Consider the following 70831-nt stretch of genomic DNA (forward strand, 5'->3'; position numbering starts at 1 on the left):
TAAGAGTAAATTGGATTTAAGAGAGGCAGAGTTTCATAGTCATCAGCCTCCTTCTTTCTTCCAGTCATGGAAGTCCAGTGGCAAAACAAAATAAAGACCAAAGGCTCAGGATGCAGTGGATGACTTCGATGTCTGACCTCCCACCGGAACAAATTGTTCTCATATGCCCATTCCCACAGGAAGAAGTCTTCCTATGCCTGGGGTAGGCAATCCCCCACTTCATTGACAGGTTTGAAGCCTATCAGTTATTCTCAACCTAGTTTAGCCTGTCTGCCAAGATGGTTTTACTGGGGTGTGACTGCTGCTCACACTATAGTTTCTTGGTGCCAGAAGTAAGAGTTGGATGAAAGGAGGACACCAAAACTATCAATCACCAGGACTGCCTGGAGGATAAGGTACATGGAAAGCAGTGATAGGAAATAAGGCTGGAGGGAGACATGGAAGGATAACGAATCGTGAAGATCTTTTAATAGACTTTGGTCTTTACCCAATAGGCAATAGAGAGGCATTAAAGAATTTTGATAATCAGGATTTTATGACTAGACGTATGTATTTAAAAAAGAAACGACTTTGATAGTAACATACACCTCAAAATGGAGAGAGCAGTGGGCCTGCTTAAGTGGCAGTGAGAAGAAAAGAGGAACAGTTAAGAGATGTGTCAGAGAAGGAATAAATAGGTCAAGTCAATAAGCATTTCCTAAGCCCCTACTGTGTGCCCGGCACTATGCTAAGTTCTGGTTTTAGTAATATTGGTTATTAGAGGTAAGAAAGAGAAGAATCAAAGAAATAACATGAAAGTCACTAATGCAAGGGACGAGGTGAATGGAAAAGCCAGTAACAGATAGTGAGGGCAAGAGGAGTAGCAGATTTAGGGAAAGAGAAGGAAAAAGAGAACAATCATTCAGCATTTCTCACTTTGTTTTATGAGATTTAAATACCTACCTTCTGAAGCTCCCTGGCAAAGGGCTGACATACATAGGTCTATTCAAAAAATCCTATGTGCATTCATTTTTTTCAAAATCTCCCAATTATACTGTGAAATAGGGATCAGAAGGTAATTTTCAAGCCCAAATAATTTTTTTTAACCCTTACTTTCTGTTCTATTAAAACTCCATTGGGGGCAGCTGGGTAGCTCAGTGGATTGAGAGCTAGCCCTAGAGACTGGAGGTCCTAGGTTCATATCTGGCCTCAGACACTTCTCAGCTGTGTGGCCCTGAGCAAGTCACTTAACCCCCATTGCCTAACCCTTACTGCTCTTCTGCCTTAGAACCAATACATATTATTGAGTCTAAGATGGAAGATATAAGAGAACCTGAGGGAAACTGCCTAAACTAGGTAGGGGACCCCCATTTCCCTCCTCCTGGGACTTTCTAAAATAGATACCAGCTCCAGTCACTAAAGTCACTTTCATTAACCAAATGCAAAACCCAATGCAAAATGCATTACCCAAGGCAAAATGTTTGGGAAGGGTACTTAGAATTCATCTATGATCTATCATTTTTTTATTTTATAGAAGGGAAAACTGAGGCTGGAGAATATGACTAAGATTGCACAATTAATAGCAAATCAGTAACTCTAAACCAGGTCTTTTCCCTTTATACCCTTTCTACACATGCTTTTTACCATAATTTCTAATTTGAAATTTAGTTTCATTGCCCAAGTAACAATAATTTGAATAACTGATCAAAATCATAATTATCTTGTGCTTAAGGGCTTGAGGCAGTATATCTATGTTGATGGTTCAGTGCAATAAAAAGAGATTTGGCTTAGAGTCAAGGACCCTGGATTCCAATTCTGGCTTTGCCACTTACTTAAACCTTGGTGTTCAAACCCTTACCTTGTCCTAAAATCAGTGCTGGAAAGTCTAGGGAATTAGGGTTAAATGACTTGCCCAGGAAATAAGTGACTGACTGAGACCAGACTTTTTGAACCCAGGGCCTCCTATACCCCAGCTTCCTAATCTTATAAATTGAAAGACTAGATCACCTCTACTGGCTCTTCCATCTCCAGATCTTAGGATCTCCTATTTGCACTCCTTCCAAGATCAATCACAGTCCCCTAGGAGGTGGGATTGAGGGGAGCAATCCATAGTGAGTAGGAGGAGGAGAAAGAGGGAGATAGTCTTCGAGCCCTTTTACTACCCCACCCCCAATATATCCAGTGTTCTGGAAGGCCCAGGAGCCACCTGGAGGTTTCCACAGACTAGAAGAGAGGCATGGGGAAATCCAGGACTTGAAGGTGCATCTTTGAGCCCAGGTTGGGCAAGGGCTGAGCTGGGACAAGAACCCAACTGAGCATGTCCAGGAGGGGGACCCCAGAGTCCAACGCCTGGTAAGGATAGGATAAGATACCCTATCTGAGAGGAAAACCAGTCGCAGGCCTGGGTTGGCCCTCTGGAGAGTCGCAGGGACTCATTAGCCCCAGTTTCTAACTAGATTAGGCAAGGGCGGGGGTGGCAGAGAGCTCAGCCAGGAGCCAGAATAGCCAGATAAGGAAGACTGGAAAGGAGGGTGGGGAGGGGATTCCCACTTTTGAAGGAGCTAGAGGGACCCGCTTAGAGGGAGGAGCAGGAGGCTGGGAACAAGGGTTCCCTCAGGCTATTCTGCCCTGGTCCATCGAGCCTTGCCTCCTTCACCTACCTTCCGCCTTCCCGCCCCCACTGCATTCCCCTTGAGGGCACTCAGGTTCCTAAAGAGAAAGGCTGGGGCGGCCAGGGAATGGCAGTCCAGGTGTGAAGTGACTAGCAAAAAAACCTCAGATCCTCTCAGGAACACCTGCATTTGGGTGCGGGGGGTGGGGGGGGGGGGTCCGGCCCACAACTGTCCCATCTCAGAGCCGCTCTCTGGGCTCGGGACCAGTGCGATCCAGAGGGACTAACCCGCCGTGTAGTCTCCCTCCAGCACAAATAATCTGCGTGCTGCCCCATTCTGGGATGTGTTAAGGGTGGTGATGACATGGGAGGTGAGGGGGCGTCGTCTGGCTGCTGGTGGGACCCCCAGGGTCGTAAAGAGCTTCCTCCTCCCCCACCAGAGACATCGTGTAGCTTCCGTTGGTTGGAAGATGCGGGAAGGTGCGGGAGGGCGGGGGTGAGAACCGAAGATTGGGGGAGGAGAGGTGGTCACGGTCACGCGGGGACGGATCCTACCAACTGCCAGTGGCATTGGCCAATGAGTACCCATCCTGGTGATGTCATGGACCAGTCGATTTCTGATTGGTGTCCAGGGTCCGAGAACATTCCCTCCCCTCCCCCCAATACACACGTTCTTGGGGAACCCAAGCCAGCAGCCTCAGGAGCCTCCTAAGGCTTCCAATATTGGGTGGGGTTGAGACACCTTCCCCAACACACACACACACCATACCCTCCTAAGCAGTCTTCGTACCTCTTTTTCTTTTCCTTCCCCCACGTCCTCCTCCACGGGTTTCCTCAGCCCAGCCTTTCAAGTCTTCTTTGCCCTCAAGGTGTCCTAGGCCAAAGTCCCTTTCCTCCACACACCCCTCTAGGACAGGCTCCCGTCTGCCCCTGAGGAGGTGGAATAGAAACGCCTGGCCTCCTGCAGATCCAGCTAGGAGAATATGGAAAGACCTCCCAGGTCTGAGCTCTCCCACTATCTAGATTGGACTCGAGTTTCTTTATATCCAGGGCCTGTGTACAGTGCGTTGGAGGGAGGTGGGGGCGGAACTGTCTAACACCTTAGGTAGCGGCGTGTCTATCATTGAGTCTGCGGCTCTGCCATACTGTGGGTCAGTATGTGCGTGAGTTTTTCACCGTGTCACTCTGCATGCCGATGTTTCTCTCACTGGATATCATCTCTATAGTTGTGTTTTGTCGTTTGTGTCGGTGTTACGTCTATCTCTATAACTGGGTCTACCCCTCCCTGCGTGTCAGTGTCTCTGTCACTGTAAGTGTGACTAAGGATGTCTCTCGGTGTCTCGCAGAGGGGAGGGGGGGGGAGATGGGCGGGGGAGTCGGAGCCCTAGCGGCCCCGGAGGGGGTGTGTGTGTGTGTGCCAGAGGCTGGGGGCGGGGAGGAGGCGGCGGCGGCTGTCAGAGCCGGCTTAGCCAGCGTTGGGAAAGCTCCTCCGCCTCCTGCTCCCGGCCTGCCCGGCCCAGGTAAGACCCCCGCCCCCCCAGTCAGGTCTCCCCACATCTCCCATCCAGCGACTCTGAAACATCTGAGAAGGCGAAATCCGGGTGTCTGCGAGCATCGTTAGGCCCCCGTGGACCCCTCACATAACCCCCACCAGCCCTTTACCTCAACACACATAGTACTCCCTGGCCAATACAAATAGGCATAGCCCCCTGCAGCCCCCCACCCCCAATACACACTCCTTCCAACTCACACAAACCATCCGCCCCACCCTCGCCCCCACCCCTTACTTCCCTCAGGCCTAAAGCCCATTTTCCACCCATCAGAGAATCCCAAACACACCGGCCCTCACCTTGGGCAGAGGAGGAGTAAATTCAGCGCCCCTCCCTGCCTCCCAAAAGACCTGCACACATACACACACGCTTCACCTTAGCTCCCCCGCCGACGCTCTAGTCTTTTCATTGCCCCTGCAATCCTTGAGAGGCCGCCACCTCCCAGGGCCAGGGCATTTTATCTCCAGTCTAGTAAATCCCTGGGGTGGGGCCAGGACTGCAATGAGGGTTCCCAGGACCCCTATTCCCAATATTCCCAGCTTCCTTTCCCCCAGTCTCCTGATACCTCCAGGGTTCTCTGCATCCCCGCCCCTAGGGGAAATCCATCTCTATTTTACTGCTGGGGGGCTGAGATGGGGGGGAGTGTGTCAGCGGAAGCCCCGGGTTATAATTAGCCCCTTTCCTCGGGTTTCCTGGTTAATCCTCCTCTCCTGCTACCCCAGCCCCACCTCCGCGGCTCAGAACCTCATCAGAGATCCTGCAGGCTTCAGCGAGAGGGGCGGGGGAGGGGGGGGATTTCCGTCCTGATCTGGGGAATTTTGATCCTTGGATGGAAATACCGGAACAGCAGCAGCTGCTGTCCCCAAAATAGAGGCCGGCTGGCCGTCAGTTCCCCTCTCCCCAACGCCTACTCCACCCCCTCTCCCAGCCCGGGGGACCACTGGACTCGTTAGTAACCCGGGCGTCCGGTGTCCTCCTCAGACTCCTAACCCTTGTGCCCTTGCTGGAAGCCGAGAGTCCCCTACCCCGATCCTCAGCTCCTGGCTTCGAGATGGGGGGGTGGGGGGGTTAGGGTGAGGAGATGGGGGATAGGGGGAAGTAGGAAGATGCACTTTTGTCAGTGGATGCTGACCCTCGCCGGCTAGGTACTGGAACTGCAGTCCCCAGTAGGGAAAGTGGGGCGGGCGGGGAAGCGGGGAGCAGGTCACCGAGGGCAGCTGGTTCTGGGGAAGAGCACAGCAACTGACAGGAACCAGCACTGTTAGGCTTCTATGCCAGGGGAAGGGACCAGAACAGGTCAGGGCAAGGCTAGGGAGTGGGCAGGAATTTGAAGCAGCCCTAAGTCTCTGGCTCTTGGCCCCACCTCAGGACTCCTGTCCTCAGGGCAATTATATGGGAGTCTTTTCTCTCTCCTCCTGGCCTCCAACTTCTCCAAACTCTCTCTGGCCCCACCCTCCCAGGACTGTGGCTTTGGGTAGCACATCACCCCTCCACAGCTTCATCTGGGGCTACACAATCCAAAGAGGAAGGTAACTAGACCTTCAGAGTCTGAGGCTTGCCCCTCCTCTTCTGTCTCTTCGTGATAACTGCTACAACAAAATCCTAACCACTATCTTGCTTTCTGACTTTCTCCTCCCCCTCCTCCCTCCTTGGCCATCTCACCTCCTGTCCTTCTTTACCCTTGCAGGCACCAGGATGGCCATTGGACTCTCTCTACTGCATCTCCACAGTCCTTCCCCACCCCTTCTCCTCCTCCTCTTTCTCCTGGGTAGGGGGCTAGAGGCTGAAACCATTAAGGATTCTGACCTGCTGGTGACAGTAAAGGGGGGAAAGCTTCGTGGGATCCACCTCAATGCCCCAGGGGGTCCTGTTTCTGCCTTTCTGGGTATCCCTTTTGCTGAACCCCCAGTGGGACCTAGGCGCTTTTTGCCTCCAGAACCCAAACGGCCATGGAATGGGGTCTTAGATGCTATATCCTTCCCTCATGTCTGCTACCAATATGTGGACAACCTGTATCCAGGTTTCCAGGGGTCTGAAATGTGGAACCCTAATCGAGAGCTAAGTGAAGACTGCCTATATCTCAATGTGTGGACACCCTCCCCCCGACCAGTGGTTCCTGCACCAGTCCTGGTCTGGATCTATGGGGGTGGCTTCTATAGTGGGGCCACCTCCCTTGATGTTTATGATGGACGATTCCTGGCTAGAGTTGAAGGCACTGTGCTCGTTTCCATGAATTATCGAGTTGGTGCCTTTGGCTTCCTGGCACTGCCAGGGAGCCGGGAAGCACCAGGCAATGTGGGGCTGCTGGACCAGCGCCTAGCAATGCAATGGGTGAAGGACAACGTGGCAGCCTTCGGAGGAGACCCAAGGTCAGTGACACTCTTTGGGGAGAGTGCTGGAGCTGCCTCTATAGGCATGCACCTGCTTTCACCTCCAAGCCGTGGGCTCTTCCATAGGGCAGTGTTGCAGAGTGGGACTCCTAATGGACCCTGGGCCACTGTGGGGGCAGGTGAGGCTCGTCGTCGAGCCACCCTGCTGGCCCGGCTGGTGGGGTGTCCCACTGGCAGCAATGACACAGAGTTGGTGGTCTGCCTGAGGACCCGTCCAGCCCAGGACCTTGTGGACCAGGAATGGCAGGTGCTGCCCCAAGAGAGTGTCTTCCGATTCTCCTTTGTTCCTGTTGTGGATGGAGACTTCCTCAGTGACACGCCTGAGGCCCTCATCAATGCTGGGGACTTTCATGGCCTCCAGGTAATTGTGATTTCTGAGTCCTCATTCATTAATCCCCCAAATCCCCAAATCCTTTTTCACCTCCCATTTCACTTGGCCTACCTTTAAGCAAACATAGATCTAAGAGTAGCATGGAGGGAAATCATAACTGTAAATGTGAATGGGATGAACTCACCCATAAAACAGAAGCAGATAGCAAAGTAGGTTAAAAACCAGATCCCACAATATTGTCTAGAAGAAACCCATTTAAAGCAAGAAGACAAACACAGGTAAAGATAGGGGACTGAAGCAGAATCTATTATGCTTTGGCTGAAGTAAAAAGCAAAATCTTTAAAAAGTTCTCTTTAAACTTGGTCTCTTCTCTTTTCATTTCTCCCCCCTCTCTTGGTTCCGGTTTTTCTATGTTTATCTCTTTATCTGACTTTTTTTCCTCCTCTTTACTTTGTCTTGTTTTCCGCAGGTGTTGGTAGGTGTAGTACAGGATGAGGGCTCCTATTTCCTGGTCTATGGGGCCCCTGGCTTCAGCAAGGATAATGAATCTCTGATCAACCGAGCCCAGTTCCTGGCCGGTGTGCAGGTTGGGGTACCTCAAGCAAGCGAGCTGGCAGCAGAGGCTGTGGTTCTACACTACACAGACTGGCTACATCCTGACGACCCTGCACGGCTTCGTGAAGCCTTGGGTGATGTTGTGGGTGACCACAACGTAGTATGTCCTGTGGCCCAGCTAGCCGGAGGACTTGCTGCACAGGGTGCCCGTGTTTATGTCTATGTCTTTGACCATCGAGCTTCAACAATGTCCTGGCCCCTCTGGATGGGTGTTCCCCATGGCTATGAGATTGAATTTATCTTTGGCCTTCCCCTTGAACCAACTCTCAACTACACTGGTCCTGAGCGAGTTCTCGCCCGACGCCTGATGAGATACTGGGCCAACTTTGCCCGTACAGGGTCAGTTGAGTTGGGAGAGTGATGATTCAGATGAGGTACAGGCAAGGAGAGAGAGAAAGAGGAGGCAACTTAAAGAAGAGAATTACAAATAATAAAGGGGAAATTGAAGGTGGAGGAGAATAGATGAGACAGGAAGATGAGAGGAGTAAAAGTGATAGGAGGGAAGGATGACTTGAAACTGTGGGAAAGAAGCAGAGATGAAACGGAAACAATGGGAGAAAGAACAGGGGCAAAGGATAGATGGGGGGACCAAAGGATCTAGAAACAAAGGTTCAACCACCTCATCTTACAGATGAAGGAACTGAAGTCCACAGAAGGAACTGCTTGTGCCCACATGGTTAATAAAGTGGTAGAGCTGGGATTTAAACCTAGATTCTAACTGCAGATCCAAAGCTCTCCAATGCATCTCTTTAAAGGAGGGGAGGAGAGAATGAGGAGGAGAAAAGGCCGGCAGTCAGTCAATAAAGCAATTGATGCCTGCTATTGGCGGACTACTGCATAGAGGGAATGGGACACCAAAAGAAGAAGTAGGGTCAAGTACAGAGAGGGAGGGAGGAGGCGCAGCTGCCGGAGGAATCTGGCTCTAACTCTGCCTTTCCTCTTCCCCAGCGATCCCAACGAGCCTCGGGAGCGTGAATCCCCGCGCTGGCCTCCCTACACCGCCGGGGCTCAGCAATACGTAAGCCTCAACCTGCGGCCACTAGAAGTGCGGCGAGGGCTGCGCGCGCAGGCCTGCGCCTTCTGGAACCGATTTTTGCCGAAGTTGCTCAGCGCCACCGGTAAGCGCAGGGAGAAGAAGGGGCGGGGAGGAGGGAAGGGGAGAAAGTGCATGGGGCGGAGCCTCAAACGAAGGGGCGGGTCCTGGGGCGGGAGGCCGGTGTTAGGTCCTCTAGAGATAGTGGGTGCTGGGAAGGGTGCAGAGCCTCACTAAGGCAATCTCGTAGCCCCAGATCTTAGCCCATCAGGGTATATAACCCGTTCTCTTCTTCCCCCTCCCTTCCCCAGTTTGGGATGCCCAGTGCGCCCGCTCCAGCCCGGCCGGAGGTGGGGCTGCCCCAGGGTGCAGGCTTGGCCGATATCTCTTCCTCCCGCTCCTCCTCCTCTTGTTGCTCAGATAACCCTCCCGACACCCCCTCCCCAAGATCGGGTAACTGCGACTCTCCGGAGCGGCCGCTGGGAGGGGCCCCAGTGTCAGGGAGCTACAGATTCAGCGCCTCTCTCACCCCGCCCCGCCCCGCGGGAGCTCTGGTGGAGGGAGAGCCTCAGATTGGACGTTTCGGGGGTCTCCCTCTCAGGGACACGGGGCCTTTGTTGTTTACATGGAAAAGGCAAATATTTTTCTATAGAATGATCCATCGCCTCATGAGCATGAATTTACAGAAGTGGGGGATCCTGGGCGTTTCAACACTACTACACCCCGACCCTTAACGGGACAGCTTTCTCAACTGTTCTCTTTTCTCCTCCCTCCTTTTCTGCCGCCCCTTACCCCCTTCATCCTGGCCATTCATTACTTCTGTTGCATTTTCCCCGCTTTCATCCACACTCCCGTTTCTTCTCCCTCCCTCCTCCCCGCTCCCCTCCAATGTCTTCTCCTACTCCCGGGAACCCTTTGCCTGTGCCACCCACCGCCCGGGCGGCCCCTACAGATAGTCTGGATGAGGCAGAACGCCAGTGGAAGGCGGAGTTCCACCGCTGGAGCTCCTATATGGTGCACTGGAAGAACCAGTTCGACCATTACAGCAAACAGGAGCGCTGCTCTGACCTGTGAAAGGGGATCGGGACCCTTGGATCCTCCCTCGCCACTCCAGGAAGCCGGCCTGCCCCTTCTCTCCCCAGCCCCGCCCCAGTCCTACAGCTGTACATAATATTTATTTCTGGGCTGGGCTATAACACGGATAAAGCCGCGGGGCTGGCCCCACCCTCTAGGGCTCTCTCCGCCCCCTGCATGTCCGGGGCCGAGTCCCCTACCCCTGCGGTGCCTTCGCCCCTCCGGGCCGCCAATAAACTTAGTCACAGAGTACGTGTGAGACTGGTGGGGGGCGGGGCAGGGCGGAGCGGGGCAGGCAAAACCTTCGGGCTCGGGAGATAGGTAAGCACAGCTTCGGCACCCACGTTATTGTGGGTGGGTCCCGGGCAGCACCCTAAAGGCTAAATATGAGGCGGCCCAGTGCACTATGGGAAAGCTTAAGTAAGAGGGCCGCCATCAGCCAGCTCCATTGCTGAACAGCAGCATATGGAGCGTCTCTAGAGGACGTCCTCCCCAGAACCAGCTTCTTAGGAGCAGAGTGGAGCAAGGAGTCTAGTTTGGCCTCAGGGAAACCAAGGCAATTTGGCCCTAGTTCGAGCTGTAGCCAAGGAAGGAAAAGGGAGCCCTCCCTGCAGGCCATTAAGTGTACCAAGTTCAGCATCTTGATCTGTGCTTCTCATGTGCTTCCCCTGTGCCAAGCTCCAAGCCCTCAAGTGCCCCCAAGTCAAATTTCTTGCTTCACGCAAGACTAGGATATGCTTTTGGATGTTTGCCTGGGCCCAACCTGCCTCATCTTAGCCTCTAAGCCCTCTTGAAGACCGGTGTGATGGGCTGGATTAACGAGGGTTGGGCTCATGGCTGTGGTACAGGTCACTGTAACTGTTCCTGGCCTGATAAAGAGGCTCAGTGCCAGACCAGAAGGCCCTGTAGATTGTGATAAAAGATGTGAAAGAGGGCCTACAGACAGCTTTTAAAGATCAGAGACCTTTCCACTTCATAGGAAGTGTGTCTAGTAGGGAGAGGACAAAAAAGCTCCGAGAACTGTGGATGCAGGGGTCAGGGCAGTGATCGGGGGAAGACCAAAATCTCTGGAACCATGAATGGTCACAGGTAGTTGTAAGTAGGCATTGCTTTTGACTCCAATTCCTTCTACAGCCTGGGTCTGAGAATTTAGGACTCCAACAACAGGGAAAAAGCCTGACCCAAAAGAGTGAGATAAAATGACTGGGACTCCATCTCTACTTAGCCATCATGATGAGTACTTGGTACCCATGAAAACTAACAGCAAAGATACATTAAGGAAATCTTACTGCTAGATGTGATTCTTCTTCCCAACTTCAGAAGGATGAGGTCAATAAATACAAAAGGTTCTGAGCACCTTTGAGTCTTCTATAAATAGCTCATACCTGTCACAGGCAGACATGCTACTTACTTTGGGATTCTGCACAGTTATCCCAGTCATGTGGAAAGTTCTTTATTGGCAGTAGGGCTGAACATACAAAAAAATTATGGATTTAAAATGGGGTGGGAAATATGGATACAGAAGTTGGGGAAGGGACATTGTGTTCAGAAGAAATCAACATCTTCAGGGGCATCCAGGTCACGATATTCCACAATTGCCCTTGGGTCGCCACGAACCATCCTGTGAAAGACAATCAGAAACAAGATAAGATTTATTAAAGCTGGAATGGAAAGGCAAAGAGGAATATCTGAAGTCCAGAAATCCCAGATCTTACCGGTTTCGGGGTTTCCCAGGATAACCACCCTGGCCTCGGAATGAGTCATAGTTGCCACGGCCAGCACCATATGGAGCATGGGGGCCACCATATGGGGGTCCTCCCGTAGGGACTGTGGGACGGACTGCAGCAGCTGTGTAAAATATTTAAGTAAGGATATCTTCTGTTTCTCTAATTTCCTCCCAGCTCCCTCAAAAGATCCCACTCATCCTTGCTTTACACTCACCTCCGTAGCCAAGGATAGGTGGCCTGGGCTGACCATAAGGCATCAGGCCCTGGGGCGTCTGGTGTGGGTAGGGGAGTCCTGTCAGGCCTGGGGGGAGTACAGCACGGACCGGAACATGAATTACTGCGTGAGGGGGGAGGGGATAAGGGGAGGATGGATTTATGGGAATAAGTGCCCTAGAAACAGGATACCTGGATCTTAAGATTCTTGGAAGAATTTATACAGGGCCCACAGTGAATACATTCTAAGATCCTAACAGGTTAGGGAGAACCAAGAGTCTTAGAATGCTCACAGTAGGATAAGTCAGAATCTCCATGAAGCACTTCTTACTTTGAGCAGGACCAGGTGGTTGAGCTGGCTTGACCTCAGGTAATGCAGGGCGCTTGGCATCAGTGAGGAAGTTGTTAAAGAAAGCTACCTCCTTCTTTACCTCCTCAATTTTTTCAGCATGCTTATTGAAGATGTGCTTACGTACAAACTCTGGGCCCTAGAACAGAAAAGGAGGTTAAAGCATGGCTTTATCATGGCTCCCTATTTGCCTCAAAACATTGGGAAAAACAAATACATCTATCTGTATTTCCCTCTACTTCTTTGTTCCAGGCTTGTGATGCCACAATCCTGTTCCCCTTTCAAAAACCTACATTTGCAGTTCTTCACCTTAAGACTCCATCATTGGGGGCAGCTGAGTGGCTCAGTGGATTGAGAGCCAGGCCTAGAGCCAGAAGGTCCTAGTTTCAAATCTGACATCAGATATTTCCTAGCTGTGTGAACCTGGGCAAGTCACTTAACCCCCATTGCCTAGTACTGATTCTAAGATGGTAAGGGTTTAAAAAAAGACCCATAATTCCTAACCTTGAATTTCTTGCCACTGAGGGGGCATAGCCACTTGTCTTTGCCCAACTCCTGGGTGTTGGAAGTGACAAATTTTTCCACCTCCTGCTCAGGGTCTTTCCGCCCCATCTTCTGGGCTTCATCCTCTGACAAAGACTCCCGAACACTCAACAAAGGCGTCAGTTTCTCCTCGAAAGTCTTCTGCCATTCTACCACTGTGGTGAAGAGAATAGGGTGAAAACATAAAACTAGAGGAAAAGAAAATAAAACCATAAGTAAGAGTAGTGAGAGATAAAATACTACTGAAGATGAAATGGGGAAGTAGAGAAAGGAGGAAAATAGGATCCCCTTTATAGCTGATAGAAGATAGGAGATGTCTTGCCTTCTCCATGGCTGATGCGATTTGGGGGTACAGGCCCTCGAACATGAATGATGCCACATCTGTTAGGCATTTCATCCTCGTTGGGATATTCACAGGTGTTGTAATAATCCAAAGAATGCACAATTCTTAAGTACAGGAGGAGTTTATCAAGAACCTACAGACATGGAATCAAGCAGTTCTTTTACTCATGCTATCTTGCCCTTTAACCTTTCTACAATCCAATTAACACCCATTTCACTAATACACACACAGGCAACTCTCACCTTAAGCAGTTTCTCATCTCGTTCCACATTAATCTCAGCTGGATTCCCCTCTTTGGGAGGCTCCTCAGGGGGTCCCCCCCCTCCACTGTTCCCTAGAAGCTCTTCCTCTTCAGCACTCACTTCCTCAATCAGATAATCAGTGATATTCTTCAGGATTGGATTCTGAGAGGGTAGGCTCTAAATTGGGGGACAAGGAGGAAATTATGAGAAAGAATAAGGGCACCATCCCAGGTTAGCTGAATTTGGCTGCTTACCACATCTGGGTGTACAGCTCAGAACCTCCCTATTCAGGAAATCAGGATTTGTAAGGTGAGGTAAGATTCTTACTATTAAGTTGTGTGTGGGTCTCACTGAGTGGTACACTTAAGATTGGTAATGTCTCGGGGGCAGCTGGGTGGCTCAGTGGATAGTCAGGCCCAGAGACAGGAGGTACTGAGTTCAAATCTGCCCTCAGACACTTCCTAGCTGTGTGACCCTGAGAAAGTCACTTGACTCCCATTGCCTAGTTCTTACCACTCTTCTGTCTTAGAACCAATGGAAGGTAAAGGCTTAAAAAAAAAATAAAAAAGATTGGTAATGTCTCAACTTTTGTCCAGTCTACAACAGGCACCAGCTCCAAAGTGGAAAGGGAGATGAGGAGGGAAGGAAGGCAATGATCACCAAAGAGTTTCATAATATCAGAAAGGAAAAGTAGTTTGACCCAGTTGTAATCACTGACCGTGGGCAAGGGAGGGGTCCCAGACTCAGCTCCCCAGAGTTGGGTTCTATCATCCAGTGTGTGAATCAGCTTGGCAGCCAGCTTGATGTCATTTCGCACAATCTGTTTGTGTTGAGTGATGCCATTGACATTTCGGACCCGTCGAGTTAGATCTCGATTCACACCAGGGCTCAGCTCACACTCCCGAAGCTACAGGAGAACAAGTAATTAGAAAACTACTACAGCAATTTTCCCCCAAAAGAACAGAGAAGGATCCAATATATCCTGAATATGGCCCATGGATTTATACTTCTAGGGACTAGGAAGTCCTTCAAAGAAGTAAGTGGTGAAGCTTACTGAATACAGACAGACATGAAGACACCTCTTAATATATCTTGCCCAATCCTTTGTATATAACCCTGATATCGATTCTCTCTATGGCACTCACCCTGATATTCTGCAGGTTCCAACAGATCTCCTTGATGTTAACACTTCGATCAAATGTCACCCAACCCCGACGGAAAAACCTAGGCAAAGGTGGTGGTAAAATATGTAAAACACCAGAATAATGGGAATCAATCAAACCCTTCTCAGTCCATTTCCCTCATGGTACTCAAAGATCCTATTCTTCACAGCTTACCTCCTCTCAGGCTGGGGTTCTGACAAAGCCACACGCATGAAGCCTGGGTATTTCTTACATAGCTGGAAGGAGAAAAAGCAACAGGTACATTTAGAATTCACATTTCTCTTCTCTCCAAATACCTAACAACTCAAGGTCACTGAGATAAGCTCCTTTCCCCTCTGTCCAGTTGGGGGAAACCAAAGGGAGGCAGTGGAAATTGGTACTCCACAATGCAGACATGATCCACTTATAAATAAGTTAAAGGATAATCTAGAGAGATCTGTGTATCATCACAAAGTACACTTCCTTCACAAACTCTGTCTCATGTCTCACTCACAGAAATAATCTCAGCCCGAGGGATATTGGGCGCAATGTTTCGCATGAAGAGAGAGCAAGTCTTGTGCAGGGGTCGGGGTTTGAATTCCAGTCCTAATGTTTCCTTGGGCTTCTCTTTAGGTTTTTCTCGCTCTTCTTCCTTGGGCTTTTCCTTCTCCTTGGCAGCTTCTTCTGTGTGAGTTGGGGATGGTGGGGGAGAGGAGTGAACAACTGATCTCATACCTCTTCTTCCCTCCCAATTCTATCCATCTATACTCCACCCCCCACAATGGGTCATCAATAGGAAGCTGCACCCACCAGCTTCGTCCTTCTCCTCCTCAGCCCGGACACTCTCTGGCTCAGATTCAGACTCAGACACGCTACCTTCATCGAAGCTGTCATCCCCACTGTGCTTCCGGTTCCGCTTCTTACTGCTCTGTAAGGAATGGGCAGGTTTGGAAAAGTCAGTGGGTAATCAGAAAATCAAGCCTGACACCCTAGCCCTATGATTTGATCTCTACACTTGAGACCCTTACCTTCTTAGCCTCTTTCTCAGGCTCTTCTTTCTTCTCATCTTTCTCTCCATCACCATCAGGTTTTTTGGCTTTATCATCAGATGTACCGTCATTCTCAGTCTAAGCAAAGAAAAAATATGGAGGTGTTATATCTCCCAACTAACTCACATTGGAGGTCCTTTTCTCCCTAAAGGTAGGTTCAGAATTTCTATCATCTGCCCCACCTTTTCCCACAATAGTGCCCCATCCAAAGGACCCCAACATTCCCAACCTGTTTGCTGTCCTCTTTATCATCTTTATCAGTTTTTCGATCCCCATCAGCAAGCCCTAAGCCTCCCCGGCCTTCTTCTTTCTTGCCAGGTTCTCCAGGTTTCCCTGACTGCTCTTCCTCCTCCTCTTGGTCCAGAATCCGGAGATCATGTTCTGTGCCTCCTTCCATCTTAATCACAGCTACACACAAAAGGCAAGAGATTACAACTCCAGCTTTCTGGTCCTTCACCAATGTTTTTCCAATTCAACAAGCAAACCAAGTACCCATTATTTGCAAAATACTTCTGTGTTCTGTGTGTGTACATAGTACATGATGGAAACACAAAAAGTCACTTCCCTCAACGAGCTCACATTCTACTAGAGAAATGTAATCTGTATATATGACAATATTTGGAGGAAAATAGTACAAGTAGCTAGAGAAAATCATATAGGTCTTTCCCTAAAGATATACATGCATTAAATCTTGAAAGAAGCTAAGAATTCTAAGAGACAGGTGAGAAAGGAATACAGTCCTGATAGAGTGACAGTTTTTCTGCAAGGAATGATGAACTGATTATCTACTGGGAGAATAGGTTGTAGGTAGGTTTAACTGGTACATAAAAGTACACAAACTAGAGTTAATAGGGAATGAGTGCACAGGGACCAGGTTATTTGTGTCAAATTAAGATTTATTTTATCCTAGAGAGCTACTTGAGATTTTGAAAAGGAGAATGACATAGACCTGTGTTTTAGAAATATATTTGGCATATGTGTAGAAAGACTGGAAAGGGGGAGAACCTAAAAAAGCTGAGTTTTATTAGGAGGTTATAAGAGAACTGAAGAGAGCCTAAACTAGAGCTCTCATATGAATAGAAAAGGGATGGGGGCAGCTAGATAGCTCAGTGGATTGAGAGCCAGGCCTAGAGAAGGGAGGTCCTAGGTTCAAATCTGGCCTGGGCAAGTCACTTGACCCCCATTGCCTAGACCATACCACTTTTCTGCCTTGGAACCAATACACAGTACTGATTCCAAGACAGAAGGTAAGGGTTCTTAAAAAAAAAGGGGGGGGTGGATGATGAAATTTGCTGCAGGCAGAAGCAACACTATTTGCCAACTGAATGGATATATGGACTGACAGAAAAGGAATGGATGAAAAGATACCAAGGTTTGAAAGAATAGTTAAGTTGAGCAGGAGAGGGAAGGGAACCATGAATTCTGTTTTTAATGTAGAATCTCAGAATTTGAGAGCTAAAAAGAATCTTTGTATCTTAGTCCAATCCACACATGTTAAATTTGAGATGCCAATTAAAGAGCTGAAGATGTCCAATAAAGTTGGTAATGGTTGGCAATAAATGTGGGATTTCAGAAGAGACTAGCCTGAAATACATGAATCTGAGATTTCACTGTAAGAAAATAAGAATTAAGTCCATAGAAACAGGAGAGGGCCTAGGACAACATACTAGAGGACACCTAAAATTAGGGTACATGGATGATGATCCAGCAAAAGAGTCCAAAGAGTGGTCAGACAAGAAGAAAAATAGAAGAGAAGAATTCCAAAAAATCCAGGAAGAGACAGTGGTCAACAGTGCCAAATGCTAAGAGAGCAAGGAAGGGAACTGAGAAAAGCCATTGCATTTAGCAACAGACAGCTGAGAAATTTGGAGAGAACATTTTCTCCTAGTTAAGGGTAAGATTAGAAACCCAGAATCCAAAGGGTTAAGAAGTGATCAGGAGGAAATGAAGTTAAGGCAAAAAGCATTAGCACCTTTTTCTAGGTGATTGTCAAGAGAAGGAAAGATATAAAGTGTTATTTCCCAGCTTGTAAGGATGGTAAGTTCAAATGCAGTTTTTTTTAAAGAATGGAGATCTTGGGCACACTTGCAGGAAAGTAGAAAAGAAAGACTGAAGACTCAAGGTAGGAAATGCACTAGTAGAAGGGCTGACAATGGTGAGGAAAGCTATCACAGACTGGAACAATGTGGAGAGAATGGGAGATGATGCTGAGGGGTAATGAAATAGAGAATAGGAAAAGAGATAATAATCACAGATGGTCTCCATTTTCTCAGGAGGATTTCTGTTTGAAATACCCTAACCTTAAGACCTTGTACACTGGCCTCTTAGATCTCCAAGATCCCCATTCCTTTCAGAGACAAAGCCCTGTACTTTGCAAACCCACACCTGCATCCAGCATCTTGATGATGGCATCAGTCTTGTCAATGTCCAAGAGGAGGTTATCAAACCAGCCACTATCCATTAAAGACAGGAACACCTGAAGTCTGTTCTGAAGGGCTCCTCGGGCCTCCTGTCGACGCTTCCCCACCTCATCAGGGTGGTATTTGGACCTAAACCTGAGGAAGGAAATGGGAAGGGGAAAGACAAAATAGTCACAAGTAGCCAGGGCCATAGATGTGAGGGGGAATCCAAGAGAGCCATGGAATACCCACCACCCACCTCTTACACCCATAAAAGATTGATAAGAACAGAAGACTGTAGGGAGGGGGACACAAAGGATTATCATGCCACCCCCAAATGGGACCAAGAGGCTGGCTCTAGGTGAAAAGATCTGGGAAAAACCAGGATCAAGGAACTCTGGGTTCCAGAAAAGTGGAGAGACTAGGGGAGAATGGCATAAGGCAGGATCCCTTGATTCATTTCCCTAGGTTCCTAGGAAATAAGATAAACAGGGGCAGGATTGCCAGAGCCCCAAAGATAAAAGCAAGAGGAAATATTATGCCCCAAATGATCTCCCTCTCCTCCCTTCAGGCCTTAAAAGGACTATTACCCACAATCCCTCTAGGCTTGGGGAAAGGGCCTGAGACACACCAACTAGGAAGAGGGCCAAGGACCTGACACTTCTCTCTCCCCTTGGGAAGACAGACAAAATGGTTATGGGATCAGAGAAAGGAAGTGGAGGAAATGACTGTCCCTTATAATTAAGGCACTGCCTAGGAGGAATAGAGTAAGCAAAGTGAAAAGTAAGAGGTTTAGGAGGAAGGGAAAGGAAGAAAAGGTGAAAAGAAGGAAAAAGTAAAAGTCCTGGAAACAGGAAAAAAAAGAAAATTATGGGGGGGGGAGGGGGAGATTCAGGAGACCATGAAAGGTGAGGTAGTCAAAGATAGTTAGATAGGAAGACAAAAGGGTAGGAGGAAAGAGGTAGGAAAACATGGACCAGAGATAGGGAAAAAAGAAGACACAAATATATGAAAAGGAGAGAAGAAAACCAAAAGTTCAGAGTGAGAGGGAAGGAAAAGCCGCAGGCGTCGCCTCCAGGGACTTTACCTTGGCTGCTTGGTCAAACAGAGCTCAAGTTTTAACTAGCCGGGCCCGACCCGTGCTGGTTGGTGGGCCGGCTGGCTCCTGGCTGGAGCGGGCTCCCGGCCCGCCGCCCCGCCCCGCATGGCTTGGCGGTGGGGGCCCTGACTGACTAACTGCCTAAGCATTCACATTCATCTAAGCCACTGCATTGTGCACAGTGGTGCCCTTTCTCTCTGCCTGGCCGGGGGGGAGCACGGCTCGGCCCAGGGGGGCTGGTGTATGGGCTGGGTGTGGTGGGGGTGAGATGGGTTTGCTCCGAGCTCCGGCGATGGGTGGGTGTAGTTCCCGGTTCTGGCTCTTTTCAAAGAGGAGGAGCAGGAGGAGGGGGGAAAAGATGGTTGATTAAAATCAAAACATCCACAAACAAAAAAAAATAAAGGGTTTTGTTTTTTGTTTTCTTTAAGGATGACCCCAAGACCTCTGCTTTTCTTGATTAGATTCACTTGTCATTTTTAGGAGACCACCAGTCACAAAGGGTACAAAGATTGGTGATGGCACAGCCCCTGGTTCTCTTTGTGCCAGCAAAAGGGGAGAACAGCCTCTCTGCCACCCACAGGAGAAAGACAGTGCAGGAGGGCTCCAGCCAGCTCCCTGAAAGTATCTCACTGAGAACAACAGTATTGGGAGGGGATAGGGAAGGGGTGGAAGTAGAGGAACATGGGAGTTTTTATACCCAGGAGATCACAACCAGCCAATGTTGGGCACTTCCCCAAACCCACAGGAACTCCAGGGCACACAGGGCTTCGGGCTCCACCTCCTAGGCCAAGGGTGACATGCCAAGGGAAAGGAGTATGGGTAAGCAGGGGGCACTCACCACTCCTCATCTTTATGAGCCAGGAAGAAGTCCTGCATCTGTTGCCTCCGGAATTCCAGCTTGTAATCATTGTAGCGCTTAACAGCTTCTGTCTCATCCACAGAATCATCCAGTGACAGTAGAAACTCCTTAAAGGTCTTCATAACAGGTGGTGGAACACCCAAGTCGATTTCTGCGATGCTGCCCAGCCTGGGGGGGGCCCGGTCGGGGGGTCTTGGTTGGGGGGGAAGAGGGTGGGGGGATGGGGGGCCAAGGTAGCCAGCAGCCCCATTCCTCACCCAACATGGACATTAGTCCATGCAACAACTAATGCCCATTTCCATTTCCCAAACTATCAGTAGAGTCCCCTATCAGCCCTTTTCTACTTCAGATACTTCCCTTCTTTTTAAAAATAACCTCAACTTTTTCTTCCTCCCCCACTTCTCTCATTTTCCCCATGGTCTTTACCTGGCCTGGATGGGTAGTACATGATGTTGCATAATGTGGACATCTGGATGGCCCCAGGGCTGAGGAGGGCCATAAGTTGGGCCTCCACCTCCCCCAGCATAAGGCATCTCATAGCCACTGTGGTATGGGTCAGAGCTGTGCTCATCCCTGAGAGTAAAGAACATAAAAGTCAGAAAAGAGAACTCTGCAGAAGAAAACAAAGGATGGGAAAGCTAGAATTATTCAATGTTAGAAGGGGAACACTAAAGACAAAGATGACTTGATGAGAAAGGGATAGAGACAGCAGAAGACAAAGTTTCCAAATAGAGAAGCTAGGGATTAATGGAGAAGAAAATTCCCAGTCAAGGGAAAGAATATGGGGGGGGGAGGGGTGTAAATCTTGAAATCTCTCAGAATTTTAAATCTCACAAGCGGGAGCATTATTGTTAGTAGGGCTATGAATTGGTCCAGGCATTATTGAAAGCAATTTTGGAACCACACAAAATAAATTAATCATTAAACTATGCATGTCCTTTGAAACACAGCAAAACCTGCTAAAAGGGCTATACTCCAAAGAGTTAACAGACTCCTTATGTACAACAAAAACATTTAGAGTAATTTTTACAGTGGGGAAAAAAATACAAAACTAGAAACTAACAAGTTTATACTAACTAGAAATAGCTGAACGAATTAAGGTAATACTATTGTACTTTAAAAAATGACGAAAGAAATGTTTTCAGAAACCTAAGAAAACTTGTATGAACTGATGCAAAGTTAAATGAACAGAATCAAAAGCACAATTTATACAATAACACCGTAAAGACAAGTTTAGAACTCTGATGTAATGACCTACCAAGATTCCAGAGGACTAATAAATCACACTCTCCTGAGAAAGGTGATAGATTAAAAATGCAGAATGTAACACATTTTTGGATATGGCCAATGAGACTATATATTTATTATAAGAGTTTTTTTATCCCCTCCCTACAATTTTCTTCAGGAAGTAGAAGGAAGAAGAAATACCTATAAAAAAATCAAACAAAAAGAAAAGCAAGAGAAAGTAAAGCACTGCAAAACTCTAGCATTCTTACCAGTCTCGCCTCATTCGCTTTTGGGGAGGACTAAGTTCATGGCGAGGTGGAGAAAAACGTTCACGGCGATTTCTATCATAGTCACGATACTCTCCCCTACTTCTCCGATCTCGTCCACGGTCCCATTCTCTAGTTATAATAAGAAAGTCAATCCATCAATAAGCACCTAATTATATGCCAGAAATTGTGCTGGATACAAGGAATATAAATTTATATTTTATCAAGGGAGACAATATTTAAGTAGATATAGGTAGGCAACACAGAGATTTGGAGTCAGGAAGACTTCAGTTTAAATCAGCAAGTCCTTAACTTTTTTGCCTCAGTTTCCTGATTTGTAAAATGAAGATAATAATAGCACTTACCTCCCATGTTAGTTGTGAGAATAAAATAATATCTGTAAAGCACTTTGCTAACCTTAAGGCACTATGTAAATATTATATACTTTCTACTATATTATAAAAAAAATGCTAGCTATAATACAGAGCTGAACTCAAGAGACTGGAAGATATGGATTCAAATACCAACTCCAACAAATACCAATTTCAATGCAGGAGGCAATTCTCTAAGACTCTAAATTGCAGAGAAGATGCCAAAATGTACTGGTAGAGGAAGCTTCCTCAGCCTGGAGTTCTCTATACCAATGAAATCACAGGTCATAGAGATATGGACATATCTCTATGCAGAATAAAGGAGCATTGAGAAGGAGGGCATTTAGCAGCTGGGAAGGTAGAGAGTGATCAGGAAGACTTCCAGTGAATTCCAGATTTTGGGAAACAATCATAGCAAAAAGCATAGAAATGAGTGGCCTGCAACGCACTTCTCCCCCTTTCAGCCCTAGACAAATTTAACAAGAAGATAAACAAGATGTTAATGATCTGAATAGAATTTTAAAATTACAGATGACACCTCTAATGATTACAAAATGAGAAAAAGGAATTCCCGTACTTCTCAGCTATACATTGCACTTTTAAAAAAACCTGCCCCCCAAATGTAAAAAAATAGAAATATCAAACAAATAACTTATTAATTACAATTCAATAAAAATATATCCTATAAAAATGCCTTTCAGGGGGCAGCTGGGTGGCTCAGTGGATTGAGAACCAGGCCTAGAGATGGTAGGTCCTAGGTTCAAATCTGGCCTTAGACATTTCCTAGCTGTGTGACCCTGGGCAAGTCACTTAACCCCCATTGCCTAGCCCTTACCACTCTTCTACCTCGGTACCAATATACAGTATTGATTCCAAGATAGAAGGTAAGGGTTAAAAAAAAAAAGCCATTGAGAGATCCCAGCTTTTGGGACAATTTGACAAATACTGGGAAAATTGGAAAACAGTATGAGAAAAATTAGTTTTAGATCAAAATCTCACACCCTATATCAAGTTAAATTCAAAATGAGTAAATGATTTAAATATAAAGAGGGAAATTATAAGCAAATTAGGGGGGTACATAGAATAGTGTATCTGTCAGATCTATGGGAAAGGGAAAAATTTAAGACCAAGCAAGAGACAGAGAACATTATAAGACATAAAACAAATAATTTTGATTATATTAAATTAAAAAGGGTTTGTACAAACAAAACCAATGCAACCAAAATTAGAAGGGAAGCAACAAACTGGGGAAAAAAATTTTATAACAAAAGTCTAACTTCCCAAATATAATATAAGGAACTAAGTCAAATTTATAAAAAACCCAGTCATTCCCCAATTGACAAATGGTCAAGGGATATGAACAGGCAGTTTTCAGATGAAGAAATCAAAACTATTAATAATCATACAAAAAAGTGTTCTAAATCCCTCCTGATTAGAGAAATGCAAATCAAAACAACTCTGAGGTACCACCTCACACCTAGCAGATTGGCCAATATGACAGTAAAGGAAAATAAATGTTGGAGAGGATATGGCAAAACCTGGATACTAATGCGTTACTGATGGAGTTGTGAATTGATCCAACCATTCTGAAAGACAATTTGGAATTGTGCCCATAGGGTTTGTAAAAGAATGCATACCCTCTGATCCAGCAACACCACCACTAGGTTTTGTACCCCAAAGAGATTTTTTATAAAAAGGTTGTACAAAAATATGTATAGTTGCTCTTTTTGTGGTGGCAAGAAATTGGAACAAAGTTGTCCCTTCGTGTGGGGAATGGCTGAACAAAATGTGGTATATTATGGTGATGGAATACTATGGTGCTATAAAGAATAATGAATTGCTTGATTTCTATAAAATCTGGGAAGACCTCCATGGCCAGGAGAACATTGTATACAGTAACTAAAACATTATGGGATGATCAAATGTAATAGGTTTTGCTACCAATAGCAATGCAATGATCCAGGACAATCCTGAGGGATTTATGAGAAAAAATGCTATCCACATCAAGAGAAAGAACTGTGGGAATAGAAACAGAGAAGAAAAACATGATTTATCACTTGTTTATATGGGTATATGATTTGAGGGTTAAAGAGTCCTCTATTACAAAAATGAATAATATGGAAATAGATATTGAGTGATAATACATTATAACCTGGTGGAACTGCTTGTCAGTTTCAGGACGGGGAGGAGAGAAAACATGAATCAGGTAATGAAGGAAAAATACTTAAAAATATATTTTTTTTAAGGCCTTTGAGCCCTCTGAGGAAAGAAATGAAAAAGTAATTGGAGCCTAACAATTTGGTGGACCTGGTAGATCAAATAACAAACTATGTAAACAGAAAATTTCAAAAAGTACAACAATGAGACAATTTACCAAAAATTTAAGGATGCAGCTAAAGCAGTTCTTAGAAAGAAAATTTTAACTCTTAAATGCTTTCATAAATGAAAAAAAAATCAAAGAATGGGGCATACAACTAAAAAAGTCTGGAACAAATAAAAATCTGTAAAAAAAGTAAAAATTCTGAAAATTAAAGATATCAATAAAATTAAAATTAAAAAACTACTGATGTAGGATTAAATTAGGAACTGGTTTGTATTAAATAACAAAACAGAGCAATTCCAATATTATGCAATTTTCAAAAAAAAAGAAGGCACCCTTCCAATCTGTTTCTATGATACATGCAGGAGATTCAACATAAAAAAACAACACAAATACAATAAATTTTATAAACATATAAAATATTGAAAACGTTTTTGAAAAAATTCAAAATGGCAGTTAGCAAAAGCTGGAACAGCTACAAGAATCCACTTAAAATAGCACCTCAAAATGTTTGGATTCATAGAACCAACAAGGAGATGGAATGAGGTGGCTCCCTTATGGAAAACAACTTGAAAGGTATGCAGAGAGTCTATTTTCACAGGATAAGGGGGAATCAGGAAAAAACAAAACAAAAAATCTATGTACACAAGAGGAATACAGGCCATTCATCCCACCATATGTTGTGTCAGGTTCCAAACCTGAGCACAAGCCAACTCTGAGATCCCACTACCCTGCCTAAGCCAAAGAGCACAGAACTACCTCATTGAAGTCCCAAGTCCTGGCACTAGCCCACTGTGAGGCCCTAAAGTCCATAGGGCATGGCCCTTTCAAGCCTGTAGTGATGCCCCTAGCCCCAGTGCTGAAGGTCCCCCACCCCCACCCCCCGATATTTTATAATTTGGAAAAATAATAAAATTCCTATGGAAGAACAAAAGGTAAAAAATTTCAAGAGTAATAATGAAAAAAAAGTGGGGAGGAAGGGGGTAGAGTCCTATCAGTATCTCAAGCTATACTACAAAACAGTAATTACTAAAATGCCTTACTATTGGTTAAAAAATATTGGTCAATAATTGGAACAGATTAGGTACACAAACACAGCAATATAATGTTCACTAAAACCAAAGACAACCCTTTGCTATGAGGAATATTCATTATTTAGCAAAACCATATACCATGACTCAGATATAAGTAAATAAGTAAATTGGAAAACAAGAAAATTACCTTTCAGATCAATAGCTAAGGGGAGAGTTCATACCAAGCAAAGGATACAGAGGATCGCAGAAGATAAAAAGGACAATTCTGATAATTTAAAATTGAGACTTTTTGCACTATGTAATGGAGTTTAGAAGGGAAACAGGTAACTAGGAAAAAAAATCTTTGAAATTTCTCCAATAAAGGTCTCAAATTCAAGATTTTATAAGGAAACAATCCAAATTTATAAGACTAAGGAGCCATTCATCAAATATATAAATGATCAAGATATTAAAAGACAGTTTTCAAAGGAAGAAATCCAAGCCTATCAACAATCATGTTTTAAAAATCACTAATAAATAGAAATGTAATTTGAAGCTACTCAGAGCCATCAGAATGACAATAACAAATGGGAAAAGTGTCAAATAATTGAGAGGCTGTAGGAAAATAATAAATTAAAGCATTATTGGTGGAGCCATGAATTTGTCCAGGCATTCTTGAAAGCAATTTGGACTCTGAGAGGGAAGAGCATCCAGATCCACTGGGATCTTGAATTCTATCTTATCCAACAGGGGTAGGGAGAAGGGAAAACCAAGGCGGGGTAGGGAGGGAGGGAACACAAAAAGGGAGGGAAGGAGATGGGAGAGGGGGAGGGAACAAAAAGGGAGGGGTTAGAAAGGGAAACATATCAAGGGAGGGGTCTAGGGGGACTGATTTAAAGTAAATGGACTTCTCCATTAGTGTCAATGCAGTGTCCCTGAACAATCTGCAGGGATCTAAAAAATACTATCCACAAGCAGAGGATAAACTGTGGGAGTAAAAACACCGATGAAAAGTAACTGCTTGACTACAGGGGTTATGGGGATATGACTGAGGAGAGACTCTAAATGAACACTAATGCAAATACCAACAATAGGGAAATGGGTTCAAGGCAAGAATACATGTGATAATCAGTGGAATCGTGCATCGGCTATGGGAGAGGGAAAGGTGGTGGGAGGGGGGCAGGGAGAAAAAGAAAATGATCTTTGTTTCCAGTGAATAATGTTTGAAAATGACCAAATAAAATAATGTTTAAAATTTAAAAATAAAAATAAAAATAAAGTAAATCACTGGCTTAAAAGGTTATAGCTAAAGAAGAAAGGTCAGAATTAGGGGAGGATATCAAAATGCCAGGGAGTCCATAAGTGACAATCATAACTTCGAATATGAATGGGATGAACTCACCCATAAAACGTAGACGAATAGCAGAATTAGAATCCAAAACCCTACCATCATGTTGTCTTCAAGAAACACACATGAGGCGGGTAGACACCCACAAGGTCAGAATTAAAGGATGGAGTAAGACCTTCTGGGCCTCAACTAATAGAAATAAGGCAGAAGTTGCAATCATGATATCTGACAAAGCCAAAGCAAAAATAGACATGATTAAAAGGGATAGGGAAGGTAATTATATTTTGTTAAAAGGGACTTTAGATAACGAGGAAATATCACTAATCAACATGTATGCACCAAATAGTATAGCACCCAAATTTCTAATGGAGAAACTAGGAGAATTGAAGGAAGAAATAGACAGTAAAACCATATTAGTGGGAGATATGAACCAACCACTATCAAATTTAGATAAATCAAATAAAAAATAAATAAGAAAGAGGTAAAAGAAGTGAATGAAATCTTAAAAAAATTAGAGTTAATAGACATATGGAAAAAGCAATTTGGAACTATACTCCAAAAGATGAAAAAAAGGGGAGAAAGATACAAACAGGCAAAATATTTGTAGCTCTTTTCATAATAACTAGAAAGTGAAAATTAAAGAGGATACCAGTTAGTTAGGAAATAGCTAAACAAATTGTAGTATATGAATATAAAGGGAGGTTATGCCATAAGAAGTAAAAAAATGAACATTTTCAAGGGAAATTAGGAAGACCTCTATGAACTAATTTATAATAAAAGAAGTAGGAAATCAATTTTGTCAATGGATTAAAGGACAACTTCGAAAGACTTTAGAATTTTGATCAAATGTAGCAATAAAAAAAGTGCATGGAAAAGTTAATGAAACATGCAACTTATACCTCCTACTTAAAATTCAAAATGACATGCAAAAACTTTAGACATGGGCAACATGGGAATTTGCTTTCTGTTCTACAATTGTGAGGGTTTTCTTTTTTATTAGTATTGTTCAATAGAGACAGAAACATAATTTAAAAGAATTTTTAAAAAACCCTTTTTCTCTGTCTTAGTATCAATTCGAAGATAGAGGTAGCAAGGAGTAGGCCAGTGATGGCAAACCTATAGCACAGATGCTAAAGATGGCACATGGCCACCCTCCCCTCCACCCAGTTTGTTACTAGGAAGGCAGAGGGACTCGGAGAAGCTGCTCCCTTTCCCCTAACCACTGCACCTGATGACATTTTTTCACATCACTAGCCTCTCTGCCTTACTCTCTGTCCACAGAGGGTAAGATGGGTGGCAGAGCTGGAGGGAAGTGGAACACTTGGGCCATATCTCCCCAGCCCTTTACACTCACTGAGGACATTCCTCACTTCACCCACCCTCTGCCCAGCAGTCTAATGGGAGTACTTTCTCCCTTGTGTGAAGTGGGGGCACATGGCATGCAGTTTGGGATAGGGCTGGCAAGACACTAAATCTGGAGGGGATGGAGCCTGGCACTACATCTCTAAGAGGTTTGCCATCACTGGGCTAGGTGATCAGGGTTGAAAGTCTTGCTCAGACACAGCTAGGTGTCCGAGGCCAGATTTGAACCCTGATTCTCTTAATTCTAGGTCTGCTGCTCAATCCACAGTGCTACCTAGTTGCTCCAAAAGAATGTAAAACAAAAAATTTGAATTAGTGATCACACCCAAATTGAGAATTCTATTTTAATACTCTGCAATAGTACCATAGCATAAGCACTTATAAGCTGTGGGAGAAAGCTCTATCATTGGTCGTGGTGATGCTGGTTTTTTTATTAAGTCTTGACTCCATATGTGAATCCCTAAATAGGCAAAAAATACAATGTAAATTATAAAAACAAGCTGGTAAAACATATCAATATCCACATGACTTTTTCAAGTGTAGATGCATTTTTCATGAATGAAATACAAATTGTTTTAGACTTAAAAAAGACTCAATCTTTCTTATGTGTGCAAAGCACTTCAACTTCTACTAACCATATACAATCTTTATAACAACATTATCATTTAGAATCCTAGGTCTGGACTTGGGAGATATCTGGATTAAAATTACATTTTTGCTATTTAATGGCTGTAGGACCTTGAGCAATAAACAGTTTCCTCATCCATAAAAATGAAAATAATACTTTTGTTACCATCCCTGGAGGGAATATTGTAAATCTAAGATGAGATAATGTAGTAAAGTACTATATAAAAGCCAGTGGTCATTCTACTTATTTTATGAATAAGGAACCCAAGGTTCAAATGAGATAAAGAATTTGCCCCAGGTCACACAAATAAGTCTCTGACAGAGGTGAATTTTAGATCTCTGGTCCAGAGTTGCTTCTACCTCAAGCAGTAATATACATGTGATAATATTTAGAAGTCCCAAAGGTTCCTTCTGACCCAACTAAGAGATATGCTCAGATCCAAAACATGGGCCAACCCTATTCTTAGCTAAACACATGGGGAAAAAAACAACAAAATAACTATATTAAAGAATGCTCCAAATCACTAATAACAAGAACAATACCAATTACAACAATTGACTTTTCACCACATAACTGGTCAGATTAGCAAAAATGATAAGACAAAAATGGCAAATGTTAAAAAAAAAAGTACACTATCATTTCTCTCCCTCCCTCTCTTAAACCCTTACCTTCCATCTTAGAATCAACACTGTGTATTGGTTCTACAGCAGAAGAGTGTTAAGGGCTCGGCAATGGGGGTTAAGTGACTTGCCCAGAGTTACACAGCTAGGAAGTGACTGAGGTCAAATTTGAACCTCGAACCTCCCATCTCTAGGCCTGGCTCTCAATCCACTGAGCCACCTAGCTGCCCCCTACACTATCACTTCTTGAATCTGAAAGAGATCAGTTAGTGGATCCATGAATCTGTCCAACTGTCCTAGAAAACAATGTCGAATTATGACTTCAAATCATGAAATATGTAGATAGACCCTTTGACCCCAATTATACCACTACACAGCATATACCCCCAAAAGGGGAAAAAGATAGAAAAAAATGACCAAATGTAAAAGACACTATGTAATAGATTATTACACATAAGATGACAATGACAAGTTTTTAGAATTCTAATCAATACAGTGACTAATCATGACTTTTGAGGACTAGTCATGAACTAGAAGTTTAAACTTAAGATATAAATTTTCCAATGTATTGAGTAAATTCCTTTGACTAGGCTTATTTGTTACGAGAGGGCTGGGGAAATTAATGCAAAATGACAGTGACATACCCCTAAAAAAAAAAATACACCAACCCCCCCATAAACTTCAGATAGTCCCTCAGAAAACACTAATTTGTTAAAAGATATGTTAAGAAAATTTAGTTTAATATGCAATCCTCTTCCTTGTTCTTTGTGTTGAAAGGTTGATTAAATTCATAATGAAGAAAATGCTATCTTACCGATCATTCCAGTCATCTCCCCTACGTCTCTCATCTCTCTCCCTTGAACGATCGTAATCACTTCGTTCTCTTCGGAACTTGTCCCTTCGCCTACGGTCATACTCATCATCACTGTCACCCATAGTAGAAGCTGGGAATCAACCAGAGGCACCTGAGGGTAAACAAAAGGAGAAAACAACAAGCATTTATACAGCACCTACCAAGTGCCAGGCAATATGCTAACAATATATTTTACAAATATCTCCTTTGATCTTCACAACAACCCTTAAAGGTAGGTGTTGTTATTATAGGGTTACAGAGTTAGTAAGTGTGTAAGGCCAAATGTGAACCCTATTCCTGAGTGCAGGCCAAGTGCTTTATCCACTGAAGAGCCACACTCATCTTGCCACTAGGGAGAATAGAGAGGGGATGATGTATCATCCCTCGGAACTCAATCCATCCATGTTAGTCTCACAACCCCAACCTCCCCCCACATCTTAGGGTATTACTGGTTCCCTATGAAGCTCTTTAAATTTCCTAGCCTCTTTCGGTCATCCTCCTTTCCTTCCTTCTCCACACCCCCACTTTCCAATGATATCCGTCTAAGAGAACCTGCCAAAGCCCTATTTCTGTTTTCAATGTACATTACCCCTTAGATAGTCCTACCTTTCCCCAGCACCACAACTCTAATAAAATCACCTTATTTTTTAAAAAATCAGATTTAGAGATGTAAGAGATTCTAAGATAAATGGACCTTAGAGATTATCTAGTTCCATAGTAAATTTACAAATGATTCTAACGCCAATTCATACCCTATCGTGGCAGAGGCAGAACTAAAAGTTCAGGTCTTTCAACTTCCAATCCAGTGCTCTGTCCACTCTATAATGATGTCCATTACTGAGGCCTCCTACTTACCACTCCCCTCCCCCCAATAATCCAAAGTAGCTCTTGATATCCTTTAATCCTCAGACGTGAGCCCCAATCAGAAGTCTTTCAGTTATTCCTCCACACCTTCAAAGCTTTTAAACTCTCTGGCCTTCAAAAAGATACAAAGACACACATACACAGCCCAAGCGGTACTCTTAGCTCCGGGACCTTCTTCAGGTCATACTCCCCCAACTCTGAGCCACCACCAATAAAAGATATTATAAAACAGCTTTTGAAGTTAAAGAAAGCGCCCCAGAACGAAATGGGGAGCAGAAAAGAAGGAAATGGATGAAATTAGGTACTGAACCATCATCATCTCCTATTCTTGGGACCTGTAAAGGACACTAAAAGCTACGTGCAGCATTGTAGGAAACTGAGAACTACGGGGGGTGGGGTGGGGGGGTCGGAGGGATAGAGAGGGGGAGGACACAAATCCCTTCCCCCCCCCAACCCAGGAACCGCCTCAAAAAATCCCAGACACTCAGCAGCCCCATCTCACCTCAGGACCACCTCAGGCCCGACTGGCCTCTGCCGTTACTCTCTAGGCCGTCGGCTCAGTGGCTGCTGCCGCGTTTGAGCCTTTTATCCCTTCCGCTGCCGAGAGATGGGGTGGAGGAGGCAGAATCGAAGGGGCCTTCTGTGTGACGAAGGAACACGGGTCTGGGGGAACTCAGGGAGTTGGGGGGGTGGGGGGGGGTAGGGAGCTGCAGGGCCAGAACCTGGAGGCGACGGAAACAAATCACCTCCGAGTCCGCGCGCGCCGTTCCTTATGCAGTGTCTGCTGGGAACGACTGTGGCGTCGGCGTCGGCGTTTGCGCCTGCGCGTTCTCTCGGGCCTCGCTTGGCCTAGCACTCTCTCTCCGGGCTTAAGGGGGCGAGTGGGAGAGACGAGAGTTCCAGGATGGACGAAAGCGGAAGTAGCTAGAGGCCTATTAGGGGCGGAGGGAAGTTGTTCTATATTTCGTTCTCTCTTCAGTTTGGTCTTCTACACGTAGTGAGTACACAAGAGGCGGTGCTAGGCAATTTGGGAATCAGAGATGAGAAATTAAACAGTTCCTGAGGTAAAGAAGCTTAGAAACTAACCGGGGAGGAAGCAGTGACCTCTTTACAATGCTTTGAACTCAGGGGTAGCTAGGTGGCTCAGTGGAATGAGAGCAAGACCTAGAGAGGTGAGGTCCTGGGTTCACACATGTGACCTCAAGCTACAAACTAACCATGTGACCAAGGGCAAGTCACTTAACCCCCATTGCCTGGCCTTTACCACTCTTCTGCTGTGGAACCAATACATAGTATCCATTCCAAGATGTAAAGAAAGGGTTAAAAAATGAATTTATTACTTCTATGGTCCTTAAAGATAGAAGAGCTTGGGCACCAGTCGCAGCATTATCTAGCCCAGGCACAGGAGGATAGCACTTGACTCTTATGGCAAGCAGCAGGCATGAGTTCCTAATGCAGTGTTTATTACGAAGTGGTTTATCCTGTAGCTCAAGTTATCAGTTCCATTATTTTTAATCGTCATTTAATATTACCATTTATAATGATTTATGATCATCATTTCCCAGTATTTTTATGACAGATATTTAAGAAAAATATTTGTAAAACCTATTACAGGAATACCACCTAAACAGGAGGCAAGCTGCTCTGCTCCTCCACACCAACTCCAGCAAAAACAGAAAGAATCTACTTACCTCCTAAAAGGAACCCCAAAAGGAAAAGTCCCAGAAATAATGTTACCAAAATCCAGAGTTCCTACAAAGGAAAAATATTGCAAGCATCCAGAAAGAAACAGTTTAAATACCATGGAACTATATAGTTTAGATCACATAAGGCCTGGAAACCTCTAAAAATAAGAGATCTTGGAAAAGAAAACTCTAAAAGGCAAAGATACAGTTTTACAAGAACAGATAACTTACCCTGAAACTCCTATGGGGGGAGAAAACAGAACTTTGATGGAATAGAAGACTTTTAATCATTTTTGATGAAAATACCAGAATCTAGTATGAACTTTGGCATGTAGTAGTAGTATTAGTAGTAACAAACATATAATAATACAAACACAACACAAAAGTCTAGAAAACTAGAAAGTAAAAATTGTTTTATATAATTAGAATAAGGGAAAAGAAATTACTCTGTTAGAAATCAATTAAGTGGCTTGCCCAGGCCTCACAAGTGAGGATGTATTAGGAAACATGTTACTCACTTCAAAGGTAAAGACAAGGCATAGAGACATACGTATTTGAACATAGCCACTTTGTGGACATTGACTATGCTACTTTGTTATATAGATGCAAACGTATACTTATACATGTATAATCCAGATCAAATTGCTTACCATATCTGGGAAGGAGTAGTGGAAGGGAGGAAGTGAGGCAATTTGGATCTTATAATTTCAGAAAACAAATTATCATTACATGTGTTAACCTGAAAAACACAGAATTACTGAAGTAGTCAGAAAAAACAAACCTTTAATCTGGACAAAGGGATAGGTTCAATGATCAGACATTACACAGAGCCCAGCACCAAAGACTACATAGGGCCTACAACCTGAGGACTCCTGGAAGGTATCCCTGGGAGTATGCACTTTGCTAGATAAATTCTCTGAAGAACAATAGAATCCGGGGAACTTATGTACCATTTAGGGACCTAAGGACAGGGAGGTATGATTGATTGACATTGCTATGGTTACAATCTCTTTCCTTTCTTTATATCTCCAACACTTAAGATAGAGCCTCTCACATAGTAGGCACTTACTAGAACCAGAGGTTATTGACTGACTTGTTGAATAGCCCTGTTTTCCCAATCAATAAAAGAATAAAAACATACAGAGGTGACACTGCAGTTAATTCAGTTAAGTTCAGGGATGCACTTCACCAAGTTTGCCATAGGCTAATGAATTTTTCTTTCATGACAACTCTTTTTTTTTTTAACCCTTATCTTTTGTCTTTGAAACAATACTGCGTATTGGTTCCAAAAAAGGAGAGCAGTAAGGGGTAGGCAATGGGGTTAAGTACTTACTCAGGGTCACACCACTAGGAAGAGCCATAGTACCTATTGCAAATTATCTTCCAGATATTCTTGAAACTATAGAAAATCAAAAATATGTGCCAGTAAAGGAAATAACCACACAAATGAAATGATAGATCCTTGAAGTACAAAAAAACTAAAGTTTGTATTTTCACATTTGCTTATGATTTTTTTCCTTGCCTCATACATTTGACACTTCTTTTATCAATTTTTTTGCATCCCTATTTTCTGTCAGTAACAACTGTTAAAAGTATCTATAGTTTGGATAGGGGGAAGGAAAATAATACAAAGGGATAAACATATAAACATAGAATTTATTAACAGATACGGGTAAGGTTTTAGGAATGAGAGGAAAAGGTTAACATCTGACAATTAACCTGATTATTAAACCCACTATCTAAATATACTAATCTAAATACCTAAATTTCCTAAGGGTAAGTCCAACAGGGAACCAAATTTCTTACACACAGAGAGTCCTTGGGGGTTCAGGTACAGGGATCCAGCAGAGTCCTCAGTTGTCCCAGGGAAAAGAGGATTTCTCCAAGTTTCACTCTGTCCACCAGAATGTATGGATATGTCCTCTGTTATGGTGAGATTGTTTAAGGGGACAAGAAGAAAACATATTAAATTTATTGATGGGAAAGGGAGAGGAAGGAGGGTAACAAGGGAGAAAGAACACTTCTTAATCTTATCCCCAAAACTAAATTCCCTTAATAATATCCTAATGGCTAACTTATCTAGGCTAAATAAGTTAAGTTTTCCCCAAACAAAACCTCACAAACTGAGTCCAATAAATGAGCCAAGATCCCAGAGGTAAAGTCCAAAGTAGGTCCACCAGAGAGGTGGTTCTTCTTCTTTTGTCTCTTGTCCAGCTGCCAGCAGCCAGTAAAAGCAGTTTTTCTCCTCTCAAGCTGGTATCTCAAAAGGGCCAGAAAACTTGTAGAAAGATGGAAATTATAGCTACCTCCACAATTCCCCCAGAAATCTGTTGGGGGTTTTTTTCAGTTGGGATCTTAGAATCTTGACCCAGGCTCCTATATGATTCTTTGTCACATGCCCCTGTCAATCAAATGCAGTTCATTTTGCAGAATTATTTTGCAATCTTCCTTTGCTTACTACATTCCCCCCTTTGCACAAAGCCCAAATAGTGTTGAAAATACTATTTTGGCATTTATGCACAACCTAAAATATGTACCAATTACCTAAACTTAGATATCTATCCAAAATAACAAACAACCTACACTCAACTATTTTAATCTAACTAATACTAACCTATTCTAGGGAATTTAACAAGGAAAAAGGAAAAGGAATTAAATAATGAACAAGTACAAATGTCAAAATGCAAAAGCAAAAAAAGCAAAAAAAAATAACATCAAACAAAAGATCCAAAATCAAACCAAACATTAAACTCACTTATTTATATTACAATGTTCTTTCTCTGTATAATTATTTACACTAATTATATTCTCTTTTGAATTAATTAATTCATTTGCATCACCATTTACCTTATTTTCATTACACTCAATTTTTTTTATCCTCAACTCATTTTCGCTTATACCACACTCATTATTTCTTGATTCATTTTCATATGTAGTTAGGGTAAAACTTCATGAGGCACAGGCACTCTTATTCTGATCACCTTTTACTACCTGGCTGTATTTTGGTCTAGCTCCAAAATTTACCCATGATTGCATTATAGTTAGATCTGATGCTTGTTGGCCCTGGCAGTAGGCATTTTGATTTATATATCTGTTTGGATTATTATTATTATTCCATCAGTTATTATTATAATTATTATAATGATTGTTACTCCAGTTTTTGTTGTATTGCCTATTAAAACCACCATTCCTATTCATTTACCTTCTGACTTGGTTTCTGAATCTGCATTCCCTTTCTAGGTGTCCAATCTTGTCACAAAGGAAACACCGCCTAGGATCTGATCTTCTTTCACTAGGCCTATAGTTATTATTATATCTTGGCTGCACAGATCTGTTACAAGGGAAGCACTTTAAAAGACTGATATATATTAATTTAAGGTCGCCAAGGAATCAGCTATGTAATTCCTAAATGAAAAACTCAAGTCAGCCGTCAGCCTTTTTTGGAGTTTAATTACAATAGGAGCAAGAAAGGAATTAGAGATATATATAGAGAGAGAAAGGGGAGAGAAGGGAATAGGGCTTAAATACCCCTTCTGTTTAGGCTGGACCAAAAGGCCCAAGCCCTTAGATAGCTGGGGCAAAGAAAAGAGATCAGTCCCTATTACTCACGTGTCCAAAATGGAGAAACAGTCTCAGAGGCCCCCACCTTCAGCTTCCTTCAGAACAAGCTTCCTCAGAGCCCAGGAACCACACCGACCAAAAACTCAACCCCCTCCTATCTTTAAGGACACCATCCAAGTTGCCTCCCCTCAGTCCTCACATCTACCAATCACTCTTCATCAATTTCCCTGTCAATGGAGGCTCTCGCTTAACCCAGGACCGCCCAGAGGTTTCTGGCTTTTGCACATGTCTGTTGAAGGTCATATTTTTCAAATGATTAAATCTTTACTCCTTTGTTACAGCCCTTTCTAAATCCTGTTAACTTGAGTATGGTAGAGATTGGAATAATTAAATTTTGATCTAGGCTGCAGCCCTTACTCAATCCTATTAGGACTGAATAGGGTGGAGATTTATTCCAAGTATCTCCATTGTATCAATTCTAAAATCAATCAAGACTCAAAGAAATTCCTGTTCTATGCTTAAGCATAGGTCAAAGTCCTTTCCATTGTTCAGCAAAGGGTTTCTGTCCTAAAGTAATCTTAAGAAGGGAAGAGAAGGAACCTCCCATGCCAATGGAGTTCCCATTCCAATAGACTATCAGTAAGAAATTTTCCAAGTATGAAATATCCCAATGGTGAAATTTCCAACATTTATAAGTCTAAGGAATTTTGAGGTTTACAGATCTCAAAGTAGCTACTGCCTTTACCTCCTTAATCTCACTTTCCTGTGCCTTTAATTCAGCTTCTCTCAGTTTCCTTTTTAAATCTTCTACAATGGAATCTCTTTCATCATTTTTGTCTTCAGGGTCATTAGTTAAATATTTGGCCTTTCTTCTCAATTCCTCCAAATCAAGCTCCTCCCAATCTGGGTAATTAGATTTAAAGAACTGCCTAACCATTGGCACAGCATTCTTTACAAAAATATACTTAATGTGGGCAATGGTGCCTTCATCAAGTGCATCCATTCCTAGGAGTGTTTCAGCTGCCTCAGTTATCCTCTCTAGGAAAACCATAGGTGCTTCTGATGCTTTTTGCTTAATGGCCTCAACTTGGACCAAGCATTATGCCTCTTTGTATTTCTCACCATGACCTCCAACATAGCATCCATAGCTTCAATAAGTTCTTCCTATGCCCCATCATCTTCTGTATCAAGCTTTAAATTTTCTGGCCATGATTGCAAAAGAGGGTCTGATCTAGTCTCCTCAATGAAGGTATTACTCTTTCTCTTGTAAGTACCTCCTTCATAAAGAGTGCAAAATCATTAAAATCTGGATCATAAAGTTCTATTGCCCTTCACATCTCCTTAATAACTTTATTAGGTTCATTGCTAAAATTTGGAGTTCTCTTCCTTATAGATTAATGGTCCTCTGGGGAAATTCTTTTATGTGTTGTTACTTTGTGTACTTCATTCCTGGTTACTACTGGTAGATCTCTAAGGGGATATATATTAACTTTTCCAGTTGCTTCTTCTTGCTCTAATCTGTTCAATGGTTTGATATGATTGATATCATTGTTTCCATACCCCAGGTTTATATTTAAGTTGTTTATAAAATATTCCATATTATCAAGTTGGTATCTCATATGGATTACCATAACCTTTAAATCAGAATCCTTCTTGAACCACACAATCAGTAACTTTAGCCATTTTCCAAAAACAAACACAGGATCACGAGACTTATAAACGACAAAACCACAAATCACAGTTAGGGGAACATAAACAAATACATCAATCAACTTAATTCCCATAACAGGTTTCATGCAATCAAATTCCAAAATAAGGTGACATAGAGGGAAACCCACAAATATGCCATAAGGGATGTACAACATGTACTCCCATATTAACAGTAAAATTGTGCCTAACATGTCTGATGATATGTTTACATCAACCATTAAAGAAGAATTAAGTACAGTATAGGTGGTGTTATAATGTCCAACCTATATACAATATACAAGTTGTTACAAAATTACAAAAATATAAGAAAAAAGTTTTTTTTAAGTGGCCACTCCAAGATAGCTGCCCCAAGATGGCCTGTCAATCAAATACAGTTCAGTTTGCAAAATTATTTTGCAATATTCCTTTGCTTACTACACCTCTCAACTTTGTATGGTGGAATTAAAAGAGGCTGCTTGCTAGCTGGCCAGGAGAGTCTAGGAGAGATCGGATCTTTACCTTCCAGGTTTCACCTTCAGCTCCAGTGTGTCAGTTGGCAAAACTGCTCCTTGGAACAGCCCTGGGAGAATTCTGAGTCTTGAGGGCTTGTCACTCAAAGTCTTTGTACCCTGTAATTTCCCTTGCTATACAACTCAAAGATACAAGGGAAAGGGCTAGGCAAATGGGGTTAAGTGACTTGCCCAAAGTCATAGCTATGAAGTGTCTGGGCCAAATTTGAACCCAGGTGTCCCAATTCCCGTCCTGGCACTCAATCTTCTGTACCAGCTAACTAAACCAACTTCATCAATTCTAATTAAAGTATTCTCAACAGCATTTGACAGGGAGGAGAGACTTGAATTTGAGTCCCATTTAAATCCCTTGGTCAAATCACTCAATCTCAACAGGACTCAGTTTCCCAATCATAAAATTAAAGGGTTGAACTAGATAATCATTTTAGTTTTAAATCTATGATCCTTTAATGTTTAAAAAAATTGGTTTGCTCTTGAATATATCCATTCCAGAATTACCATAAGTACACTGAATCAAGTTTTTCCAACATTCTGTTTCACTCTTATTTAAATTTATTTAAATTTCTTATTTAATGTCTTATTTAAATTTCTTATTTAAATTTCCATTAAATTTGTTGTGGTAGGAAAGAATCACATTATAGTCACTTACAAACCTTTTTACATTTTCATTAGCTTTTCCTTAAAAGTACTTATACTATACCACTAGGTACATATATGTTCAATATTCATATTGTTCCATTATTTTCATGCCTTTAAGTATAATATCTTTTCATCTTTGTATCTCTTGACAGAATTTATTTTTATGGTTGCCTCATCCAAAAATATGATCCTGTGTTTGTAACTCTTGCTTTTATGGATTCATCTGAAGCATAGTACATTTTCTTCTCATCTCTCATTTTGCTTTTTTATGTATCTTTATTATTATTATCATTTTTAAAATTTAGAATATTTTTCCATGGTTACATGATTCCCCACTCTTCCACTCTTTCCTCCCCCTTCCCAAAGCTGATAAGAAGTTCCACTGGGTTATACAGGTATCATTTGTAAACTTTTGATTACTCTACCCTACTTAGTCTAACAAAAACAGGAATGTCTACACCCATACTTAAGGATTAAGTATTTAGGAGGATGACCTATGACAGACATGTGCTAGGAAATGACAAATGAGAAACAACTGACAGACCCCTGGGCTGTCCTAAGTCAAGCTTATGCTACCATTGGTACATGTGAGATGCAGGAAAGTAATGTAAAAACCTATATATTTCACATCACTTCCTCTCTCTGGCCTCTTTGGCGGCGGAGAGGTGGCTGGCAGACGTGCTGAGCATTTTGGCATCTTGGATGGTGGCTGCTATTGTCCAGGTTTAGTGGTGAGTTTTCCTTGATACCATACTGGAGGAAGCTGAGTCGCCTAGTTTAGGTGAGGCATCTTTACTGAGCCCTCTTGGAGTTTAGGCTGATTCTTTCTCCTTTACTTTCCAAACACTGTCCTCTTATAAAGCTACTAATCTTCTTCAGAGACCTTGTGGTGGAGGACTTTGAACTCCCCCTGGCACAAGCCAGGCGGGAGAAATCCTATACCTTTTCCCTCTCCCTTTTCCTTAATTCCTTCCATCTATATTAATTAAACCACCATAAGTTTGCAAACTGACTTGGGTATTTTATTTGGGATATTCCCTGGCAACCAAAAATTAATTTAGATTAGGTCACAACCCTAAAATTAACCTTACACATTGTTCAAAACCTATTTCCATGTTACTCATATTTGTAGGAGAGTGATCTTTTAACATCAAAACCCTAATCATATCCCTATTGAACTATGTGATCAATCATGTTTTTCCTCTGCATTTCTGTTTACACAGTTTTTTTTCTCTGGATGTGGATAGTATTCGTTCTCATAAGTTCCTCTGGATTGTCCTGGGTCGTTGTATTGCTGCTAGTAGAAAAGTCTATTATGTTTGATTGTGCTGTAATATATCATTCCCTGTGTACAATGTTCTCCTGGTTCTGCTCCTTTCACTCTGCATCAATTCCTGGAGGTCAATCCAGTTCACATGGAATTCCTCTAGTTCATTTTTCCTTTCAGCACAATAATATTCTATCACCATCATATACCACAATTTATTCAGCCATTCCCCAATTGATGGACACTCCCTCATTTTCCAAATTTTTGCTACCACAAGGAACACAGCTATAAATAGTTGTTTGGGTTTTTTTTAAACTCTTACTTTCTGTCTTGGAATCAATACTGAGTATTGGTTCCAAGGCAGAAGTGTGGTAACAACTAGGCAATGGGGGTTAAGTGACTTGCTCAGGGAATTGTCTGAGGCCAGATTTAAACCTAGGACCTCCTGTCTCTAGGCCTGGCTCTCAATTCACTGAGCTACCCAGCTGCCTCTACAAATAGTTTTGTACAAGTCTTTTTCCCTATTATCTCTTTGGGGTACAAACCTGATAGTGGTATGGCTGGGTCAAAGGGTGCAGGCATTCTTTTAAATAGAGCATGGTTCCAAATTGCCCTCCAGAATGGTTGGACCAATTCACAGCTCCACCAGCAGTGTATTAGTGTCCCAATTTTGCCACATCCCCTCCAACATTTGTCATTTTCTCTTGCTACCAAATTGGCCAGTCTGCTAGGTGTAAGGTGGTACCTCAGAGTTATTTTAATTTGCATTTCTCTAACCAGGAGGGATCTAGAATATTTTTTCATGTATTTATTGATAGTTTTGATTTCATCATGTGAAAACTGCCTATTCATGTCTCTTGACCATTTGTCAATTGGGGAATGCCTTGACTTTTAAGGTACTAAAACAATGAAGTAATATCATTACTAAGCATTTATGCACCAAATGGTATAGCACCTAGATTTCTAAAGGAAATATTGAAGGAGCTCAAAGAGGAAATAGATAGTAAGAGCATACTAGTGGGGGATCTCAACCTTCCCCTTTCAGAACTAGATAAATTGAACCAAAACATAAATAAAAAAGAAGTAAGGGAAGTAAATGAAATGCTAGAAAAATTAGAGTTAATCACTATCTGGAGAAAACTGAATAGGGATAAAAAGGAATATACCTTCTTCTCAGCAGTACATGGTACATATACAAAGATCAACCATGTACTAGGGCATAGAAATATTGCAAACAAATGCAGAAAAGCAGAAATAATAAATGCCACTTTTCCAGATCATAATGTGTTAAAAATTATAATTAACAAGAGTCCATGGAATGGCAAATTTAAAAATAATTTTACATTAAATCATCTAATTCTTCAAAACTGGTGGGTCAAAGAAGAAATCATAGAAACAATTACACACTTCATTAAAGAGAATGACAATGAGGAGATATATCAAAACTTCTGGGATACAGCCAAAGCAGTACTCAGGGGAAAATTTATATCACTGAATGCCTATACCAACACAATAGAAAGGGAGATCAATGAATTGGGCTTGTAACTTAAAAAATTAGAAAAGGACAAATTAAAAATTCCCAGATAAAAACTAAATTGGAAATCCTAAAAATTAAAAAAAGAAATTAATAAAATTGAAAGTAAAAGAACTATTGAACTAATAAATAAGACTAGGAGCTGGTACTTTGAAAAAACAAATAAAGTAGATAAAGTACTAGTCAATCTAATAAAAAAGAAAGAAGAGAATCAAATTAACAGTATGAAAGATGAAAATCTTTGAGGTGATCTCACCTCTAATGAAGAGGAAATTAATATAATTATTAAGAACACTTTGCTCAATTATATGGCAATAAATATGATAATCTAGGTGAAATGGCCAAATATTTACAGAAATACAAATTGCCTAGGTTAACAAAAGAGGAATTAGAATACTTAAATAATCCCATGTCAGAAAATGAAATTGATCAAGCCATCAAGGAACTTCCTAAGAAAAAATCCCCAGAGCCAGATGGATTCACAAGTGAATTCTATCAAACAAGAACAACTAATCCCAATACTAATACAAATTATTTGACAAAATAAGCAAAGAAGGAATTTTACCAGATTCCTTTTATAACACAAATATGGTACTTTTTGCCTTTGTTAATTGTCACATAGATGATGGATGGAGTTCATCAAAAACTGGTTACAATTGTATATAACCTTTGGAGAATTTAATGAGCTAAATATCTCAATTGATTTTAAGGGGTCTTCAGAAATGATTTTTAGATATCTAGTAACTTCTGTATGATAAAGAATGTTGAATTAAAGGTAAAAAACAAAATAGAAGTTCCTGCCACAAAAGTTTTATATAAAGCATGAAGCCAAAGTAGCTTCTGCATGATATTTTAACTCTTCAGTTTAATCTGCTTCCACCAGAATGATATAGATTTCTTAGTGATGTTTTAGACCCAAAAGATTTTCATCAGTAGTACAGAGATATTTTTTCCAGGCTCCTCTGCCACATTTTGGAATGATGGCAGTAATAGACTTTGTTAATAATATCTTTGCCAAGGTTGAAAGAATTTCTACATCTGTAGAACTTGTGATAAGTATCCACCAGTTCATAGGTTTTTTAAATGTCACACAGCAAATGGCTATATAGAGACTCATGTGAATCCTATATGATAATGGTTTTGTTTGCTAGTGTCATTAACTGTGCTACTGGGAATTTGGGAAATTTTGGTACTTTCTTTGAATGTACACTATCTACTACTACTGTTTTATAAAACTATTACTTTGTGAAAATCATTTACACTCACACAGTGGTTCTTGGCCAAGTTAAAAAGGAAATGGATCTCATTTTTGGGTGAGAAACCCTTGTATTCTACCTTTTCTTGGCTGACACAGTGTGTCACTGGTTGTAAGCTACATAGTTTAGATTTTAAAAACATTTTAAAAATTATTTTTCTTCCTAGTATGTGTAATGCAGTATTAGAGTGGGTTTTTTCCTCCTTTTTTGAACTCTAGTCACAGGTTACCAGTATTTTTTTGTTTTGTTTTGTTTTTTGCAATAGGGTAAGTTTAAAAATGTCCATTAACCCTAATGTCAATGCATACCCAAAAAGCTTTAGACTATAGAAATAATGCCATTGATTGTTTAAAAAAATGAGACTGCTTAATGATTCTGTCTGATTCCAGAAGGGAATACAAAGAGAGCCACTTCACAGTGGCTAAGAAGCACAAAGCTCACCTACCTAGTGCCTATTGATCACAAGGTCAAAGAGACCAATCAATCCCAGTGGGGTTGATAAAATTTTGAGTCAAGACAAGAGGACTTGAAGTTGTTTGGGGTTCAAGGTTATGGCTATTTTGACATATATCAGAAGCAGGTCCTCCCTGAGCCACATTCTACCAAGCACTTCACTTTGGTTGCCATCCTGACTTCAGTATTCCTGAGAGGAAAAGTTAAAATCAATTTGCTCATGATATCTAGTCCCTTTTCTGTCTTTCATGATATGGCAATTTATTGTAGTCCAGACTGCTAAATTGGGTTAGTAAGTGATTGTCATTGCAGGCTTATGGGACATGGATCACTATAAGAACTTATTATGATTTGTGGATTTTTTTCCCTTCTTTCCAGAATTTTTCATGTTTTTCATATTTTATTTTTCACTAAAAGGTTATTTTTTAAATTTCTTTGGATTCTTTGATGCTTTTGATAATTTATTCATATGCCTTATGACTAGACCATGTAATCCTGTGTGATTCCTATGAGTATCCTTGTATCCTCCTCAGGCTGGAATGTATTCTCTTCCTCAGGGGGGGAGGAATATGTTATTGTTGTGAACTTATGATTTGAATTTGAACCTAATTTAGGACAAGAGACTTATCTCCCCAAATCTAGAAGGTGAACCTTTTGGAGAAGGTGCCACGAAGATGCCTACAGAGACCACATGCTGCACTAAAAGATCCAGAGTGAACTTTGAGTTATGGTGAATTTGAATTATGGGGGGAGGGATAGTTTAATGCATTTGTTTTGAATGTACACTCTTATGCTGAAGGGGACTGCCCTCTAATTGGTTTTTTGTAAATGCACCTAACATTGGTTTTGTTTTCTTTTCCTTCTATCCATAAATTAGTATAATTTTTAAGTTGGTTATGTTTAAAATGATCCCTTTGGGGAGACTGGTCTCCCAAAAGGATCACAGGAGAAATGTGTTATTAGAAAATCTTGAACCCTTAGACTTCATCTCCCAGAATCCTTTTCCCTTCATCCACATAGCATCCTATATGTATTAAGTTCAGTAATTCTGCTCTTTTCGCTCTCTTTTCTCATGACCACAGCTAAGTTAGCTCCCTTTTTACTATAGCTTTTAATTTTAGTTATTATTAGTAAATCTTATTAAATATAATCCTTGAGTTTATTGCATATTGATTTTTAAGCTTACAATGATCAGTAAGGAGTTCTGTGTACTTAAAACTGTCTACTCTTCATTGCTTGCAAAATTCTTTCTTAAACATTAAAGATCCTAAAAATTAACCATTACAGTTTTGGCTACCTCAGTCTTGGGGTTTCTTTTCTTTTCTTTCTTTCTTCCTTTTTTTCTTTTTTGGTTTCATTATCTTAAAAAAAGCTTTACTTATGCCTTTTGCCTTTAGTTCACATACATTTCCAAATAAATGCTTTTCCCCTCCCCTTCCCAGCAAGCCAAACCTTTTCAGTCAATCAAGAAGCATTTATTAAAGACTTCTGGTTGATTTGGCTTCATGAAAGGTCTTATAGAAACCTACCTCTCCCTCATAATCTCTCACATTTACCCAAAAAGTCTCAGTCTTGGAAAGACCAATTTTTTTTAACCCTTATCTTCTGTCTTAGAATCAATACTGTGTACTGGTTCCAAGGCAGAAGAATGGTAAGAGCTAGGCAATGGGGGCTAAGTGACTTGCCCAGGGTCACACAGCTGGGAAGTGAACCTAGGACCTCCCATCTCAATATACTGGCTCTCAATCCACTGAACTACGAAGAAGGAGGAGGAGGAGGAGGAGAAGGAGGAGGAAAAATAAGCTTTTCCATCTAGTCAAGAACTATGTAAAAATTTGGCCAGAAGAGAGCAGAGGGAGTAGAATGGTCAAACTAAGGCAGCCAGTGCCAGTTCAGTTAAACACAGAAGCAGCAGAGGCAGGAATCATGTTGTGCTTAGGGAAATATGAACAAATGCCAATAACTAAACTAGAAACTAGTGGAGATTGGGGAAAAAAAAAAGAGAGAGAGATCACATTAATGCCTATGGATGGACAAGAAACTGGTTAATGTTTTGAATAGGGCTATTACAAGCCAGAACTTACAGAGTTAAATGTTGTTCTGTCCTTGACTACATAACTAAAACTAAAACAGAACATCCAGAGCAGACCATAAATGTTCTGGGAGATCTCCACACCCTTGTGTTCTTATCTAGCTGATAATTACTGAGGCACAGCTATTTCTAACCAGTAGTTTCTAGTCTGCATGTCTGTAACTGCTATCCTGTAAAAACAGCCTTTACTCCTTTAATTGATGGAAGATGGAGTTTTTCTCATTCAGCCCTATACATGTGGCAAAGGATTTGTTTCCAATACAATTCTCTGCTGTGACTGTTCCTCACTCAGCAGTAGAATCTTGTGGATTATTTCTTTAAAATTTTGATCTCACAGTGGGATGATGATACATAGCCAAGGACTCAAAAAAAAAATGAATTCCACATTTGTGGAATTAGAATCAGAAACTCATCTTCCTGAATTCAAATCCAGACTCAGACACTTATCAGCTAGGTGATCTTGGGTGAATCACTTACTCCTGTCTGCCTCAGTTTTCTCATCTATAAAATGAGATAAAGAATCAAATGACAAAGCAGTTAGTATCTTTATCAAGAAGGCTTTCCCAAAGAGGGTTATGAAGAGTAAGACATACCTGAAACAACTGAACTACTGATTCCAATTAATTCCCCTTTTTGGTTCTTCCCTCTGGCCAAAGTCCATCAAACCTGTTTTTCTGCTTTAGTATGTTACAAATTCTGCTGAATTTTCAGGGAATAACCCAGTAGTGCTACCTCTTTGGTCGCTTCTATTTTTCAGGTCTTCTGTAGTTATGGTAGGAATTACCTCCAAGACTTCCTGTCTATCCTTTCTGAAAGGACCTTAGAAAAAATTATTCTGCGCCATCATGAGATGAGATTTACTAGATTATGACCAATTTGTATAATAAAGACAGTTTTCAACTGTAATTTCCCTTAGGACAATCCTTTGGTCATGAAATACTTTGTAAGAATTTGGTTTATTCCTTTCCTATATTCCCAGACTTTCCTAAGTCCAGACCAGCATAGAAAGACTAGAACACATTTTTTTTGTATTATATCAAACTATGTAGGTAGATATAAACCAGTCTTTGTCAGGCTTACTGCCCAGTAAATAATGATTGGTGTCCTGCATAACTGCAAATTGACCAAATACTATACACTATACTGATTGGAACCTTCTGATATGTTCCAGGATCAACTTGATGCAGTCCTTTGGGCATACCATTCTTGCATTGATTGGGGCCAGAGAGTAGCCTGTAAACAAAAGTATGGGGGGCAGCTGGGTAGCTCAGTGAATTGAGAGCGAGGCCTAGAGATGGGAGGTCCTAGGTTCAAATCTGGCCTCAGACACTTCCCAGCTGTGTGACCCTGGGCAAGTCACTTGACCCCCATTGCCTAGCCCTTACCACTCTTCTACCTCGGTACCAATATACAGTATTGACTCCAAGATGGAAGGTAAGGGTTTAAAAAAAAAAAGTATGATGAATACTCTTTTGACTGTTATAATTATTGTAGTCTATGGACCCTTGGTCCTAGCCATCTGTCCAGCCTCTGTACCCTTAAAAGACTTCTAAGCCTTTCTATTTGTTCTGCAGCTGAATTTTCTTTTATATATTGTCTCTCTCAATTACAGTGTGAGCTCCTTGAAAGCAAGACCTATCTCAATTTTTCTGTTTATCTCACCAGCACTTAGCCTGATTTATACTTTTCCATATTTTAGAAAATTATTAGAGGTTTTTCAAGACACATTCTGGCATCCCAAACTCAGATAACTCTCAATGCAATCAATATTTTTATAAAACTTAATCAATAATTTAATCACCAAAAAGCTTTCTACCATGAAAGAGGTCATTACTGAGGTTATTACAACAATAGCAGTCCACTTTTATAAGTAAGCAGGGAAAAAAAGGTCTACCTATTCTAAATGTATGGTCCTAAAAAATCAAAATTAAAATTCTTCCTTCTTTAAAGCAACTCTTTAAAACTGACCATAATTCTAAAAGGTTACCATAGTCTCTGTAAAGGTGATATTAGTAACTATTAAAAAAAAAGTAAAACAAAAACTAAGCAAAGTTAACTTAGATTCTTTTTTTTTTTTTAACTCTTACTATCCATCTTAGAGTCAATACTATGTACTGGTTCTAAGGCAGAAGAGTGGTAGGGCTAGGTAATGGGGAATTAAGCGACTTGCTCAAGTCACACAGTAAGGAAGTATCTGGTGTCATATTTGAACACAGGACCTCCCATCTCTAGGCCTGGCTGTCAATCTACTGAACAACCCATCTATCTCTTTCTGCAATAGGAGTAACTTAAAAAAAAACAAAAACCCAAATTTACTATGTAGAGACTGTCAAGGTCAAGAGTGGAATGCTGAAACAAACAGAAGATACCATGTTTCTGCCTATTCCCTCTGAAGGGTAGAATAAAATGCCTCTGAGTTAGTTTTAATGTTTTACTTGTAAGGTTTTCTTTTTGTGGATATAAATTGAGTGAGGACTAGTATTTGAAGATATGAGACCTAGACTTGCTCAGTACCAAAAGGAAACAGCTATTAATTAAATTGGAGTCATTTTAAAATATAACTTTTTAAACTTTTCAATAATGAAACTTTCCTAAATTATTTGATTGGGCATTTATCACAATTTTTTTGTACTTCTTGATCTTGCCTATAGTGGGAGAAGAGGAAAAACTGAAAAAATAAAAAAAAATTCTTTCTGTTTTCTGCAATTTGTTGTGTTGAAGATAAAAATGGATAAAATTTGTTATCAAAAAATGTGCCAGATGTGATCTTTTTAAATTTACATTTTCAAACTGTGATGAGAATGAATTTTAACTAGTTTTACATATTCAAATTATCAATGAAAGATAGGGGCCTTAGGCCCTATATATCTGATGCTTTAACTGGAATATTAGGAAATTCCATATTGATATTTAAGCAACTCAATCTATATGTAATGGGCAATTGGCCAATAGAGGTCCAGTCCTTAACCCATGCTACAGTGTGCTTTGCTTGCCACCAATCTATATGGGAGATCTGTTGAACTACCTATGGAAATGAGTGACATAAATTGGGGGAACTTTGCAATTCAGAGCTTGCATTTTTTTTTTTAACTGTATCCTATCTGCCCATACTTTTGGCAAATTACCTGACGCAACAGTATAACCACAATTGATGCTGGGTTTGTGCCCAAATCCCCCTAATATAAACTGAAAGGATGCCCTTGGCTGTGATATCCTGGAAGATCTCAAACTTCTACTAGGTCTATGTTAGATTTGGTGCAAATGTCTCTTGGATTTTCATGAGATCCAAATAGTCCCAATAGGAAGGATTGTCTTTGTATCTAAAGTAACAACTATTGATGATTTCCATGGGTAGCTGGGAATTGCTTTCACTTCTATGGTATTGCAAAGGCTATGTGCAAGGGAGTCAGGAAAATCTGCCTCAGATATTTAGTAGTTGTGTGACTCTGGGCATATCACTTAACTTTTGTAAGGAACAGATGAGATCATATTTGTAAAGTCCTTAGCACTGGTGCCTAGAACATAGTAGACATTCAATAAATTATTCTTTCCTTTTTTTAATGCCTTGAGTCCTCATGTACCAAGGAAAGAAAGTCAGGATCACACCCAATGTGGCAGAAAACACTTTAAATAATGCAAAAGATAAATGCTTAAGGGACGGACTTCCCTTTCCCTGACTCTATCAATGAGGTTTTAATGTATAAACAAGATATGTCAATACCCTATCTTCCCTTTATGCTTGGATCAAAAATGGAAAAGAAATTGATTGAACAAAGAAGAAATATTGACTGAGCAAAGAAGGTTATTATAGTAATTGGATGAATTTCAAATGGTAAGGGCAGTAAAAATCTATTTTGGGATTTGGAGACAGTTATGAAAGGAGACTTTTGCACTTGAAGCAAGGGGGAAGAGATTTTCTTTCCTTACCACTACCATCACCCTACTCCACTGGCTTTATCAGACTTACTGGACAATGCATCCAACCAGGAGCAAAGACATACATCAGAGGACAGACATAGGTACAGAAAGTGACTCAAAGGAAGAAGCACCTTTAAGAACCAGGATCCCTCAAAGAAAAATACTATTTTGTACTTAAGAAAGTTCAGCAGAGAAGTCCACACAAAAGCCACTGCATGTAAGTGAATCTGTGAGGACCATATGAAGAGAGAAAGAATTGTGAATTACCTTCTGTCACATATCCTACATGTGTGAGTTTGAACCCATTCTTTCCAAGGACACTATCTATAGTTATGGTAGAGTGGATCATTTCCATCTGAAAATTGTCTTGGGAAGATTCTGAAGATCAACTGGCCAGAAAAGAGACCAGATCCAGAGGTCCTCTCTCCAGCTGAACTGCCAAGCATTCAAACTCTGCTTCAGAGTACAACTCCAATGGGCTGGTCACATTGTTCAAATGCCAAACACATTTGCCTAAAAGGCTATTTTATGGAGAACTCACACAAGGCAAGCACTCTGTGTGAACAGAGGTCAGAAGAAACTATACAAGCACACTCCAAAGATCTCTTTGAAGAACTTTAGTATTGATTGTGAGACATGGGAGACACTGGCAAAGGACTTCCCAGGATGGCATACCTACATCAAAGAAGGTAACTGTGCTCTATGAGGAAAGCAGAATTTGCAGTAGTTCAAAAGAAACGTAAGATCCACAAATTTAGAGACCTCTCCATCCCTAATGTTCATACAGGCTCTTTGTGCTTAACCTTCTGAGCTCATATTGGTCTGACCAGCCACAATAGACATATTATACACTAACTTCTACCAAGTAATGTCATTTTGGTCCTCTTTGAGTATGATAAAGGACAGCAACCAAGAATGAACTCCAAGTTTGGGGAGGGGGAATATTTTGTACCAACTGTTCTTACTAGTTAATTTCTTTAGTAAATCTTGGTAAATGTCTTTGTTAAAGTTATATAAACTGGTGGAAGTTTATAAGCTACAGTAGCAAGTGAAGCCACCCAATGATTTAACCCTAGAGCCCCAGGTAGCAGCCACTTTCTGAAGACCCAGACTACAAGTATAAGCTCAAATTGCTTATACAAACAGCTTATATACCTTCAAAAGGGCCATTAAAAATACTTTAAAATGTAGTATAATTCTACAAGTTAAAAAAAAAAAGATCTCTAGTGAAATAGAAGATTTGAAAGCATTCTAGAGAAAAAGACCAGAGCCAAACTGAAACTTTGAAATCCAAATATGAGTCAATGTGGCAGGGTAGATAAGGAACCAGTCTTAAAGCTAGAAGAAATGGGTTCAAGTCCTGAATGTGGCCCAAAGGCTGTGACCCCAGGCACTTGAAGCTTCAGTGTTCTAAACAATTCTCTAAGACCATAAATGACAGAGAAGGTGATAACCTGAACTGACAAAGGAGAATTTTCTCATCTAGTGCAAGGATCAATTAAATCACAGGTCCAGAGTCTACTAATAAGAGCCATGTATCAAATAGCATAGAATCCAAATACTTCAAGGAAAATTTAATTTAATTATAGGGAGAATCACATAGCAAGAATTTCCCAGACTGCTCCTTTCAAACCCAGATAAATCTAATAAAAAGCGAAAAAAATTTAAATGTAGGAACCAAATAGAATTGTAAAAAATTTAGACATGATAGATCCAGCAATTACAGAACATGAATAAAAACATTTAATAAACATTTTAAATAAACACCTTTACAAAAATTGTCCATGTGCTAGTCATAAAAAGTAAATTAAGTGGAAATGTTAAAAAACATCTTTAAGTAAAACCTCCCGGCCCGCGAGAAGTTTTAAGGAAGGAAAATAGAAACAGGATAGAAGTTTTGGATCCCGTGAAGGGCGTGAATGAGCCGGCTTTAGAGATGTAAATAAACGAGTCAGTAATCAATTATTGATATTCGGGAGCCACAGCCTGCTCTGACCACTGGACGTTACTATTCAGGCTATTCCATCCAATGATCTCAATTTAATACTGCACTGGTCAGAGGATAATGCTAGCTCAGAAGGAAAGGAGATTAGAAACTAAAGGAGTTAGGTATTAGCATTGGCTAAAGAGAGAGAGACAGGAAGGCCTGACCGAAAGGCCAGGCCTCAGGGAGAAAGATAGAGAGGAGAGAGAAAGGGGAGAAGTTGCTCCTTTGTAAACCTGTCGAAGTCCTCCAAGTGGCCGAGCTGGCTGTGTCCCGTTCCTTTTATTCTCTTTGATATACAAATGAGCTCAATACATATTGATCAGTTACATGATGCCTCAATACATATGAATGAGTTACATAGTGTATTGCCATTGGATAATTGCAAATTATGACAAGGTGAAGGTGGGGTTAGGAGGAAGCAAGGTTTCTTGCCTTAACTTCAGCCACTGCTGGGAATATAGCCCATTGCCATGCGCAGGATGGCCATGTGCTCACTCACAATCCTTGTCTCTCCATAATACCTATGGGATGTACTGCTACATTAAGTGACCACAATGTAACAAAAATTATGATCAACAAAAGGACTTTGAAGAAAAAAAATCAAACTTAAATGGTAAATCCTAAAAAATTGGTGGATCAAATATCATAGAAACAAATTTCATTAAAGGAAATTACAATAATAAGACAACATTCCAAAACTTTTGAGATGTAGCCAAAATAGTCCTAAAGGGAAAAGTATATGTCTATAAACACTTTCATTAACAAAAGAATGAACAGATCAATGAATTGAGCTTGCAACTAAAATAACTTCAAAAAAGCAACAAAATTTAAACCTAACTAAAACCCAAAGTAAAAATTCAGAAAAATCAAAGGAGAAATAAACAAGCTTTAAGAACTAAAATGGTAAACACATAAACCAGGAGTTGATTTTGTAAAGAAAAAAGACAAGCCATTATTTAATTTGATAAAAATAAAAAGGAAAATCAAAATACCAAATTCAAAGTAAAAAAGGAAAAATTACATCAATTGAAGAGGAAATTTCTTAAATTGCTAACTGTTTTGCCCAATTATGTTAGCAAAAGTAATAATTTAAGTGGGTAAACATCCACAAAAAACAATACTCAGATGATCAATACAAGAGAATTGAAATAACCCAATTACCCAATCTAAAAAAAGGAAGCCTTTCTTGTAAATAGATATAATCATGTGATTTTTATTGATTTTGTAATAATAAATGACCTATTGCATTTATAGTTTTCTAGTGGAGTTATTGGCTTATTTAAATTTTCTTATTTGTTTGATAAGAAGATTAGAAAGGTAGGAGGAAGGCTTTGAATACAAAGCAGATTTTATAGTTGATCCTGGAAGAAATAAGGAGTCACTGGAATTTATGGGAATATATTCTATATTAACCTGAGATTATAGAAACTATTCAGGAGTGTTTACATTTTGTTCCTTTTGTTGGGATGAAGTTCTTTAATCAATGCAAGAGGATTATAGGACCTAGGCTACTGAATGAATACAACCATCATACCAGAAACTTCTGGTGATTGGTGGAGATCAAAGAAAAAAAGCACCCATATGTATAAAAATATTTATAGTTCTTTTTATGGTGGCAAAGAACTGGAAAATGGAAGGGTGTCCTTCAATTGTGGTATATAAATGTGAGGGGATACTATTGTGGTACAAGAAACAATAAAAGGATGGTTTCTTTTTTTTTTTAAACCCTTAATCTTCCATCTTAGAATCAATACTATCAGTTCTAAGGCAGAAGAGCAGTAAGGGATAGGCAACTGGGGTTAAGTAACTTGCCCAGGATCACACAGCTAGGAAGTATCTGAGACCAGATTTTAACTTTCTAGGCCTGGCTCTCAATCCTGACTGCCACTAAAAGGATGGTGTCAAAGAAATCTGGACAGACTTGTATTAACTGATATAAAATGAAGTAAGCAGAGTCAGAACATTTATACATTAACAATATTATTAAGACACACAATTCTGAAGACTTAGAAACTGATCAGAACAATGACCAACCACAATTCCAAAGGATTCAGGATGAAACATGCTACTCACTTCCAGATAGAGAGATCCTGGGCTCAAAGTTTTGTTTTGTTTTATTTTAATGGCCAATGTTCTAATTTATTTATACATGTTTATAATGGATTTAATTTTTTTTTAACTTTCTCAATTGGAGGGAGTAAAAAAAGGAGAATGTGGACCTGAAAACTAAAAAACCCTGAATTAATCTTGCCAGTTAACCTCACAGGAGGATCTTGGTACTCTCTCCAAAGATAATTGTATGAACTTCAAAGGAGTAGATGAATTGTGTTGGCAGAGGTTTCAGAAAGTGGCAACTGGGAATATGCTTTCAGTTATTCCTCCTAGGACAGAGTTGATTAGTTCAAGCAACAGCCAGCATAGGGAAGGGTCATAAGGGATTTTCATCGTGACAGTCAAGTTTGCTAGACATTAGCAGGGAGAAACTTATAGAATTAATAAATTCTAGGTTTTCAAAATTTTCTTCTTGACTTCAATTCACTCTTCTATGTGAGAAGGGGATGGAAAAGAGCTGAGATATATAGACTTCCTACTCAAGAGGCCAGTATTGGGGCTCACTCAACTAAAGGAAGGTAGGAATATGCATGAAGAATAGAACTTGGGAACTTAATATAATTCTGACTAGAACCAGACTGCATCCCATATGGAAAGACATGGAGTAGCTAATCTTCTTGCCTTCCTCATTCCTCTGTTCCAGGAAGGGAGAAGGGTGTGGGAAGCCAGACACAGATGGAGGGGCAGAGTTAATAAATGGAGAAAAGGAGAAATCACCTTCTTTGAAATTCAGGTGGAATGCAGGAAGCTTAGAGCTCTTCAACCAAGGTTTCTTTTCCCATGTACACTCCTTTCGAACTGTCCTAAACTTTATCTCTTGGGCAGTTTCTTGAAGACTAGACCCATCTTTGAGCTTATTGTCTCTTCTTCATTTGGTAGTTCCTCTCACTGATTCTCAGACATCAACCCCTTACTTCCAACCTCTCCAAGCAACAGTTTATTGGAAATTCAATATATGACCATTTCTCACAGAACTTCTGGTCATTCATCTCCCTTCCTTTCAGTGCCTCATCTCCAGGATGTAGTTTCTTTGGAAATACTCCCACCCTGATGTAAAGGAGGTAGAATTGTTCCCCTGACCTGGGAGAAGACACACAGCACCAACTTTCTTCAATCTTTAAATACTGGCTGGGTATAAGGTCAGGATTTTTTCTTTTGGAGGGATGAAGGTGGGGCTCATTGGAGATGGAAGCAGAGTGGTGTAAGGTGTACCACAACTATTCTATCTCAACTTCCCACCACAATTTTGTGCTCCTACCACAGAACCAGGTATCATTCAATCGTAGAATTCTTTTATTGGTTCCACAATATCCCCCTATATTTACCTGCACCATCAAGGTCATAGCTCTCTTTAAAAAAGAAATCCAGATTTCTATCCTACTCAAAAATTATGAATTAAGCAGTTACAAACTTATCCTTACCAGCATCTTCTGTGGAGGATCCTGATATCCTGGGAGAGAAGGGGAATACCTTCAGGGAGGAGGGAAGCATTGGCCCTGACCAGCAGGAACACTTGATATCCCCCATAATTAAAATAACTCCCATTTTGAATATGATGGATCTCTTCCTCTCCTTGGAAGCAAATGCAAACCAGAAGTAGAGCCTTGAGGAGCTTAATAAAGCCACTGAGAATATGCCACTCTACTGGGGCAACTTGAGGATGGAGAAGTTAAGTGGAAGTTAGTCATTAAAGACAGTATGACAGGGTGGGGAAGGGGAAGTAGGACAGGGCCTCATGATCCTACCATGTGGGAACTTGAATTGGAGCTTTTTTAGTCAAGGAAGAAAAGACAGAAGGTAATATAATTGCCTTCCTTAGTCAATAGATTTACAATGGCAGGGGATCCTGGAGCCCATCTTGTTCAAGTGATTTATCTGCTCAAAGTCACAAAGTAGTAGACCCAAACCCTGGGCTCTAACTCTAAATTCAGGATTCTTTACAAACTATTGTGCTTGGTCTCAGGGCAGAACTAGGAACAGTGAATAATAGCCCCAAAAGAGGAAAATCATGCCTGATATAAGGATGTAATTCAACGTCAATAATAATTCAAACTATCAAAAAGAACTGGTATTGAAGGTGGTAGTTTTATCCTTCGCTGATAATTGGATGGCTTCCTGTTAGTTATCAAACAAAAAAACATTTATTAAGTGCCTATTATGTGCTAGGTACTATTCTAACCACTGCTATAAAGGAATTTTTTGTTCAAGACTATTACAATAACTGGAGAAGGAAACAGCAGATTAGAGAAGGAAATGGCAAGCCATTGTGGTATCTTTGTCAAGAAAACCCCAAGGACAGAATTGTGGTATTATGGTTGTGAGGTCATGAAGAGTCAAGACACAAATAAACAACAATAACAAATTATAATAACCTTATGGATAGACTTTGCCTTGAGTCTACTTCTTAAAAAAATCTACCTTTCCATAGGTCTAACCATGTCTACTCAATAAACTCCAATAGTTCCTTGTTACTTCTGGGATGAAATATAAAATTTCAAAGGTTTTCACAACCTGGCCCTTTCTCACCTTTCTAATCCTCTTATACCTTACTCAACTCCAAGTACTATGCGATCCAGTGACATTGGCCTCCTTACTCTTCCTTGCACAAAATATTCCATTTCCCTACTGAATGCAACCTCACAGGCCATTCCCCATGCCAACAATTCTCTCTCCTTATCTCCATTTCCTGGCTTCCCTGAATTTCTTCAAGTCCCAGCTTCCCCACCTTCCACTAGAAGCCTTTCCTAATTCCCTTTAATTCTGGTGGTTATTCTCCAACATAATCAGTATATAGCTCGTTTGTATATGTGGTTTTTCTCCAGTGCTTTACCACAGTGTCTAGCAAATAGTAGGTCCTTAATAAATGCTTGTTGACCAGAAGACTGATGTAAGAGTGGAGCTGAAATCCATTCTGCGAATCTGTGATTAGGAGAAGTCACTGTCATTTTCTCCATTTCTTTGTACTGCCAGATCTGGGGCCTTGGCTGGCTTGAAAGATTTCCTCTAGAGAAGGCATTCTGTGGCAGAAGGCAGGACTTTTGCATGATCCAAAAAGAGAACCCATGAAACACTTTCCTTTAGGGTAGCACTCTTCCCTAGCTGGGCAAACCTCAGGATCAGCTTTCTAGTTCAACTTCCTCTAAGAACTCATATATCCAATAACCCTGGAAACCAAGCATTTAGCTCTCTGGTCTGTTCCCCTTGATAGCCCCACCAGCACCAACCCAACCTCCTCTGCATTTTTCTTCACTCCCTCCCACAGATCCAGCACTTCCTGCTCCCCTCATAGGCAAGGGAAGTAGTTCTGGGGCTCAGCACTTATGTGATGAAAATTGGGGATAAGGGGCATGAGACTTAGCATCTAGTTGTAAGTGGAAGCAAGATGGATGGAGGGATGTTAGGAGAGCATGATGAGAGGTCACAATTGTGGAGAGTCTCAGCAGTCGGTGGTAACAGTGGCCGAGAGCTCCTGTATTCTCCAAGCACTACAGCTCTTGCACAGGATATGACCATCCAAGGGGTAGCAGCCCTGACACTCTCCCTCTGATGATAGCAACAGTCCACATTCCTGTGGAGGGTGGGGAAGAGGGTAGGGAGGAAGAGAAAGGGAGGAAGCAAGGACAGGGAGACAACAAAAAACTTGCCATCAATCCCAGCTCCACCCCACCCCTAGAACACCCACACTACCTCCAGCTATATCTTCTACTTCCTTCCCCCAAATTCATCATCCTCTACCTTTCAACCCCCTGACCCACCAAGTCCAGCCTAGCCTCTCCTGACCTCGCATTTGTAGCAACCAATGTGGAAACTTCGATCAAGGGCCACAATCCTCACAGTCTCCTCCTGCCCTGGTTCAGGCATGATGGCACCACCACACACAGAACATCGAGGAGCAAATTTCCTGAGGGCAGAGTAGAGAAGGTTTTGAGTAAGGATTGTAGAGATAAAAGGGACCCAGAAAGGTAGAAGAGGATGGAGAAGTCAAATCCATAGGAAATCATCATGGGTCTAATGAAAGACATTAAAACAAACAAAAATGGTAGGCAGGGTGGAACAGTGGAATGTGTGTTGATGTAAAGTAAAAAACAAAACAAAACAAAACCTGGGTTGAAAACCTAGTTTTAGGGGTAACAAGGTAGCACAATGGATAGAGAACCAGGTTGGAGTTGGGAGGACCTGGGTTCAACTAGTCTCAGATACTTCCTAGCCATGTGACCCTGGACAAGTCACTTAACCCTAATTGCCTAGACCTTGTCACTCTTCTGTCTTAGAATTGATACTAAAAGGGTAAGAATTTAAAACCTCACCAAAAACCTACCACTTCCTATTCCTATGTGACATTAGAGACATCACCCTACCTCTCTAGGCATGCAGACTGCTCATTTGTAAAAATGAAGGAATGGACTAAGTCAGTGATGACAAACCTATAGCACAGGTGCCAAAGATGGCACCCAGAGCACACCACCCCCCAACCCCTCCCAGTTTGTTACAAGAAAGGCAGAGGGACTTGGTTGGAGCTGCTCCCATCCCCCCCCCTCCATTTCACCTGACATTTTTTTCACATTTTTTGACCCTCTACCCTGCAGCCCAATGGGAACACACAGTGGGTAAGGTGGGTGGTTCACAGGACTCAGGGCTGGAGGGGAGCAGAGTGCTCAGAACCACTCCCCTCCCCCTCTCTGAGGACATTCCTCACTTCACTCATCCCTCTGCCCAGCAGGTCAATGGGAGCCCTTCCTCCCTACCCTGGGTAGGGTAAGGGAGGGGTGGCACACCTAGCACTGGGGGGGAGTAGGAGATAGGGCATGGCCTGGGATCTTGGTGGGGGGGGGGGAAGGCACTTGATCTGGGGCGGGCAGGGCACTTCATCTCTAAAAGGTTTACCATCACTGGACTAGGTGGTTGTAAAGTTTCTTCTAACTCTGGCATTATATAATTTTTATGATTCCTATGAATGAGATAAAGATTGGGGAGGCTGGCAGAGGTTAGAGGGATGGAGTTGTTTGGGAGACCCCGGGGAAGGAAAGGCTAAGAGAGAGAGGGACCATCAGCACCTGTGGAAGTCTTCGATACAGTGGATCTGGCTTGTGGCATCCACTGTGAAGGGAATGCCATCAAGACCTTGGTGACACACAACACAAGTAAAACAGCCAGGGTGGTAAGCCTTCCCCATGGCCCGTAGGATCCGGTCTAAGATAGGCTGGGAGCACATGGAACACTTTTCCAGGGTAGCCTGTTGAAGAAGGAACAATGCAGATCTATAATCAACTTTCTAGTCAAACTCCCTGCCAGAACCCAGGTCTCTACACACTCAACCTTATTCCCCACTTCAGCTCCCAGAATACCCTGAAGGTACATCCCCCCTACCTGGCATAGACCACGGTCCAGTCACTCAGGCCTGGATCTTCTTATAGGCTAAATTATCTACTTCCCTAGCTTGTCAGTTCTTTTTTACCTCAAATCTTCCTTTACTCCGAACCCTGGCCTCCTGCCACTTACCACATAGCAGCCTTCACAATATGCCTTCCTCTCCACTGCATAGAAGTGCTGGCCCCGAAGCTGAGCCCGGCATGTGGAGCAGACAAAGCAGCCAACATGGAAGACACGGTCAAGTGCAATAACTCCAGCACCATCCCCTACCACATCCTCTCCACAGCCTCCACATCGGCCTATAAAGAAGAGAAATTCAGTTTAGTAGAGAATACCAGAACATCCCTGTACTTCCCTGAAAAAAAAAAATCCAGATGTTTAAACCCTGGCTCACCAAAGTATTCCCCACTGGGTGGGTGGTTCATATCATGCACCAGCTTCTTGGTTAGTCTTTCCAGCTCTTCTTCAGGGGGTGCTCTCCCAGGGGCAGCCTAGGGCCATGGGAAAGAGAGGCAAGAATTAAATTCAATCCCCTCTGTCCCCTGCCCTGCCCCCAAATTCTGACGGAGAAGGAGCCATTTGTCACAGAAAATCATATAATAGTAAATCACAGTTCACATTAAAAAACACTTTTGAATTTCCTTAGGTGGATGATGCAAGCATCATTATCTTCACTTTAAAGATGATGAAACTGAGGTGAAATAAGTCGTAGTCACTCAGTAAATGTTGAATTGTAACTCACACTTGGGTTCTCCAGGCCCAAACCCAGTGTTCATCCTCTGAGATCTGATTACCTAGTCTTTCTCATCTTCTTACACAACAGCCAAGAAAATGGGAAGAACCCAGGAAACCTTGAGTCCTCCAATTGTCATTTCCCTTTCTCCCTGACTTCCTTTAGGCGGTTTTGCCACCTCTGGCCTGGAATTATTCCCATTAATGACCTAAGCATTACAGTCTCCCTAACTCACCTTGGGTATATATCCTCCTGTTCTTCTTCCTCCTCTTGGACCAGAGGCTCCCACACTCTCCTCTTTGGCTCCGAGTTCTCTGTGACTCCCATAGGAACCCCCCCAGGACTCAGTCCAACTGGTAGAAGGAAGGTAAGGAGCTGAGGGTGGGCTGGAGGCCTGAGGGACACCCCGCCAGGACTGACCATATCCCCTCACAGGCTGAGCCACCTTCACCTGCACTGGGAAGGCAGGACCAACTGGAGTGCTGGCAGTGGTATAGGAGGCAGGGGTAGGGCCCCCATAAGATGGGACTGGGACTCTTGGTGGAGGGTTCACTCCTCCACCTGGTTTCAGATGATTCATGCGATTGGGAGGGGGTCGAAGGGGGTCATATGCCTAAAAAGAAATAAAGATAGCATGAGATGAGTGGGATCCTGACCTTTCCATGCTCATATATTATAAAAAAGCCTGGAAAGGAAATGGCTAGGGGATCTGGCTTCTGGTAGAAGAAAAAAAGATTTTTCTTTTCTCCAAGAAAGGTCATTGGAGAGGCAAAGAATGAGTGTTCTGGGAGGAAGTTGCAGAGGAATCAATCCCACCTGTCTGTCTGGGCGACATGGGGCATGGCCCCTGCTACTATCCAGGTCAGCAAGCATGCTAGTCAGAGAATCTATCTCTGCATCCAGACTTCCCAGGTGCATGGCTCCCCTATCTGGCCGAAGTCCCTGAGGTCAAGAAGAAATGAGGGAAGGGGGTAAGGAAACTGTTGTACCTTTTCCCTGGGAACCCAAATACCAAGTCCCCACCTCCAAATCCTTCCACTTCCCACCTGTATGCTTTGGGAGGCTCCGGGGCATCTCCCCTGGACTGCACCCCGTTCTTCTTGTCGGCCTGGGGCCTGATAACTTTGCTCTGCAGGGAGAGAGTAGGAATTGACTACACCTACACATGGTGTGGGATAGGAGAGCCAGTCTGCCCGAGGCAAGGGAGAGGGGGAAGAGACAAGCAGGCTTCCAGGAACAAGGGAAGTTGTGGTGCGGGGCCGATTGCTACTCCCAGGGCTTCCCGTCTCTCAGCACAGCCCAGGTGTTGAGAAAGAAACTAGGGATAAGGGAGATCCTGTGCTGCGGGTGGGGGGCGAACGTGGGGGGGGGGGGTCGCTAGGGCCTCCAGCATAGGGTTAGGAAAAAGAAGGGTAGTAGGGAGCCAAGTACCCAGATAGGAAGAGAGGACTAGAGAGGCATTAGACAGCCCCCACTCCCTGGGTCCTGGGCTCGCCATGCCCGTTACCTGTTCCGTGGGTTGAGGGGCCAGGACTACCCCGCAGGAGTACTTTTCCCTGAGGAAGCCTGACTGCCTCTAGCTGCTTCGGGGGGAGCCAGGTGGGGCCAGACATGGTAGGGAAGGAGAGTCTCCCCAGGAGTGAAGAGGCGCCTGGGAAGTCTGGAGTCGCTTTCCTCCAACGCTCACCGGAGTAAACTCTTTCTCCGTCCTCCAACTCGATTCCGGATTCAGCTCGAAGAGAAGAAACTTTCTGCCTTCTCTTTTTTCTTCTTCTCCAATTTTGGGGAGAGCCACGCCCCCGATGACATCACCGCATTCCTGAGTGGTGAGGGTCACGTGGTGGCCCAAGACTCCGTGCTTTCTGCGCCCCCCCCCCCATCCCCAACCCCTCACCCATCGTTCCACCGACTCCGACTCCTCTAGCCTTCCCCCCTCTCTAGCACAACCTTCTCTCGTTTTACGGCGGATGTGGGGGGCGGGGGGGTGGAGGTTAGGGAAGGTGGAGGGACATCTGGGGAAGGGGCTGTTCCTGGGCTCAGAGTTGAAGCGGAAGGGAGACTGAGAGAGAAAGGCTTGGAGGGCTCTGTAATTACCCACTTTTTTTCTCCCTACCAACACTAGTGGCCCATACTCAATACCCCTCCTCCACCCAACAACGTACAGAGCCCGCCATGCCGTTAACCCTTCCACTGGCCAACATAAAAAGGATTACCAGTACTATCCCAGCCCCACTGTACTTTCTTAAGAACAAAGCAAGCATATATGTGTACATATGTACATATACTCACATGCACTTATAATCTGCCTTTCCCATTCCTTCCTTATTGAACATCAACAACAACAAAATACTGTCTTCATACACACGCAAAACAAATTTCCAATTGGCCATTCCTGAAATGTTTGTCTCTGCTTTTTAATTTCAACAGTTCACCAGGTCTTTTTTTTCCCCATAAATTATGCAACTGTGTTTTGTTTCTTTCTGTTTGTTGTGTGCCTAATCGGTTCCACTGTTTGATCTTTTTCATTTTAAACCATGACCAAATTATTTTAACGATTACTGCTTTGCAGTAAAATTGGAGATCTGGCAGAGGGTGAGCCAGACTGTTACTATAAACCCCCTTTGTAAGTTAGCCCTCATTATTCCAAATTGCTTCCAGAATGGCTGGACCAATTCACAGCTCCATTAATAGTAGTACACTAGTACCTGTTTCCCCACAATTCCCTTTCCAACCTTTGTCATTTTACTCTTTTACCATCTTTGCTGGCCTGATCCTTACAGTTGCTCTAATTTGCATTTTTTCAGTTAATAGTGATATAAAGCATTTGTTATGTGATTATTGATCGTTTGAATTTCCTCCTTTAAAAACTACATGTTTTTATCCTTTGACAATTTATTAATAGTGAAATTACTCTAATTCTAATAAATTTGAATCAGTACATATGAGACCTTTATCAGAAAATTTGCAACAAAGATGTTTTCCTATTTATGAGTCCCTTTCATTACCATATTTACTTTAAGTTTTATTAAATTATTAAATAAATTCATTAACTTATTACCATATGTAATAATCATATTAGATTTGTGCAAAAACTTTTAAAACTACAAATAATCAATATTATCCATTTTACATGATCTCTATATTTTGTTTGTCATGAACTCTTCTCCATCCATAGATCTGAAAGGTCATTTTTTTCTTTAATCTTTTAATTTGTTTATAATTTGACCTTTTATATCTAGGTCATGTATCCATTTGGAGCTTACTTTAATGGATACTGTAAAGTGTTGATCTAAACCTAGTTTCTGCTAGACTGCTGTCCAGTTTTCCTTGTAGTTTTTTTGTTGAATACTGAATCCTTCCCCTAGTAACTGGAGTCTTTGTATTTTTCATAAACTATACTGTTGTTTCTTTGCTTCTGTATATTTTGCACCTAATCTTATTGGTTTGTAGATTAGCACCTTTGGTATAAGGGGCTGCTGAGCCCTTTTCAGGGCTGCTTTCCTCTTTTGGTGTTCCTCTTCTACCCAGCTCTCACTTGTGGTTCCAAGAAGCTGTCACATGCATAGCAGCTACATTCCAGTAAAAAACAGCTCAGCAGGCTAGCTAAAACAGGTTGAGGGTAACCCCAATAGGCTTCAGATACGTTGGTGAGTGAGGAGGACATCAACTTCAGGAATGTGAAGACTTTATCCATGGAAGGGATGGATGAGAACAATTTGCTCTGATGTCCATGGAAACTGCTGAAACAGGTGCTTAGGGCTTAGTCAAACATGGAAGAAACTAAGCTAAAAGCCATATTTGTATTACAGAAAGCTATTAAAAGGGTTTAAAAAATTCTTATTCCTAAAAGGTTTTATAATGTAGAAATAATTGCTCCCTGAATGTTAGATAGAGGCATTTGTAAATAAATCCTTTTGGTCCTGGAGCTCCTCCTAAAGAAATACCCTTTGGGAGCTTTTTTATGGTTTGTTCAATTTCTCGTTGTAGGTATTTTATATTTTTGTAAATATTTTGTAAGCATCTGCCCATTTCTTCTAAGACATCAGTTTTGTTAGCATATAATTGAGGGAAATGATTTCTAGTCATAAATTTTCTTAATTGCTGAGTTTCTTTTTATTTTTTTTTTTACTTTTAAACATTATTTTATTTGGTCATTTCCAGACATTATTCATTGGAAACAAAGATCATTTTCTTTTCCTCCACCCTCTGCCTCCCATAGTCAATGCAGGATTCCACTGGGTATCACATATGTCCTTGATCCGAAACCATTTCCATGTTGTTCGTATTTGAATTAGGGTGTTCATTTAGTGTCTCTCCTCAATCATATCCCCTCAACCCCTGTAGTCAAGCACTTGCCTTTCCTCAGTGTTTTTACTCCCACAATTTGTCCTCTGTTTGAGGATGGTGTTTTTTCTCCTAGGTCCCTGCAGATTGTTCAGGGACATTGCATTGACACTAATGGAGAAGTCCATTACCTTCGATTGTACCACAGTCTCTGTGGTACAATGTTTTCCTGGTTCTGCTCCTTTCTATCTGCATTAATTCCTAGAGGTTGTTCCAGTCTCCATGGAATTCCTCCACTTTATTATTCCTTTGAGCACAATAGTATTCCATCACCAACATACACCACAATTTGTTCAGCCATTCCCCAATTGAAGGGCATCCCCTCATTTTCCAATTTTTGGCCACCACAAAGAGCACAGCTATGAATATTCTTGTACAGGTCTTTTTCCTTATTATCTCTTTGGGGTACAAACCCAGCGGTGCTATGGCTGGATCAAAGGGCAGACAGTCTTTTATCACCCTTTGGGCATAGTTCCAAATTGCCCTCCAGAATGGCTGGATTAATTCACAACTCCACCAGCAATGAATTAATGTCCCAACTTTGCCACATCCCCTCTAGCATTCATTACTTTCCACTGCTGTCATGTTAGCCAATCTGCTAGGTGTGAGATGATACTTCAGAGTTGTTTTGATTTGCATCTCTCTGATTATAAGAGATTTAGGACACTTTTTCATGTGCTTATTAATAGTTTTGATTTCTATATCTGAAAACTGCCTATTCATGTCCCTTGCCCATTTTTCAATTGAATGGCTTGATTTTTTGTACAATTGATTTAGCTCTTTGTAAATTTGAGTAATTAAACCTTTGTCTGAGGTTTTTGTTATGAAGATTGTTTCCCAATTTGTTGCCTCCCTTCTAATTTTAGTTACATTGGTTTTGTTTGTACAAAACCTTTTTAATTTGATGTAGTCAAAATTATTTATTTTACATTTTGTGACTCTTGCTTGGTTTTAAAATCTTTCCCTTCCCAAAGGTCTGACATGTATACTATTCTGTGTTCACCTAATTTACTTATAGTTTCCTTCTTTATGTTCAGGTCATTTACCCATTCTGAGTTTATCTTGGTGTAGGGTGTGAGGTGTTGATCCAAACCTAATCTCTCCCACACTGTCTTCCAATTTTCCCAGCATTTTTTTAATCAAATAGTGGATTTTTGTCCCAAAAGCTGGGGTCTTTGGGTTTGTCATAGACTGTCTTGCTGAGGTCATTTACATCAAGTCTATTCCACTGATCCTCCTTTCTGTCTCTTAGCCAGTACCAAATTGTCTTAATGTCCACTGCTTTATAGTATAGTTTGAGATCGGGGACTGCAAGTCCTCCTTCCTTTGCATTTTTTTTTCATTATTTCCCTGGATATCTTTGATCTTTTGTTCTTCCAAATGAACTTAGTTATGGTATTTTCTAATTCAATAAAGAAGTTTGTTGGTAGTTCAATGGGTATGGCACTGAATAAGTAAATTAATTTGGGTAGGATTGTCATTTTTATTATGTTAGCTCATCCCACACATGAGCAATCAATGTTTTTCCAATTATTTAGATCTAGTTTTAACTGTGTGGAGAGTGTTTTGTAGTTGTGTTCATATAGTTCCTGTGTTTGTCTTGGCAGATAGATTCCTAAGTTTTATATTGTCTAGGGTGATTTTAAATGGGATTTCTCTTTCTAATTCTTGCTCCTGAAATGGGTTGGAGATATATAAAAATACTGATGACTTATGTGGGTTTATTTTGTATCCTGCAACTTTGCTAAAGTTGCTGATTATTTCCACTAGCTTTTTGGTTGATTCTCTAGGATTCTTTAAGTAAACCATCATATCATCCGCAAAGAGTGATAACTTGGTCTCCTCATTGTCAATTTTAATACCTTCAATTTCTTTTTCTTCTCTAATTGCTACTGCTAGTTTTTCTTGTACAATGTTGAATAATAGAGGTGATAATGGGCATCCTTATTTCACTCCTGATCTTATTGGGAATGCATCTAGTTTATCCCCATTGAAGATGATTTTTGCTGGTTTTAGATATATACTGTTTATTATTTTTAGGAAAGGCCCTTCTATTCCTATACTTTCTAGTGTTTTCATTAGGAATGGGTGTTGTATTTTGTCAAAGGCTTTTTCTGCAACTATTGAGATAATCATGTGATTTTTGTCAGTTTGCTTGTGAATATGGTCAATTATGTGGATGGTTTTCCTAACATTGAACCATCCTTGCATTCCTGGTATGAATCCTGCCTGGTCATAGTGGATAACCCTTGTAGATGACTTGTTGGAGTCTTTTTGCTAGTATCCTATTTAAGATTTTTGCATCTATATTCATTAGGGAGATTGGTCTGTAGTTTTCTTTCACCTACCTGGCTTTGGGATCAGTACTATGTTTCTATTGTAAAATGAATTTGGTAGAACTCCTACTTGGCTTATTCTGTCAAATAGTTTGTATAATATTGGGATTAGTTGTTCTTTGAATGTTTGATAGAATTCATTTGTGAATCCATCTGGACCGGGGGATTTTTTCTTGTGGAGTTCTTTGATGGCTTGTTCAATTTCTTTTTCTGATATGGGGTTGTTTAGGTAATTTATTTCTTCCTCTTTTAATCTAGGCAATTTATATCTTTGTAAGTACTCATCCATATCACCTAGATTGCTATATTTTTTACCATATAATTGAGCATAGTAGTTTTTAGCGATTGCCTTAATTTCCTCTTTATTAGAGGTGAGATCTCCCTTTTCATCTTGGATACTGTCAATTCGGTTTTTTCTTTCCTTTTTTTAATTAGACTGACTAGTACTTTGTCTATTTTATTTGTTTTTTTTCTAGTCTTATTTATTAAATCAATAGTTCTTTGACTTTCAATTTTATTGATTTCTCCTTTGAGTTTTAGGATTTCTAATTAAGTCTTCATCTGAGGATTTTTAATTTGTTCCCTTTCTAATTTTTTAATTTCCATGCCCAATTCATTGACCTCTACCCTTCTTAATTTGTTAATATATGAACTCAAGGATATAAATTTCCCCCTGAGTACTGCTTTGGCTGCATCCCATAGTTTTGAAAGGATGTCTCATCATTGTCATTTTCTTCAATGAAGTTATTAATTGTTTCTACAATTTGTTCTTTACCTAACCGGTTTTGGAGAATTGTATTGTTTAATTTCCAACTAATTTTTGGTTTACCTCTCCATGTACCCTTACTAATTATTATTTTCATTGCATTGTGGTCTGAGAAGGTTGCATTTATTATTTCTGCTCTTTTGCACATGTTTGCAATGTTTTTATGCCCTAATACATGGTCAATTTTTGTGAATGTACCATGTGCTGCTGAAAAGAAGGTGTATTCCTTTTTGTCCCTATTTATTTTTCTCCACATGTCTACTAACTCTAATTTTTCTAGATTTCATTCACTTCTCTTACCTCTTTCTTATTTTTTTTTGGTTTGATTTATCTAGTTAACATAGAGGAAGGTTCAGATCTCCCACTAGTATAGTTTTTCTATCTATTTCATCCTTGAGTTCTTCTAGTTTCGCCTTTAGAAATTTGGATGCTATACCATTTGGTGCATACATGTTGAGTACAGATATTTCCTCATTGTCTATACTGCCTTTTATCAGGATGTAATTACTTCCCTACCTCTTTTAACTTGATTTATTTTTACTTTGGCTTTGTCAGATATCATGATTGCGACTCCTGCCTTCTTTTTGATGCCCAATAGATTTGGCTCCACCCTCTTACTTTCACCCTATGCATATCTACCTTCCTCATGTGTGTTTCTTGTAGACAGCATATGGTAGGGTTTGGGATTCTAATCCACTCTGCTATTTGCTTGCATTTTATGGGTGAGTTCATTCCATTCACATTCAGAGTTATGATTACTAGCTGTGTATTTCCCAGCATTTTGATTTCTACTCCTGGTCCTGCCTTTTCTTCTTTCACTATTTCCTTCTACACCAATGTTTGTTTTTAATCAGTCCCCCTAGTTCCCACCCTTATTTTACTTCCCTTTCTACCCCCCTCCCTTCTTATTCCCCCCTTATTTTCCCTGTAGTCTTTCTAAAATTACCCCTCTCCCCCTCCCTCCCTTGTACTGCTTCCCTCCCCACCAGTCCGTTTGTTACCCTTCTTCTCCCCCATAGGGCGCAAATCTATTCTCTGCCCCAATGGATTGGATTGTTCTTCCCTCTTTGGGTCAATTTCAAAGCATGTAAGAGTCGAGTATTTCCTATCTCTGACCTCTTTACCCTTCCAGTGTATTGATGTTCTCCCCACCACCACCACCACAAGCTTCTTTGTGACATAAATTTACCCCCATTTGTTCTTTTCCCGTTTCTTTTAATATTATATATATATATGCATACACATGTGTATGTATTTATGCATGCATGTATCTATATGCCTATTTATGTTTTGTCCTTTCATCCTATACAATTTGTTACTGTTCCCTCTAAGTGTACTTCTTTTAGCTGCCCAGGTAATAACAACAGTTTTTAACAGTTACCAATGACCTCTTTTCTTATAGGGATACATATTTTAACTTATTGAGTCTCTTAAAATTTTTGTTGTTGTTGTTTTGTTTTGTTTGTTCTTTTCCCCCTCTTTTTTATTTACCTTTTGATGATTCTTTTGAGTTCTGTGCTTGGACATCAATTTTTCTGTTCAGGTCTGGTCTTTTCTTTACAAATTCTTGGAATTGTGTGACCATACTTTCCCCTGTAAGAATATAGTCAGTTTTGCTGAGTAGTTGATTCTTGGTTGTAGAGCTAGTTCCCTTGCTTTCTGGAATATCATATTCCATGGCTTTTGGTCCTTCAGTATGGATGCAGCCAGATCCTGAGTTATCCTCACTGTGTTTCCGTGATATCTGAGTGGCTTCTTCTTGGCAGCTTGTAATATCTTTTCTTTGGTCTGATAGTTTTTGAGTTTGGCTATAACATTCCTGGCTGTTGTCAGTTGGGGATTAAATACAGGAGGTGATCTGTGGATTCTTTCAATCTCCACTTTTCCCTCTTGTTCTAGGATATCGGGGCAGTTTTCTTGAATAATTTCCTATAGTATGATGTCCAGGCTTTTTCTTTTGTCATGGTCTTCTGGTAGACCAATGGTTCTTAAATTGTCTCTTCTTGAAAGATTTTCTAAATCGTCTGTTTTGTGAATGAGATGCTTCATATTTTCCTCAATTTTTTTCATTCTTTTGGTTTTGTTTTATAGTGTCCTGCTGCCTTGTGAGGTCACTTAATTCTAGTTGTTGTATTCTGGTTCTTAAAGACTGAATTTCATCCCTGGCTTTTTGGTCATCCTTTTCCTTCTGGTCTAATTTTCTTTGGAGGCCATCTTTCATTCTCTTTACCTCGTCTTTCATCTCCTTTTCCTCATCTTTCATCTTCTTCACTTCATATTTCATCTCCTGTGCCTCATTTTCCAACTGGTTGATCTTGGCTTTCAAGACACTATTTTCTGTTTCCAGATGACTTATCTTAGTTTTTAAGTTCTTTTCCCAATTGTATTCAGCCTCTCTTAGTTGTGTTTTGAATTGCATTTTGAGTTCTTCCAAGCCTGTATCCAATTCACTGGGAATTCTGATTTTTCTTTTGCTGATCCCTCCCCCCTGTTCGTTCGCTCTTTGCTTGTTACCTGTACAGAAGCTTTCTATTGTTACTTCTTTCTTCTTTTTCTGTTCTTTGCTCATATTTACCCCTTCTTTGCTCCCCATATTTGTCTGTGCTCTTGCTGCTCTCATTTTTTGGGGGGGTGGCTTTCTGTCAGTCTCCCATCTTGGAGCTTTGTCAGATCTCTCAGTACAGTCTTGGCGGGAGGAATGTTGGCTTCCCTGTCCTCTGAAGGCTTTTGATCGGATTAAGTTCAACTGGGTTGGGCTGTATGTGCTCTGAGGCTGAAGACTCCTGGAAGGCTGGAGCCAAATGGAAGGTCTCAGCTGCCCAGGCTCTCTTCAGTTCTCTCCAGCTGCTTCCCCGCCATCTGCATTCCATGCTCTGAGCCTGGCACAGCCCTGTCCACAAGATACACCCTCTAGACCAGTGCCTTTGCCCGCCCAGAGGTTCCTGTGCTTGGGGTAGGCCCTGCACTCTAGGGGGGAGGGGTCCTGGCTTCCCTGAGCTCTGAGGACTCCTGATGGGATTAGGTTCAACTGGGTTGGTCTGGATGTGCCCCGAGGCAAAAACCTCCAGTGAGACTGGAGCCAAATGGAAGGACCCAGCCACTGGGGCTTCCAGCTCTTCGATCTCTCTCTGGCTGCTTCCCTGACACCTGTGTTGGATGCTCTGAGCCTGGTACAGCCCTGCTCACAAGGTACACCCTCCAGACCAGCACCTTTGCCCGCCCAGAGGTTCCCACTGCTGCTGGGGGCTCAGCGCTTTGGGTTGGGGGTGAGGGGTCCTGGGACCTTCCTTCTGCTTTCCCCTTAGACCCGAGTGTTCTCGAATTCCAGCTTTTGGGGGGGGTACCTTTTGAATTGAGTCCAGAAAGAGGATTCCTTGGCTCTGTCCTGTTGTTAAGTTTGAATTTCAGTCCCCTAGGAGCATTCAGTTTGTGATCGGTAAGGAAGGGTTTTCAGAGGTCTGAATTTTTGCTCCTTCTAAGCCGGCATCTTGACTCTGCCTTGTTCTTTTCTACTTTTGAGCAGTTTGATTAAATCTGATTAGCTACTCTTCATTTATTATTAGTTTTTTAATTAAAAAAGCCTACTGATTTAATGTTCTATGTGCTTTCATTTTTATTAATCTCTTCTTTAATTTTTAGAATTTCTATTTTGTTGCTTTAGTTGATTTTTAAAAATTTTTATTCTAATTTTTTAGTTGATTTGTTCTTTCTCATTTTTATCAATGAGTGTTTAGCAATATGTGTATTCATCTAAGAACTGCTTTATCTGTATCTCATAAGTTTTGGTATGTTGTCACATTACTGAAATTTTCTTTTATGAGGTTTTCTATTGTTCCTATAATGTGTTCATTGGCCCACAAGTTCTTTAAAGCTATGTTATTTAGTCTCTAATTTTTAATTATCCCAAGAGCTCTTTTTGGAATATAATTTTGTTACACTGTGATTAGTAAATAATGCACTTATTATTTCTGCTTCTCTGTAATTTTTGAAGAAGTCATAATATCCTACTACATTGGCAATTTTTATAAAGATGCATTGCATAGCTAACAGGATATGATTCTTATCTATTTCCACCTAGAATTGACTAGAGACCTATCTGCTTGAATTTTTCTAAAGTTTTATTCAGGTCATTATCTTCT

The 70831-nt window shown here is 41.5% G+C and overlaps 3 protein-coding genes across 17 annotated transcripts; 1 reads left to right on the forward strand and 2 right to left on the reverse strand.

The window, feature by feature from the left end:
• The first annotated feature begins 2199 nt into the window (after positions 1 to 2199).
• On the forward strand, positions 2200 to 9835 carry ACHE (acetylcholinesterase (Cartwright blood group)). Of its 4 annotated transcripts, none has more exons than XM_056817742.1 (5): positions 2200 to 2331; positions 5828 to 6891; positions 7331 to 7815; positions 8425 to 8594; positions 9462 to 9835. In XM_056817742.1, exons 2-5 carry the CDS (start codon positions 5836 to 5838, stop codon positions 9581 to 9583), a joined length of 1833 nt encoding a protein of 610 aa, XP_056673720.1. In that variant the 5' UTR covers positions 2200 to 2331; positions 5828 to 5835; the 3' UTR covers positions 9584 to 9835. The 4 variants fall into 4 exon arrangements, with proteins under 4 accessions (XP_056673720.1, XP_007483343.1, XP_056673719.1 ...); XM_007483281.3 differs by lacking the exon at positions 2200 to 2331 and adding an exon at positions 3151 to 3590; XM_056817741.1 differs by lacking the exon at positions 2200 to 2331 and adding an exon at positions 3660 to 4110.
• A 1185-nt stretch (positions 9836 to 11020) lies between these two features.
• SRRT (serrate, RNA effector molecule) lies at positions 11021 to 31240 on the reverse strand. 11 transcript variants are annotated; one of them, XM_056817731.1, is made up of 21 exons: positions 30923 to 31209; positions 30412 to 30532; positions 29518 to 29668; positions 21045 to 21173; positions 19975 to 20121; positions 19528 to 19740; positions 17577 to 17746; positions 15421 to 15599; positions 15171 to 15269; positions 14953 to 15070; positions 14657 to 14826; positions 14338 to 14399; positions 14146 to 14224; positions 13719 to 13907; positions 13001 to 13177; positions 12738 to 12891; positions 12377 to 12570; positions 11855 to 12011; positions 11525 to 11647; positions 11299 to 11431; positions 11021 to 11204 (listed from the first exon to the last, which is right to left on the reverse strand). In XM_056817731.1, the coding sequence occupies exons 3-21, from the start codon at positions 29637 to 29639 to the stop codon at positions 11129 to 11131; spliced, it is 2691 nt and encodes an 896-aa protein (XP_056673709.1). In that variant the 5' UTR covers positions 29640 to 29668; positions 30412 to 30532; positions 30923 to 31209; the 3' UTR covers positions 11021 to 11128. The 11 variants fall into 11 exon arrangements, with proteins under 11 accessions (XP_056673709.1, XP_056673716.1, XP_056673715.1 ...); XM_056817738.1 differs by having other exon boundaries at positions 11525 to 11611; positions 19528 to 19716; positions 30923 to 31208; XM_056817737.1 differs by lacking the exon at positions 30412 to 30532 and having other exon boundaries at positions 11525 to 11611; positions 19528 to 19716; positions 30923 to 31240.
• Positions 31241 to 51002: 19762 nt separating this feature from the next.
• On the reverse strand, positions 51003 to 61352 carry TRIP6 (thyroid hormone receptor interactor 6). Of its 2 annotated transcripts, none has more exons than XM_016430858.2 (9): positions 60754 to 61352; positions 60293 to 60375; positions 60063 to 60188; positions 59482 to 59859; positions 58908 to 59004; positions 58643 to 58812; positions 58198 to 58376; positions 56924 to 57044; positions 51003 to 56711 (listed from the first exon to the last, which is right to left on the reverse strand). In XM_016430858.2, the coding sequence occupies exons 1-9, from the start codon at positions 60857 to 60859 to the stop codon at positions 56580 to 56582; spliced, it is 1392 nt and encodes a 463-aa protein (XP_016286344.1). In that variant the 5' UTR covers positions 60860 to 61352; the 3' UTR covers positions 51003 to 56579. The 2 variants fall into 2 exon arrangements, with proteins under 2 accessions (XP_016286344.1, XP_056673722.1); XM_056817744.1 differs by having other exon boundaries at positions 60934 to 61105.
• Positions 61353 to 70831: the final 9479 nt, after the last annotated feature.

Source organism: Monodelphis domestica, chromosome 2 (genome assembly GCF_027887165.1).
Source record: "Monodelphis domestica isolate mMonDom1 chromosome 2, mMonDom1.pri, whole genome shotgun sequence".
NCBI lineage: Eukaryota > Metazoa > Chordata > Mammalia > Didelphimorphia > Didelphidae > Monodelphis > Monodelphis domestica.

Bases quoted from the DNA above. Each gene is read 5' to 3' on its own strand.
- SRRT (XM_056817730.1), bottom strand. From the start codon at position 29,639: ATGGGTGACAGTGATGATGAGTATGACCGTAGGCGAAGGGACAAGTTC. The intron at 21,174-29,517 runs GTAAGATAGCAT...TATTATAACTAG, and splicing joins GGAGATGACTGGAATGATCG to AGAATGGGACCGTGGACGAG. The intron at 11,648-11,854 runs GTAAGAAGTGCT...CCCCTCACGCAG, and splicing joins ACCACCTGGTCCTGCTCAAA to TAATTCATGTTCCGGTCCGT.
- TRIP6 (XM_016430858.2), bottom strand. From the start codon at position 60,859: ATGTCTGGCCCCACCTGGCTCCCCCCGAAGCAGCTAGAGGCAGTCAGG. The intron at 59,860-60,062 runs GTGGGATTGATT...ATTTCTTTTTAG, and splicing joins CATGTCGCCCAGACAGACAG to GCATATGACCCCCTTCGACC. The intron at 59,005-59,481 runs GTGAGTTAGGGA...CCATGGCCCTAG, and splicing joins CAGGAGGATATATACCCAAG to GCTGCCCCTGGGAGAGCACC.
- ACHE (XM_056817741.1), top strand. From the start codon at position 3,780: ATGCCGATGTTTCTCTCACTGGATATCATCTCTATAGTTGTGTTTTGT. The intron at 6,892-7,330 runs GTAATTGTGATT...TGTTTTCCGCAG, and splicing joins GGGACTTTCATGGCCTCCAG to GTGTTGGTAGGTGTAGTACA. The intron at 7,816-8,424 runs GTCAGTTGAGTT...CCTCTTCCCCAG, and splicing joins GCCAACTTTGCCCGTACAGG to CGATCCCAACGAGCCTCGGG.